General features: G+C 32.8%; 2 protein-coding genes across 2 annotated transcripts; one reads left to right on the top strand and one right to left on the bottom strand.

The window, feature by feature from the left end:
* Positions 1-3,315: 3,315 nt before the first annotated feature.
* Positions 3,316-3,768, top strand: LOC140446385 (uncharacterized). The gene has a single exon (XM_072538931.1). It carries the CDS (start codon positions 3,316-3,318, stop codon positions 3,766-3,768), a length of 453 nt encoding a protein of 150 aa, XP_072395032.1.
* Positions 3,769-36,392: 32,624 nt separating this feature from the next.
* On the bottom strand, positions 36,393-40,046 carry LOC140446386 (uncharacterized). Its single transcript, XM_072538932.1, has one exon. It carries the CDS (start codon positions 40,044-40,046, stop codon positions 36,393-36,395), a length of 3,654 nt encoding a protein of 1,217 aa, XP_072395033.1.
* Positions 40,047-72,089: the final 32,043 nt, after the last annotated feature.

Raw genomic sequence — 72,089 nt, forward strand, 5'->3', positions numbered from 1 at the left:
TAGAAAAGGTCTAAAATGTCGTCGTTACCTTCAGATATTCAGTTGCATTTTAACGTCTTACAAACCTAAAGAAGAGGCACAAAAACATGCTGTACCAAAAAAAAAGCGGGGACGTTGCGCCATATGTGGAAGACAGAAAAATAACTTTACATCACAATTGTGTGACAAATGTGATAATTTTGTCTGTCAAAAGCACAGTGAAGCTACGATTACCTGTCACCGATGTAAAACCAATTTAGTGGAAGCTGATGAAAGTGACTAACTTTTTATGTTTACAGTGTTTGTTTATTTGTTTGCTATGTAAAATATACGTTTAATAAATATTTAAAACAATTTCCTAAAACTCTATTTACTTATAAGCCATTTAAACAGTTCTAGAACTTTAATTTGCTGCTGATAGCATATTTGCACCACTCGTCCACTCACGCGATAATTATAGGCGCGTCCGCTCGAGGGTTAATGATGGTTGGCTACTATAATTGCCTACTCTTCTCGGTCTTTAGCTGTTCTTATTAGCTGTTCAAAATTTAATCATGTCCATTGTCAGATGTTTCTTATTCATGATAATCTTTTCCTTCCTTGTCCCCTCTTTCTGCCGATCTTTCCTTTCACTATTAGTAAAGCATATTGATATTTATTATTTCTCAGTATGAGGCCTAGGTATGATGTTTTTCATACTTTCACTGTGTTGAAAAGTTCTCCCGTTTTTTACCTATTCTATGCAGCACTTCTTTGTCTCAGTTATGCGATGTTCATAAAATGTTAAGGACTCTCCAGTAGATTTACAATTAAGAAGCCTACAATTTATTTAAGGTTGACGTTTATGGGTCCACGTTTAAACTGTATAGAGAACAGTCGACCAGCATTTTGATAAACGTAGTAGAATTTCCAGTTTTATTCGAGAATCCAATAGCGGTCTTCAAATTTTTTCAAAATTCCAGGTATTTGAACTTTTTCTCCTGTTCTACAATGTGTCCGTTCATTGTGCTAACTTGGGGTACATTTTGGTTTTTTTGAATTGACATCACGTTGGTTTTCTTAACCTTTATATCTTAATTGAATGGCAGGGGCAACAAAACACATCGTTGTCTAACTACTCTTATAATTTTTACTTCTGCGGACATGGAACCTCCGCTGCTAACTCTGGCGTTTTGATTACGGTACAAGTTTATTAGTAGTTTGATATCCTTTCCATCTAAACCGACTTTTTGCTAACGTTGTAATTGTAGGTCATGTCTTACCCTTTTAAATGTTTTTTCGGAGTCTATAAATCATACAAATATATCTTTCTGTTGATCGTAGCATTTTTGGACCACAAGTAGTAAACTGAATAGGGCTTCTTTAGTTCCCACGCCGGCTCTGAATTCAAACTTTCTCCGATGATTGTTTCGTATTTTTAATATATTAGGGTACGAATGTCTTACTGCATGACTCATAACTTTTATCAGACGGAACTCGTTGAAGTGTTGTGGGTTTGACTTTTTCGGTAGTGGAATATATATTGATTGCATCCACTCTTGGGGTATTTTTTCTGTATGATAAATGCGATTGAATAAAAGGACGAATAGTTCGATGATTTTTTTGCTGATGATTTTACTGTTTCTGAGTATAATCCATCTGAAGCTAGGCTCTTATTCGTTAATGTTAATTACTGGCATTTATAATTTCGGTTTTAAGAACTACTGGTTTTTCGTTGTTATTTTCCAATGTTGCCTTGTTAGTCGACGTGAACTATTTTACCTTTTTATGTAAATTAAAAAAATCGTACCTTTGTTGCAGTTCTATTTCGAAGTATTTATTTCCAGCCATTTCTCTTTTGCCCCGGTTATTTTTTTTCTATTTATGCTATCTAGACTTTGGTATTCTTCGTCATTGCTCTTTTTCTTTGGATTCTCTTTGTTTGTCATTTACTTGTAAAATCTTTTCTGCTATTCATTTCAGTCGAATACGGCAGGTTTGCGCTCGACCGTTTTGCGCCCTTACCTGAAATCGACCGGTTTGCGCTTTGAAATTTTCATAATAGAAATATCCAACTACTATAGTTTCCTTAATCGGCCGATTTGCGCTCTCTTGCAATATAATTTTAATTTCATTCTACAATAATAGTCTGGTGAACCTGCAATGAACAAACTAACATGTCAAATAAACACAAATATCTTTTTCCTTTAGATTTGAAAAAAAAAACGTCAAATCAAAACTAACAAAATTATTAAATTTTTCTAATACTGTCGAACAACAGAGTGTTCTTTAATCTTTAATACTTCTGTTTATAATCCTTCTACCTGGAAATTATTTGTTTAGATATAATTAGTAACTAGAATTCCCAAAATGAGAAATCACTGGAACTAACTTTCCTTTCTACCTGATAATGCGAACTGGTAACTACTTAAGTCATTAACAAAGGGTATGGTAACAGAAAAATTACCTGAAAATTCTACGTGATAATGACCATATTGATGGTCAATCATTTATATTGCGTTCTTTGAGATAGTAGGATCAAGAATTATTGTGACTCAGTGTGAGTTAGTGTGAGTTAGTGTTTTACAAATGGATGTGCAAATTATTGAAACTTCGAAGGGAAAACCATATGTATTGTATAAAGGGTACAGTTTTCGTATGAAAAAAACAAATAAAGATGGTTCGGTTTTTTTGAGTTGTTTGAAAGAGAAAACTGAGAAATGTCGAGGCCACATAATTATGGATAATAACATAATAATTAAGGAAGCGGAACATCTCTGTAAGCCGAGTGTTGCAGCGACAGAAGTGAAGCAGTGTGTCTTCAATGCTCGAAAAAGAGCTAGGGAAGACAATAGTTATTTGCCGATGTCAAAAATATATCAAGATGAATTTCAAAGATTATATAGTCAAGGACTGGATTTCGTGAAAGACTTGGTGTTTGGCAGCAACAAAGCTAGGGAGATTTTGGTTAACAGTAAGGACACTGTATTTATAAATGGAACATTCAAAAGCTGCTGTAAGCAATTTAGTCAAATATATACCGTTCATACCGATATTGGTAGTGCGTTAGAGGAGACAAATACAATTCCATTGATATTTGCGTTACTTCCTAACAAAACCAAAGAGACATACGATATGTTATTTTCATCAATAAAAGAGAAACTACCAAATTGGAAGCCATCTCTTATAAAACTGGATTTTGAACAGGCAGTGATTGGTGCTTTAGAAAATTATTTTCCCGAAGCCAAAATGTCTGGTTGTAATTTTCATTTTAATCAATGTATATGGAAAAATGTTCAAAATATTGGACTTGTTTCTGAATACACTGACAACGAAGAGATACGTTTGCACATAAGAATGTGTGCTGCGTTAGCGTATCTACCCATAGAAGATATCGATGATGGCTGGTTATGCATTCAAGAAACCTCTCCTATTTCTGAAAAAATGGAACAGTTTTATGACTACTTTGTAAAACAATGGTTAAAAAATACTCACATTAAAAATAAAATGTGGAATTGCCATGATCAAAGACATCGCAGTAATAACGTTTTAGAAGGTTGGACTCATCATCTGAATACATTAATAAGACCACATCCCAATGTATTCCAATTAGTGAAGTGCCTGGTTAAAGAAGCAGAATACTGTGATCACCTTTATGATCGATTTACTTTTAATCTGGAAGGAAAGCGGCGCAAGAAAACATATATTATTCTTGATGAAAAAATGTCCAAAACTTTACAGAAATATAAAGGTACAAGGGACTTAAGGTTGTGTTTAAGGACATTGGCATATATCCAGAAGCTGCAATAAATAGACAATTTTTTATTCCCAAGAATTTTTTGTAATTTACTTTATAAAAAGTTTGAAAAAAAAAACGAAAAAAAAACAAAAAAAATAAAAAAAAAACAAAAAAAATTAACAAATTAAAAAAAAACGAAAAAAAAATTAAAAAAAAACATCTTCTAAACACGCCAATGTTTATATTATGTATAAACTATGACAGTGCTAAGCCTGAATGAAAGTGTGAAGGGAAGATGGTTTATTTTTATTTTTTTATAGTTTTATGATTTTTTAAAACTAATTTTACTAGCCTAACCGTTACCTGATCGTTATGGTAGAATAAAATTAAACGTCGATTACAAGAGAGCGCAAAACGGTCGATATAAGAAAATATAAGCTATACATCTCCATTAAGAAAGTGTTAGAACGCAAACCGGCCGATTTCAGGTAAGGGTGCAAAACGGTCGAGCGCATATCGGCCGACACCATTTCAGTCTGTTGTTTCTGGGTGTTGCTTTTAGGTGTTTTTCTATTACGTTGTACATTTGCTCCTTAATAGTTTTAAACAGGATGTTTACGTTATCAGACTAGGTAATTCTATGGTGGTCAATATATCCCAAATTTCTGTTTAAATATTTGTGTACTTAATTTATATTGTATAGTGTTGTTTTTAATAATTAGATGTCCACTGTGTCTTGATGTTTTTGTTTTTTTATTTTAGTTTTTCGCATAACTGTGATCTAAGAATTATTAGCAATCTTTACTGGAATCAAAAACATCGTCTATCCGTACAAAGGCAGGAGAATCCGATGATATTAAAATCAAACATGGGGTCTGACAGGGATGTCAACTATCACCCTTGCTGTTTAACACAAACTCTCAGGAAATATTTAAAGAAACAATAGATGTTGAAGCCGGAATGACGTTAAACCAACGTTATTTTATGTTTTTATATATTTTTTTAAATAAATCAGGAATGACTGAATTAATTTGACTAATTTTAGTTTTGACATATTTATTTAAAGTTCTAGGAAGGTCTAACAGGTAAGAAAATATGATGAAATTATAAGGAAAACAGTAGACGCAGTAAAACGGTTTTATTTTCCCATACAAACAGTTACATTATACTCTTATACAAAATGTTTTATACGACTCTCCACAGTGGTAGTTTATTTAAACATAAAGTGTCGTTTTTGTTCGTTAAACATAAAGTGTCGTACTTTTTCGTTTCGTTTAAACTCGAGAAAATTTAAAGAAATTGTAAGGAAAACAGTAAAAGCAGTTTTATTTTCCTATACAAACAGTTATTTATACTGATTTATACTATATACCATCAAATATCAACTTTTTTTTTATTTTTTTTTATTGCATCAACCCCTAGGGTTATTAATAGTTACACTTAGTATATTATTAAAATTTACATATTTATTTATTACTGATGTCTTCTTTTAGAGTTTCTTTCAAATTGTGTTTTATTTTTGCTGTTGATCTTGCTGTTGAGTACACTGGACGGTCTATCATTATATGTTGCTCTGAAAATGGTATTTGACAGGTGTGGCAAATCGGCTGAAGGTCCTTGGAGATGATGTATCCATGTGTAAATTTTGTATGACCTAGCCGCAGTCTGTTAATAACTACTTGGTCATGTCTTTTATTAGTTGTATATGAGGTGTTTTAAAAATGTGCTTTTTACTCTAGAGTAAAATATTTTTATTTTTGTCATTGAAATTTAATATAAACAAAAATGTTTAAAAATGTGTTTGTCAGAATTAAAAATAATTTTAAAATGCTTAACATTGTTTATTTACAATAAAAAAATTATTGTTCAGCATTTTCTCTGTAATAAAGTTAACAATAGAAGTTTGTGCATTAGGTTAATACATTTTAATAATTATAAATTTAATGAAACAATTCTAAATAAACTTTAATTTTAAAATATACTGACACCACATAATCAACAAATTGCCAGTGACCTAAAAACTAGTATTAAGAAACTCGTACGAAATTACTGGCAGAATCATTGGAAACAATCCACTACATTTTTACACCAAATAGATCAGACGATTGAGCGGTTCGTTATCCCTGGTATAACTAGAAATGAGATGGTTGTTGCTAGAAGATTACGTATCGGTCACACCAGATTTACACATGGTCACCTAATGAATTCTACACCTAAGCTAATCTGTCACTATTGCCAATCTCCACTAAGCGTTCTACACATCCTTGTGGACTGCCCTCATTACAATAAACGACGCCAAGAACTGGGCATGAAGGGCGACATCACAGATATATTATCAAACCAGAGTCAAGTCATCACAGCTATCCAGTTCCTGAAGCTAGAAAACTTACTAAATAATATATAACTACAGTATATTATAATATGTAATTGTACCTTATATATAATTGTATCCACGGTGCCTCGTGCTAATGGCCGAAGCTGTCACAAGCACGTTAAATTAAATAAATATATATATATATATATATATATATATATATACTGAGACAGTTAAAAATGTTAAAATCTAATTGAGTTAATAATTAATATACTAAAACCAAATACCAAACTACACATCTTCCAAATATGTTTTGTTTTTTCTATTAGGTACACACAAAATTTAAAAAATTGCTTTCTTTTAGGTCAACTATCCTTAAGTTTTAGGCATACGTGGTTTAGACACATTTTGATAAACCGATTTTCTAGTTACCGATATCTGTTTGAAAATACTCATCGTTTGTTTATTTTTCTGCTGCACTATTTCGTGTAGAGTTCGAGAAAGCTGGCAAGTGGCCACTCTCTCTAGAGGAACCGGTTCCACTAGGCCAATTCAATCATCTACGAATCGACGAATGCCAACAAAGTTTACAGTAAAGTTTTTTAAAAAACTTTTTTAAAAAACTTTCTTGGTTAGACACGAAATAAATGTGTAGTATTTTTGTGAAAAAACATATGATATCATGATTTATACAAGATTTACCAAGATTTCAAAACATACTAAGTTTATAATATATAGATATATACATATATATTGTTATGCTATGTAAAATTGAAAATATTATTGGTTTGCTTTTAATATATTTCAAAGTATAAAATAAAAGATATTTCGAAAAAATAAAAGTCCATTATCCTGGATTACCTGTAGTAAACAAAATTTAAAGATATGCATAAATTATTTTCTTTGTTAAATATATTCGAGTGACGTAAGTGAGCTTAGTAAAATCGTGAACAATGCAAGCGGGTTTTCCAAATAGACTTGTACGTTGATATACAGTGAATAAGACAATAGAATAGAAATATTTAGAAAATTATAATTCTCCGTTAGTTCTTAAGAGTTTGTAGAAACCGATTGGCATGTTAATAGTTTTTAGGAAATTTATAATTGTATGTAAAACTGTTGTTTGTTATCTAAATGGTAGATGGGGATAAGTGTGATGAACTCTGATTGGAGGAGATTGACAAAAGTGGAATAGGTATGTAGGAATGAGAGTTTAGCTAGATTTTTGAGGAAGAAAAGATAATCAGTTGTTTTTCAAGGGTTCAAGGCGAACAGTCGTTGTTCTCTGGTGGTTCTCCAGAGGTAGTAAGCAGTAGAAGTAAATGTTTGTGAGTTTTCTTGGAGTAAGTATATCTGACGGAAGCTGATCCAGTAAAATATTGTAAGTTATATTTATTTACTTATAGTCCAAGAGCCACTGTTCAGGCCGGAACGAGAGATTCAGTTTATCGAGAGGAGAAGAGGCTAGCACCATTTGAACGATACGTGCATTTGAAGGAGATCATTAAAGATGATAGGCTCGCAATAATTTGTAAGATTGCTGATTACCTAGGGGACTGCTAAGAATAGATAGTGTAGGCTACAATGAACAAGGATTTGGACAAGTCATCATCAGAGAGATAGTTTTACCATTTGTCAGTTTTTCTTTATTAACAACACATGTTTTAACAATTGCTTTAGAAAAGATAGGAATATTTTGATCAGGAGATTTAGAACAACAATTTTGATTTGAAATTTTTATTTATATTGTATATACCATTAATTTTTGAAGGTTCACGTACGTAGAACAAAATTTTGATAATCATTATATGAGATATTTTTTATTGAAGATATTTGAGTGTGAATTTTATTTCAATATAAAATGTTGTATCATATATTTTTTTTATTATTCCGGTATTCTTTGGACCTTACCTATCATACGTAAAGCATAGATATTAAAGCACGAGTATAACCCTGAGATAAAAAAATTAAATAGTGTGATAGAATCATAATTGATTTGGTTTTATTGATTGATCGTAGTTAGTTGATATTTACTGCTATTTAATTATTTGATTTTTATTTTCTTTACCAATCGTACATTTGATATTTATTTTGAATTATTTGAATTTTACTGATTGCATATTTGATATTTGTCGTGAAAATTTATTAAATTTGGGGAGAAATATTTGTCGTATTCTGCAACATATAGAGTGTTGTAAATTTCACATTTGGCGGGGACAAAAACAGTAACGAAAAGAAACAACATGTCCACCACAAGGAGTCAAAGCAAAATGCAAGAAAGGAAGGAGGATAACAGAGAAGAGAAAACAATTGTTAAAGAAGGATCGGATAATGAAGGAAAAGCTACAATAATGGAGGAAAGAAAAGAAACAGGAATGTTAGAAAAATTATTAGCAATGATGCAAATACATACATAACAAATACAAGAATCATCACAAAAAATGGAACAAAAATGGAAGAAAACCAAAGAGAAATATCACAGATAATTGAACAAAAATTAGAAGAAAATGATAGGAAAATGGAAAAGCGTTTGGACAAATATAAAAATGAAGTAAAAGTCTGTTTAAAAAAAGTTATGGAAGAAACAGAGAGGAAACTAAAGATGCAGAGAGAAGAAATAGAAACTAAAATGAAAGATATTAAGACTATGCGAAAGATGGAATTAGAACAGTTAAAAGAAAATTTTGAAAGAAATGGAAAGGAAACTTAAGCAAAATGCAAAACAAATGGCAGAAATTGAACTAAGAGGAGTAGATAGAAAAGAAGTTATCGTCCATGGAACAAGCGAGGCGAAAATACAATTTGGCGGGGATATTAGAAAAGCACACCCAGTACCGTTTGTTAAAAATTTAAAAACCAAATTGCAACAGGTTAGATATTTTGACGATTGCAAAAAAAAAAACAATTAGAAACCATCTGAAAGAAGGAGCAGCGTTATGGTATGAAAGCAAAAAAGATGAGTTTGAAAATTGGAGAGATTTCGAAAATAAATTTCTCAACTATTTCTAGGGGAAAAATAAACAGAGGGAAATCAATCAAGAGCTACAGAATGGAAAATATCACGAGAAAATGGGAATATCTGAAGAAAGATATGCTTTGCAGATATATAACAATTCAAAATATCTAGATTACAAATACTCTACCGAACAACTGGTAGAAATGATAAGCAGACATTTCGAAGAAACGTTAAAGGATCACGTGATTTTGAGAAACTGTCAAAATATTGATAGTTTGTGCCAATTCCTTCAATTAAAAGAAGCGAAAAGAAGAGAAATGAGAAACAGAAGACAACATGACCAATATAATGGACCGGAAAGAAGGTATCAATCAAATTATGACCAGAAAAACCGACATCCCCGATCAACAAATGAATATAGGCCAAGAGAATACCACAATTACACTAGACAACAAAATGATGATAACAGGAATGACACACAAAATAGAACATACGAAAATCACAACAGGAACAGAGCTGCACAAAATCCTCCGAATAGGAATACGAACGAACAAAGGGACGGTAGAAATAATCAGAGCTTCCAACGACAAAATAGAAGGGAGATGAATCATGCAGCAATAGAAAACGAGGAAGAAGATGTATGCAATGAATCCAGACAGGATTTTCAATAAAGCGTCCACTAAACAAAAGTAAAAAACTCTCCGGTATATTTTGTCACCCGAGAGAGTTTATACAGTTGGCGGGAAACGAAAGACAAAATTCTAATTCCAATCTAATATTTTTAGATGCATTTATAAAACATAAAGCGATTAAAATTTTGATTGATTCTGGATCGGAGATATCGTTAATCAATAAAAAACTAGTAAAAGAATTAAATTTGGACAGATTTGTGTATAAGATTCCTATGTTTGCTTTAGTGGGTGCAAACAATAAAAAACTGACGACAGTAAACGAAGGTTTGGGAGTACGGATCAGAGTGGGAGACCAATTCTATATTATGCAATGTGTGGTGATCGAAGATTTAAATCTTCTTTATATGATATCGGGAATTTATGAATTGAGTGAAAAACATATTACCATTAATTTTTCGAAAAATAAACTGGAAATCAGAGCAGAACCAGACAACAGAGACGAAGAAAAGGAAGTAGATAAAAAAAAATTTTGAAAGGATAATTGAACAGGAAAAACATAAAGAAATTAATATGACTGTAGAGGATAAACCGAAAGTACAAGACAAAAATCAATCAGAAGAGAAAAAGAGAAGGAAGAAAAAGAAGAAGAGTTCGAAAAGAAAGCAGAAAAACAAGGTGGAGACAAGAGAAAAACAGGAAATAGAAGGTACAGAAGAGTTGTTGGCAACCGACGATAAAACAGAAAATAAGCAGGAATAAAAGGAGGTTATCATAAGAGAAATGAAAGGAGTAGAAACGTGGTGCTCGAAATACCAAATGGAAATTGAAGATAGAGAAAAAACAGAAAAAGAAATAAAGGATGAGGACAGAGAAGAAATGGCAATTATGGACGAGAATTCAGAATTTTGTGAAGAAATATTCTGGACAGTGAACACATGTGAACAAAATAAGGATGAAAGAAAAATAAAATGTGGAGAAAACTTGGAAAAAGAAATAGAGAAGATTTTAGAAAATTATGGAGATCTTATTAATGAAGAAAGCCGAGAGGCTAAAAATTATGAACATTGTTTTAAAGTTAAAAATTTTAAAAATTTTAAATCGAAAACATATCCAATCCCGTATAAATACAGGCAAAGCGTCGGACAGGAAATTGAAAATATGATCAAAGACAAGGTGATCGAAAGATGTGACTCTCCATATATCAACCCGATAGTATGCGTGAAAAAATCGAGTGGTGATTTGCGATTATGTTTAGATGCAAGAAACATTAATTCACACACAATCGCTCAATACACCTTTGAACATCGAAGCCATATTTGGACGAATCACAGGATCACACATTTTCTCCAAAATCGACTTGAAACACAGTTTTTGGTTAATACCTTTGGCAGAAAAGTGTTGAAATTATACTGCTTTTTCTATCGACGGAGTGGTGTACCGATTTAGGTGGTACCATTTGGACTACAGAGTGCATGTGCTGCTTTGGTTCGCGCATTACACACAATGTTAAATAGGCATGGAGTATTTGTTGTACATTACATAGATGATTTATTAATTTTCTCACCGGATATAACAAGCCATCTACGACATATTCATACTGTTCTCGAAGAACTTGATCAAGCAGGATTAAAATTAAATATTCAAAAGTGTCAGTTTTTCCAAAAAGAAATACAAAATTCATTCAAAATAATTCATCAAATTTTTAAATTATAATATTAAAATAAATTTACAGAGTCTAGACATACTCGCAAACAAAGTATAAATTGTTAACTTTAAAATTCCGCAGCACAAAAAATTTAATTAAATCTTATAAACAGCAAAGCTTAAAATGAACAAAGTTTGCCTATGCACCAGATCATTTAATACGGAAAGTTGCCTTTCTGTAGTTGCGTAATGATTTTCGTGGATGATCTTAATTTCAACTAAACTAATTATATACTTCCATAATAATTTCCAACTCGTTGAAAACTTTAAATTACTTCATACGATGGCCGGGCGATCACAAATTCCTTGTAATAACCCATTTTAAAGCGAGTTGAATGCTGCAATTGCACTGTGTTCTATCAGAAATTAGAATTATTAAATTTGCTATTAAATGTTATAATAAATTGTAATGGAAACTTCATTCACCAGCTTTTGTGTGTGTTTGATAGTTTATCATAAAATACCGCTATAAGATAAAGCTTCTGATGAGGTTTGTAAAACAATGTTATCATTTCCTAATAGTTTAGTATGTCTGTAATAATAATCTTTTGTTGAAATGATGAAAGTTTGGTTTGGTATTTCTAGAAAAGAAGCTTATTCAAATTATCTGCAAATGTCAAAAGTGAAAATAAAGAAATATCTAAGATAAGACACAACGAAGCAGTAAAATTGATCATAATATCCATAGACGGTAGTAAATAGCATAGAAGATAATCTAAATGGTAAAAAAGACCCTGCGCGTTTCAACGTTATCCCAATAGAACAATGGAAATATGCAAATCTACAAAAATCAATCTCAAACCATTTCGAGGAACAGAAACAAACTTTCAGTAGAGATAGTTGATTTATTAATAATACAAAAACTCCAAGAAGCCATTTTTAGACGGTTACATTTATTATTGTTCTAAAGCTATTTTCTTGTGCGTTTTAAATCAATTAAACCATGTTTGTACCTTGTTTAGGCTTTTGCCTCTTCAAGGGAGGGGTGGTTTATTTTTTTTTGTCGAGCAAGTGGGTGTCGTAAACCTTAGAGTGATATGCGTGTGGCGATTATAGTGGTTGCAGTGCTAGAAAGTTAGGGTTCAGAAGGAGGCGTATTGTGATGAGAAGTGCACAAGAGGAATTGTTGGTAAGCCAAACAAGCCAAGAGGAAGTACTTCAAGGTGTTACCAGCCATACTAGGAACGGCTCTGAATTAGCGTTTTTGGATTACAGTTGTTAGCTGCGATATTTTAGGGGGATTGCTTTAAGGACTTTGAAATACTCATCTGGAAGTTCGTTTCCAGTGTTGTGAGGAATTTTTGCTGGAAAGAATGGAGTATTCGCCCTCGACGATGGCAAGTAGTTTTAAGTGTTTGTTTGGCTCGGTTGTTTGAGCCAGCTATAGTGCGAAGGACATCTCTACTGCTGAGGATAGGAATTCTGGTCTTAATTGATGTTATGTGGGCTACTTGGTGATTAAGTACTGACGGGTAGTCTCTGCCCTTCCTAGTGCAGAATCTAAATATTTTTTTCTGTGGCCATTAGGCGGGTGGAAAGCTACACGTAGACGCAAGCCTTGTATTCGATTATCGGTTTTATCGGTGCAATAGTGTTTTATTTGACGTATTGCCCATTTTACCGGACAGCGCTGCCAGGAGTTTTGTTCTTTTTCCTGCCTTTTGTTCTTTTTCTTACCTTGTCTAGGGAGTTTTGTATGTCTGTCTTCCAGTTGATAGTCCTGCTAAAATTAACTTCCAAATAAGACACTTAGTTTCTGAAATTGGAGTCTTTTTTGCATGGTTATCCGACCCTGAGCATCACGGTAGTGGGGAAATTTAAATAATATTAGTTGGGTTTTGAAGGCGTTTTTAGTCACTCTCTATCTATTTTACCATCTTATAACTCTGTTTAGGTAATTTTGGACTCTTTCGAATACAGACATTTTTTGTCGATGCATTATATGTGGGCCTGATGTGAGAAGCGCAGTGTCGTCAGCATACAGCAGTAGGGATTCCGATTTATATTGAGGGCGGGGGATATCACTGTTGTAGACTGTGTATAATATCATAGCAAGAATTGAGCCTGGGGCACTTTAGCTTGTGAATTGAATGGCAAGGATAGTGTATTGTCAACCCACAGTCCGATTAGAGAGATAGGAATTTATTAGTTTAAAGAAAATTGTGGGAAGTCCAGCAAACTAGAGTTTTTCGATCAGGCATGTGTGCTAGACCTAGTCGAATAATTTCAAAACGTCTAGGAATATGCCTATGACGTGTCTTTTTTCGTTAATTAATTGTGAAATAAAAACTGCTACTTCAATCAATGCATTTTATGTGGAATATCCAGCCCTGAATCCGAAATGATAATTTTTAATAGCAAAGTGAGCGTCTAGGAATTATACGAGTCTCTCTTTAAGGATTCTCTCGTAAACTTTACCTAGGGTGCTTATTAATGAAATAGGTTTGAGAATCATGACTGTACTGGCAACCTTTCATAAGATTGAAAAGTAGTTCAGCGTAAGACTTGCATTGATTATATTGGTGAGCAGCAGGATTAAATTCTCTTGAAGATTTTTGAGGCATCTTTTGTGGATGCCATCAAGTCCAGGAGCAGTATTTTTACCTAAGTTGCACATCTGTCTGATGGTCGCTTTAGTCACAGGGGCCATGATCAGATGAGGATGGGGCCCTATGTGGGTTTAAGGGTAGTAGTATATATATCTTTCACTCTCCGTTCGGCTTCTTTTTGGATCTTTCGTTGAAATTGTGGTTGTTTGGGGAAACAAGTGTGGCCTAGAGTGTATTTTTGATGGCTTAGGCCTTATCTTGTCGATTTTTAAGAATGATGTCATTGAATTTGAGATGTGAGAGTGGTTGATTTTTTTGTTTAGTTAGGATGTTAAATTGGTTCCAGAATCTTGCACCCACTCGGTAGTCTAGGTTGGCCGTAACGTGCATCCACTGTGTTTGTTTCAGCTTGTTTGCTTCCAAGATATTGGAATAGTTAGGGATGATGCTTCTTGGAGAAGCTTTTCAATTTGGAATTCCTTGCCACAACTGAAGTTTAAAGTAAATTTATTGACGGTTCAATTTCCACTTTGGAAATCGTTTTCAAAATACAAATAATAATAAATTCAACAAATTTTGTTTTTTTTTTATTATTTTGTATATATTGTTTTATACTTTCTTACTAAAATATTTGCTGTAAGAAATGCAAAATACTTGCGAAAAAGATCGCAGTCTAAAAAAAAAAACAAGAAAATTGCGAAAACTACCAAGGAATAAGCCTGTTAAACTTTGCATATAACTACATACAAGAATAGTAGCCAAAAATATATAAAGGATTGCAGAGCACTAGTAAAAGAAGAACAAAATGGTTTCAGAAAAGGCAAACCGTAAAGAGATAGAGTATTAACGTTAAAACTATTACTAACAAAGTAAAAATAATTCAAATTAAAAACTTGGAGTCCGGCGCCGATATCGAATAAGCGTAGACGCTTTTTTGATTGATCATAACAAACTGTCAAGGCCGCCTAAGGGCTGTAGCACCAAGATGATGATGATGATGACAAACTTTGAAATTAACATAGTAATAGCACGTAAAAATTCGCGTCGTAAAATTCTTACACTGCACCATAATACAGTGTTGTAGTGTTCGTTTATTGTGTATCGAAGAAATAAGATATGTGAGTACCTACATATTTTATTATTAATAAAGTAATCCGTGATCACAGGATCTTAGAAACACTTCTTCTCATGGCGCCGTCTCCTTTCGAAGGTTGGTGATCCAAATGGCAATTGTCGTTTTGGAAACTGCTGCGCGAAAGATTTCTGCGGATAAGCGGTCAAACCATCTCCTCAGGTGTTTCAGCCACGAGTTCTGGCGTCTTCTTACTGATCTCTTGCCCTGTACTTTTCCTTTCAGTATAACATGAAGTAATTCGTATTTTTCGCCTTTCAACACATGACCCAAGTATTGCATTTTCTTCTCTTTGATTATTCTTAGTAATTCTTTTTGTTTACACATGCGACGAAGTACCTCAACATTAGTAACTCTTTGTACCCATGGAATTCTCAACATTCGTCTGTATATATACATCTCAAAGGCATCTATTCTTTTTTCTAGTTTAGAGTCCATTGTCCAACTTTAACAGCCATACAGTAAGACAAAAAAAACGTAACATCTGATCATTCAGATTCTAAGCTGCAGACTAAGGTCTGATCTTGTAAACAATGTTTTCATGCTCATGAATGCTTTCCTTGTTTGTTCGATTCTTGATAGGATTTCTTTTTTTGGATTACACTGACTATTGATATTTGTTCCCAAATATTTTATGTAATTTACCTGTTCTATTATTTGACCCTTGGCATACACCTGTACGTTTATTGGTCTCTTTGAAAATACTAAAGTTTTAGTTTTGGAAACGTTTAGATGTAAACCGAACATTTAGCTGTGGTGCATAACACCGCATAACATATAACCGCATTTATTATATTTTGTAGTTCTTGTGCGTTGCTCTCTATCGATGCGGAAGACGGTATTATCATCATATCTGATGTTGTCTATCTGATACAGTCAAAATATTGCATTTTTTTCTCCATTATTATTCTAATATCATTTAACCAGCGACCTCTTAAGTTTTATACAAAACACCCACTATCCCGCATAAGATAAGAGAGAAAGAACTTTTATCTTTAGGGCTAAAACTAACTTTATCACTGTCATTTTTGCGAATAGAAACCACCAACCTGGAATAAAAACATGTACATAGTTTCTGTAGACATATTTACATATCTCTACCTACAATACCGATTTCCGGTTCCATTGTTATAACGTATGACGGCATTAACAATCGAATTTTTTTAACGCTAAACAATGTACGTTTTCATTGCAATTAACATGGCCTCATTAACAGTAGTTGCTCAGTAACTGTAAATAACTCAGATACAGCTATCCCAACTACTACACTTTCAAAGAGAAATAAATCTACCACAGTATATTTAGCAGCAACGACCGCTATCACACCTTCAACAAAGAGTACCTCTACAAATATATCAAATACCTCAACGTCATTTTCAAAAACATCATCTACAACCCACTTAATAACGCACGATACATCGACTACATTTAATGCAATATCAGTGCTACCCAAAACACATATATCCACTTCACTAACCACATCATCCCACGTAAGCATCACTAAACAGTCTTCATCTTTCAGTCTACACAATAATTCTAGATCTATTAATTAAAATAAAGACTCTCCGGCACCACAAGAATTTAGCATATCCAACGAGAAAAATACATCATGATCATCCTCCAAACGAATTATATCTAAAGCAATAACACTCCTCATTAAGACATCAGCTAGTGACGAAGTATTTTCAAAGCCAACTTAAAAACAAAAAAGAATAAAATCAAAACATCGACACTCTCTTGAGAAACCCTAATACAACCAATTAAAGAATTATTCGATTTCGAAAAACAAATAATAACCTTCGACGAAACAGTTGTTGATTTATTTGAAAACATTTAAGGAGCTAAAGATGTTATCAGTGTTAGAAATAAATATACCTTAGACACGTACGCATTTATACAACTTTTATCCAAAATCCATTCATGTATATCCTAGCATCCACTAAAATTTAAATGTACAAAATTAGAAAAGAAACTGACGAAACAACTCAGAAAACTCAAATACGAGGATGAAAAACTCGACACGGATACGTCGAGTGAGTTATCCCAGGAGCTTAACATTTAATTAAAAACAAAATATACATTCAACTTATTACAATGAAATATAAACAGGTTTTATACCCATTATAATCTGCTAAAAATTTACTAACTTTTCAATTTTTTATAAAAATGATAACAATCAGGAAAAACAAGTGGTAGAGTGGTTATTTATGTTAATGACACCCTTAAGGCATAAACAATTCCTCTTAAAACAGACATCGAAGTTGTAGCCGTATCAGTTAAAGATTTCCAATGCAATAATGTATACTGTATTTATGGTCGTCCAAAGGCAGTCCTCTCCATAACCGACTTAAAAGCACTCATCTTACAAATATGCCTACGCCCAAACTAATATTAGGAGATTTGAATAACCACAACTCAATGTGAGGCTCAACAAATTTTAATACCAAAGGCAGACTAATCGAAGACTTGTTAACAACACAAAACTGAAACATTCTCAATGATGGACGACCAACAAGATTTAATGTACCACATCGGTAATCGATCTATCAATTTGTGACCCAAGTCTTTTATTCGCACTTAAATGGGATCCTGTACCCTTTTCTATAAGAACGACCATTACTTACTAAAGCATCTGTATTTTCTGATAACATTACAATGGAACCTGAAAAACGCTAATTAAAATACATACGCTGAGGCCATAGAAATAAACATAGAATCACCAGACACCAGTTTTGACAACACTGATGTAAATGAAACTCTCAACATTTTTACTAATATTATTATAAACGCAGCAGAAACACATATATGAAAAACTAAAATATTAAGGAAACACAGACCTCTACCATGGTGGAACAAAGGATTTCAAAACGCAATCAAGCAATATAAAGTATTTTTAAACAAAATGAAAAAAACATAATAACGCAACTAACATAATTGAATGAAAAAAACAGAGAGCACATGTTAGATACAAAACAAAAACTGCTTGAAAAAGCAGCTGGACGAAATTTGTCTCTAATGTAAATAGTTCAGCACGTTTATCTATAGTCTGGCGCAATATTCGTAAAATATAAGAAGAAAAAAATAAATTCTTTTTAACAATAAATTCTATTTCTGTACCTGATAATAAAACTTTAATAGTCTAAGAAAAAATGCCAAGCAACGCTAAATGTGTTCTTTTAAAAATTTTCAATAGAATATGGTTAAATAATATCTTTCCAACGTCCTAGAGCAACTTAATATCCCTTATTATCCCTATTCTCAAACCTAACAATGCACGAACTAAAATTTCTTCATATATGTAGACCCATCTCACTCACCAATGTAATGTGCAAGGTCATGGAAAAAATAGTTAACAAAAGATTAATGTGGATGTTAGAAGAAAATCACCTCCTGGTAAACGAGCAGAGTGGACATCGACAAAACCGAACTACTATTGATAACCTCATTGATTCAGAGTCTGAAATTCTGGAATCCTTTGCGAACCAACAAGAAACTATTTCACAGGCCGTGTTCATAGATACTACCAAAGCATTTGATACGGCATGGCGTTATGATATTATCAAAATACTTCACATATGGAATTTTAGAGGCATTGTTATTAATTACATTGCAAATTTTCTTAAACAACGGAATTTTTAAGTAGAGGTTAACTACTATACATCTTCAATAAGTTATCAAGCAAATGGCGCACCTGATGGATCTGTAATAACTGCAACAGTATTTATAATTGCAATGAATATTATATATTATACCATCAAAATCTAGCTTGGTTTGTGGCAGATTTTATGCAGATGACCTGGTGTTAATTTTTTTAGGAAAAATATATTCTCAGTTCAACGTCACTTGCAAACCGCACTTCACAAATTCATAAACTGATCGAAGAAAAAAGGATTTCAGTTTTCAACCAGCAAATCAAAGTGCTTGTTATTTACAAAGAAATGTGATCCAATTAAACCACAGCTAAAATTATATAACCAAATCCTAAATTACGCTGATGACATTAGGTTTTTAGCAATGATCTTTGATACGAAACTAACATGGAAAAAAAACATATATTGCAAATTAAAAACAAGTGTTAAAATAAAATCAATATTATGAAAACTCTCTCTAATAAAAACTATGGAGCGGACTATAACTGCTTAATAGTGCTTAAGCGATGTTTATAAAACCCTAATCATATCTACAAAAGATTACAGTTCCATGGTATATGCATCTACCAAAGAATCATTTTTGCATCATCTTGACGTTATTCAAACTACGGTATTAACAATAGCCACAGAAACATTCCGGACCAGCTCAACAGAAAGTTTGAGAGCAAAAACTGAAAGTACCACTTAAATATAGAAAGATGCATTTACTCTCACATATGCATTTGCCGCTAATTATAATCCAAACGATCCAACTAAAAACATCATATTCACTGATCGTTTTAAAACCTTATTTACTGAAAATAGGAATGTAAAAATATCATTCTACGAAAGAGTTAGGCAAACCCTCATAGCTTTACAAATTCCGATACCAAATACCTATTTCAATTTCATTAGAATTCCTCCTCCTTAGACAATATGCATTCCTCAATCCGACACATCCTTAAATATTTTTAAAAAGAACGATACTCCCTTCTCCCTCTCTCCAATGGCGCTACACCCGAAATCGGGCATTGGCCTCCTCCAAACTATGCCTCCAACCTTGTCGGTCCCGCGCCGATCTTCTCTAGGTTCTCATGTCTAGCAAATTTTGCGCGTACGCTGCCACTTCATCCTCCCATCTTTTCCGTGGCCTTCCTTTTGGTCTTGCGCCATGCATTTTACTATCAAGGGCTCTTTTCGGCAATCTTTCTGTCTCCATTCTTACTACATGACCAGCCCAGCGAAGTCTTTGAATTTTAACGAATTCTGAGATCGGTGTCTCTTTGATTAATTGGTAGAGTTCATGGTTTTCTGGATCTCCATATTCCGTTTTCGTTAATAGGTACAAATATCTTTCTTAGGACTTTTCTTTCGAAGACTTCCAGTTTTCTTTTTGTTTCTTCTGTCATCACCCATGTCTCGTATCCATAACATACTATTGGTCTGATAATAGTTTTTTAGACTCTGATTTTTGATCTCCAGTGTGTGTTTTTGGAGCGAAACACACGATCGAGTGAAAAATAAGCTTTGTTTCCCTTTACTATTCTTCTTTGGATTTCTGGTTCTTCTGTTCCATCCGTGTTTAATGTAACTCCTAAATATGTGAAACTTTCTACCGTTTTAATATCGTCCTCTAATTCAACTGTGCGTCTGTTTCCCCTAGCTCTTGCCTGTGTTAACTTTTTTGTCTTTTGAATATTTATTTCTAGTCCGATCCGAACCAGACATGGCAGATGTGCATACATGCTACATAAATGAGGAAAGAACCCGTCTCCTTAATTTGACTGTGGGGAGAACCAAACCATCGACCACATTATTCAAGAGTGTTTCTCAAGATCCTACAATGGTAGCCCTGAAGACTTCCTGTTTGCAACTTCAGAGTCAATTGATTATATAAATACATTTCATGTTTGTTTGAAACTATTTAAAGTTTGTCAAATACCTATATTACTAATGTTTGTGTATTTGTTCTAAATGTGTTGTAATTGCCATACGATAAATAAATAAATCTAGTCCGGTCTCTTTTGCCTTTGATTTTAATTGTGAATATATATATATATATATATATATATATATATATATATATATATATATATATATATATATATATATATATATATATATATATATAACCTCTTCTTTTCTGCGCAGAACAGAAGATACTCCCTTCTAATAAAAAATATCTTTATCAAAAAACAAAATTTTCTAACTTCTATCACGTATATACAGATGCCTCTAAAACATCTACTGTAGTTGGGGCACCTGTCGTTATTTCGAATACAACACTTGAGTATAAACTACCATCCTTAAGCTGCATACATACCGGCGAACTATATGCCATCTACCAAGTTCTCATTCATTATATCTCCGGTTATATATCCAAAGCTCTTATAGTTATCGATTCCCTCAGTTCCATCAATACCATTTACCAGCTTTACACAACACACAAATTGCTCTCCTAATTAAAAAAGAACTAGCTACCATACAAAACAGCAACCATACTGTAGAATTTCTATGGGTTCCTTCACAGACTGGACTTCAAGGGAAGGAAGAAGCGAACCGCATTGCCCAACAAGCAAGAAACAGTGAAACCGTGAGTGAAGTCAGAAAGGTAGTGCTAAATGTATTGTAAATCATTTGTTGAAGTGAAGGTCAAAACTTTGTGGCAAAACCAGTGGGACAGTTCAACTTCAAAAGTTGGCGAAGTGAAAAAAAAAATAAATAAGATACGAGAAATTTAACGTATTGTAATAATAAATAACGTACAATAACGTATTGTAATAAATAAGTAAAATTTTATGTATTGATAAAGTTACGAATAATATTGTTTTATAATTAAAAGTTTCGTTAACGCTTAAATTTTACACAACCTTCATCGTTTAGTAATAAATTCTTTTGAGATTTTATAAAGACTAGAGACAATATAAAACCAAATCTGTGTTTTAAAGAACCTCCAAAACGGTTTCAGTTTAAACTAAATGAATACCGATATACATGTATATCTATTTGTTTGAGAAAGAGCTGCTATTTGTTTTGGTTGCGGATCTGAGGAACAAAAGCCAGTATTTTCATCCCTTTTTGATGCTTTCTCTAACTTTCAATTCTCTGTCGGAATTGCCTTAAATTGCTTTTCCCACTGCTTTCATAATGAAGCAGAATCTTAAACAGTGGTGGAGAAAAAGAACATGTTCTAATAAACGGCAGCAAATGGCGTATACAACGTAAAATATCGAAATATGTTTGCTTCCCTGGAGAATTTCTTGCTATGAGACACAAAGCCAACGGCATTCGCGGAAAGTTACGTTAATAAAACCAGAAATAGTTGCAAAAAATAATAAAGAACAGATTATTAAAAACAAATCAGTTGTTTAAAATATAGTAACTTTTAAATATATGCTTTTGTTACTTTTCTTTCTTAGTTATTAAAAACAATACTTACAAGACAGATATATATACACTTGAGTGCAAAATAATCGACTCAAAAGAGATATTTGAGATTACACCTTCTGTTTCAATGTAAAAAGTATGAAAATAAAAAGATGTAATGTGCAAACAATAACTTTATTATTGAACTTACAAAAACTTCTATTGCATTATTTGAAAGACGCATTTTAAAAATAATATGCAATACAGAGTTTCCTAAATATTCATCATTGGAACTAACGCAAGAAAGACGTTATGAACAGAGAAATAATCAGTTACAACATGAATTTCTTAATTATTCAGTATTTAATATTACCACCGCTACTCCTAATTACACTTTCCAATCGATTTCGCATGGATCGGATGACTTTTCTAATAAATTCTTGAGGCATTGCTTCCCATTCATCATTAAGTGCAGCTCTCAATTCGGGCGGGCATGTTTTCGACGCTGAAGTACCTGAGGGTCTTAAAAGTACCCTTGTTTTGGACGCTGCCGGAAGGAGGTACCAGAGATTAGATATAATTAGGGTTTAATGATGGTCATTGAAATTTACTTAGTTACTAGTTATTAGTTTGTCAGAGAATAGTGAAAAGTGAACATGGAAATTTCAACGTTAGTAAGTAATCGTGGTAAAATTTTGCTCAAAGTGAACAATTTTACTTTTTCTCAAGATAAAGTACTAAAATCGGGAGAAACGTATTGGAGGTGCGTAAAACGGTCGTGTAAAGCGAAGATATTCACGAAAGGGCCAGAAAAGTTAGTGATCCGAAGTAATCTAGAACATAATCACGAGTGTGATATCAAGACGCTTAATAGACAGATTGTGCGTAGCAGTGCCAAAAGGAAGGCTAAGGATAATTTGACCGAAAGGCCGTCCAAAATCATACATAGTGCGTTGAAAGAAAATGTAGATTGCTTGAGCCACATGTCTGTTAAAGACGTTAATTTAATACGAAATCAAATATACAGTGAACGGCGAATGGCTCAACCGAAACTGCCCAAAAGTAAAGAAGAAACTATTGCTGCGGTAAATATTATGAATATCAAAACACTTAAAGACGAGAATTTTATATTTGCGGTTGAACTAAGTTCTAACATTATCATCTTCTCGTGTAACACTAACATGAGTTTTCTGTGCGGAAGTAAAACGATTTATATGAACGGTACATTTAGTTACTGTGCTCAATATTTCAAGCAATTTTTTACCATACATGTATTTATCAATGGACATTATATACCATTGTGTTATTGTTTACTTCCCGACAAATCGGAACAAACCTATATAAAACTATTTAATGTTTTGAAACGCAAATGTGAAGTAATTGGTCTAAAATTCAATCCAAAAATCATTTTCTCCGATTTTGAAATTGCTATCCACAATGCTGCGCGTTTTGAATTTCCAAATGTGCACATTAAAGGGTGCCGTTTTCATCTTATGCAAGCTTGGTATCGTAATATCGGTGGTTGTGGCTTAATTCGGGAATATAAATTGGCAGACAGTGAAATATCTAAATGGCTGAAATATATTTTTGGGCTGCCATTTTTACCTCCCTCAGAAGTCTAAGAATCTTTCATATATGATTTTATGGCTATTTAACCAAAGGATTCAAAAATTGAAAAGTTTTCCGACTACTTATTGGACAACTACATTGGCGACCACGCAACATTTCCGTCGGAGATGTGGGCTGCGATGAGTGAGAGTTTACAATTAACAACTAATGCTTGTGAATCGTTCCACTCGCATTTTAATGATAATTTTTACCATGCTCATCCAAATATTTTCCATTTTATTGATGTTTTAAAAAATTTTCAAACTGAAACTTACAATAGTGTCTGTAATAGTGAAAGTAATAGACTTAAAGATCCAAAGAGTAGAAAAAAAAATTATGTTCGTTAGAAATAGGATACATGAGTATCAAACTAACTGTATCGAACGATTCCATTTCGTAAAATGTATGTCGTATTTATTTCAAAGTGACAAATAAACCTAAACAAAAATCATGACCAATTTGGTACCCAACCAGAACATCAGTATTGGTGGAAAAGAAATAAAACTCGTAGATAGATATAAATACCTGGGACATGAAATTATGATTGGCAGGGATAACCAGACTCATGAACTGAAGAGAAGAATCGGCCTTGGGTGGCAGCATTTGGAAAACTGAGAGAAACTTTTAAAAGTGAGCTGCCCACATGCCTAAAGAGAAAGGTATTTGATCAGTGCGTCCTCCCAGTCTTGACGTATGGAGCAGAAACACTTACCTTAACAAAAGCAGCAGCTACCAAACTGAGAGTCACGCAGAGAAGAATGGAGCGGTCCATGTTAGGAATAACTCTGCGAGACAGAATAACCAACGAAGACATCAGGAGAAGAACCGGAGTGACTGACATCATCGAGAAGATAGCCAGACTAAAATGGAGATGGGCAGGACACATAGCCAGAATGACAGATGGGCGATGGACAAAGAGGTTATTGGAATGGAGGCCAAGGGAAGACAAGAGAAGCGTCGGTCGACCACCTACAAGATGGACTGACGATTTAAGAAGACTCGATAAAAACTGGATGAGAGCGGCGCAAGAGAGACGGGGTTGGAAACATGAGGAAGAGGCCTATGTTCAGCAGTGGACTCTTGAGGCTGGATGATGATGAAATAAACCTTATCAAGATTAATCTCTAGAATTTTATTACCTGACTTTCCATTTACATTTCAATTACACCCAGCGTCCAAATCATGTATGCAGAAACAGGTAATTTTATTTTTCAGTGTCGAATTTTAAATTTAGCGTCCAAATCATGCACGCCTCTCAATTCCATTATGCTCCTTGGTGCATGATTTCTGTTCCGGACCCTTCGTTAAAGCTCATCCCAAACATGCTCTATTGGATTTATGTCCGGGCTCAACGCAGACCAATTTATTGTAGGTATACCGATCTCAGTCAGATATGTGGTGGTGACTAGTGCGGTATGACATCGTGCATTATCATGCAATAAAATAAAGGCATTACCAATAAATCCCGCGTGTGGAACCACATGTTCCTTCAAAATATCTCTGATGTAACGATCCGCCGTTAAACCTCCTCCACGTCCTCCACCAGGCACGAAAACCAACTCGGTTTTCCCATCCATAGAAATGCCTGCCCAAAACATACAAGAACCGCCTCCATATGACACAATTTCTCGTATACAACATTGAGCAAATCGTTCACCTGGCGAGTTATAGAGAAGCTATAAAGAAGTACTGGAAGTAGACTCAGTCGACGTAAGTATATTCTTCAGCTGTGTGAAGAAGTACGGGCTCCATATCTTGCCTCCCGAAATCTAATACTACACTCAGCAACACAGATTTTAAAAACAACCAGCACTGTTACTATCCCAAAATGTAAAAAATGACAGTTGAAAATATGTTGTAAAGGAAATCATACTTCCAGTCAGTGCCACGGCTGTCACAAGGCAATGTGTGGTAAACGCCAAAAACTATAAACTGTATGGTATTCGAAATATTTAGACCATGAAACTAAACAATAAAATTAGAGTCTATCGTCTACATTTGATATAATTTACATATTAATATACAAGGTATAAAAAAATGCTTATTAAAAGCTTAAAACTTTTATTTTAAAGAAGATCTTTTCGGAATTAAATCATTCCAGCATCAGTTTACTAAAAGAGAGAGTAAAAATACCAATATTAAAAACACGTAAGTTGAAATTTAAATGTATAGAAAGAACACGTTGGTTTTTTACTACTTACATAAAAAGTTGTTAAAAAACATTGTTTGGCCACAGAAAAACACTGGAAGGACATCAGTAACAAAAACAATCCTCATGGAATTTACAAAGGTAAATTCAATAGACCGTTAACTTCGGTAATTAATAAAAACTAAAAATGGGGGCATCTAACATGACCCCCCGGAGCTGGTGAGATTTTGTCGACTTACATTACCTCAAATCTGTGCTGGAGTCTAGGATTAACTGATAGAAAGATGGTATGAAAAATCAGTCAGTAGCCGTCAACGTCAAGTGGAATGATGTAGTAGGAGCAAAAGTCATTGTGCTTTCGTTTTTAAATTGACCGTTTTTAGCGAAGAATTGTGTTTAATGTGTAGTAAGATCAATAGCAATTTTTGGTATGTTAAACAGGGGGAAGAATGTCAAACAATGAGTAACTGTGATGTAAATTAAATTTAATGTACCAGGGTAAGACAAAATTTAAGTTAGGTAATTGAAAATTAAATCATTATCAAAAGTGAAAAACGGAAGTTATTACCTAATTATTTCATTGTATCAAGTAAGTAGAGATAATGCATTTACCTTTGTAAATTCCATGAGGATTGTTTTTGTTACTGATGTCCTTCCAGTGTTTTTCTGTGACCAAACAATGTGTTTTAATAACTTTTTATGTAAGTAGTATAAAACCAACGTGTTCTTTCTATACATTTAAATTTCAATTTACGTATTTTTAATATTGGTATTTTTACTCTCTCTTTTAGTAAACTGATGATGGAATGATACAATTCCGAAAAGATTTTCTTTAAAATAAAAGTTTTAAGCTTTTAATACGCATTTTTTTATACCTTGATACACACGAACACCACATGCTTTGTATTCAACAGGTATACTAGCCACTCCTGGATATCTCCACTTCATGGTTTTGTTCCAGTTTCACTTTTAATTTTGAACCCTTTAGGCTTTCTAGGTAGGTATGCTAAGCCAGACTTTCTAGTGTTAACGCAGTCAAAGCATCAGCAACTTTAACCACTTTGGAAACCCAATACCAACCATTTGTTCCTCATATTTATATCATATATTCAAATATATATATATATATATATATATATATATATATATATATATATATATATATATATATATATATATATATATATATATATATATTACACTCATACTTTAATTTTTATGGTCCATTGTTAACTTTTAGGTACTTTTACAATTAAGGCTTTATTTTTACAAACGTATTGATCGAGTTTTTTTTTCAGTAAACACTATTTTATAGGAAGTGTTTAAGTGCTTGTAAATTGTACAAATGCAATTAAAATATTTATATATTACTGCCGATATTATTGCATCATACAAATCCTATTAATAAAGCAAGGCTAACTGCTCTTCTTTTATTTAGAACAAGTTAAGCGAAATTTTATATTCGCGGAACTCCTATTGATGCCCATGTTTTGCATTTTGTTTTCTAAAGTACCTTAAATAAAAAAACACGTTTCCATACTTAGCATTCCCGCAGTGCATTATACAAACATAATATAAAAGCTCATATTCGAGACTACAAATTCGTTTGCCAAGCGGCCAACTTTCGGAATGAAAATGGAAAAATTTCCAAGTTGTTCATTCCGAATTCTATTATTATGCGAATATCTGTGTAAAACTCTTTTGTGGGATTTCAGATATTGCAATGGAAAAATTATTAGTATGTAACATGCAAACATTAGTAGATTGCAGCTACAAAGTACAAATAATCGGATATATACTTAATGGAATGGGGAAATTTGGCATTCGTTGATATTAACGTCAAATGCTTGGAGCTACGTGAAAAATATTTTAGTTCGTTTTTTATTTATTTCTATTTATTTTATTGCTTTTATTAACATAGTTACATAGCAAGAATAGTATAATTAAATACCCAACGTACAAATAGGGTAACCATTTATTGGACATTGCCAGTTATTGGACGTACCAATTATTTTAACTGAAAACAAGAATTCTGTATTCAGTAGTGAGCTAAGTTTTGTTCAGATGCCGCCTTGTACTAGTAGTATCCTTATTGACGTAAATAACATTTGATTGACGTTTTTGTCTTGCCGCCAAATGAAAAATTCTTTGGTTATGCACCAAAAAGACGGTTTTCTTAACCCTATTTTAAGAAACCTTAGGTGAATTTTAGTGTTATAATTAGTGGTGAAATTGTATCACAGTGCTCCTCATAAATATAATAAGTTAGTAGTGAAAGTAAGTATTTTTAAGGTTTAATCACCATATTTAAGTCTAATTTATGTATTGTATGGGTGTCCAATAACTACAACTAACATATGAATATTTTCAGTTATTGGACATCTGTCCAATAACTGCATTTTGCAAAGTTTATACAGTTTTTGTGTTTATACAGTGAAATATTCGTGCGTCTTCTCTGTTTCTGGCACTTCAATTTTGGTTTTAATATTCGCAGTGTAGCCAGTTATTGGACACCTGTCCAATAACTGGTTTACAATCTGTCCTATAACTGAAACATTTATTTACACAGTTTTTTTATGTCTCTAGTTTGCAATCATGCCCAATAAAAATGAATATAATGCGGAATCGATGGAAGCTGCGCTAAATCAAGTCAAGAATAACAATATGTCATATAGAAATGCGGCAAAAAAATACGGTGTACCTAAATCGACGTTGGAATTTAAAATTAAAAATCCTGGTCATAGAGACACATGCGGTCCAAATCCAATTCTTTCGGCAAAAGAAGAGTCTGATCTTGAAAGGTAAAGTTAATTTGGTTAGGTAAGATATTTAACTGTTAAATGACATTTTATTTTTGCAGATGGATAGAAGATCTGGCAACAAAAGGATTCCCTAGGAAACGAGAGGAAATTTTAAATAGTTTTCAAACATTTTTAACTGAAAATCCACGGCCTAATCTCTGTCAAAACAACAGACCTGGTGATAGTTGGTTAAAGGTAATAGGTAATAAAGGATGTTTGTAAAATAGAGGTGACTAAAATAGCACTTTATATTTAAGGCTTTCCTAAAAAGACATCCAACAACTGTGCAGCGAACAAGTGAAGCAGTAAGTGGTGCAAGCGCTTGTGTTTCGGAAGCAGACATTCGAAAATGGTTCAAAGATATAAACAGTTATCTTGTTTCCAAAAATTTAATCATTAATGGCCCTTCAAGAATTTACAATGGTGACGAATCCGGTTTTCAGATTTGCCCAGAAACTGGCAAAGTTTTTGCTAGAAAAGGCTCGAAAAATGTTTATTCTGTGGAAAAGCGATCATCTAAGGAAAGCATCACTGTCATGTTTTCGTTTTCTGCATCCGGAATAATTTGTCCACCTATGATCATTTATCCGTATAAGCGAATTCCAGAAAAAATAAGCCAGACTGTCAGAGATCCTGATTGGGGCATTGGAAGATCCGATAATGGGTGAATGACGGCAGAAACGTTTTATGATTATGTGAAAAATGTATTCCATCCATTCTTGCTAAAAAATAATGTACAGTTCCCTGTATTATTATATTTAGATGGACATAAGTCTCATTTAACTTATGAGTTAAGTAGACTTTGCAATGAACTGAACATTGAAGTTATAGCCTTATATCCGAATGCAACCCAAATTCTTCAACCTTGTGATGTTGCAGTATTCAGGCCCGTAAAAGTGGGATGGAAAAAGGCCATCAGAGAATTTTACGAACAAAATCCTGGAGAAGTTGTAAATAAAATGACATTTGCTCCACTATTGGAAAAAGTAGTGGCGAATAATATTAAGAGGGACACTTTAATTAATGGATTTCGTGTGTGTGGTTTATTCTCTTTCAATCCAGATGCAGTTGATTACACCAAATGTTTGGGAAATAAAAAAGAGCGTCCTGAGGTAATATTATAAAAACTTTTTTATTTAGCTATAAGTTTAACACATTTTTAGGTAAAAAAGCTACTCCCTCGTATGGACCATACAACATTCGTCAGTTTGGCTGGAGAAGATTTAATCAAAAGATTTCAATCTTTTGATGATCTTTTGGTTAAGGAAGGCATTACTGAAGAATTTTTGACTTTATACAAAATATGGAATTATTTTGAAAAACCAGATTCGTGGCCAGATAATAAAAAAGTTGACTTGGAAATGAGAGATGTGCCAGGATCATTCAATAATCAGGTATCGAACTCGACTGAGACTGAACCTGGACTAGATCCACCCAATCTTGCACTTGTGCAACCTTCAGGTGCACCAGAAATTAAAATAAATTTGGATGCTGATTTAAATACATCTGAAAATCAAGTTTCAAAAGACCAAAAAATTAATATAACACAAAATATTGTCATAAAACCTGATAAAGACATTATCTATAGTTTGCCATCTACTAGTAAAAGTATAGGTGTCTACTTAATAGTTCCAGAAAAATCAACAAGAAAGAATAAACGTAATACCGAAAGAGTTTCATTTGCTATAACATCAAGAGAGTATCAAGAGAGTTTTGAAAAGAAACGTGCCTTAACCCTACACTGCTCAATGTATCATTATATGACACATACCGAGAATTTACATGTATAACACAGTGAAATAATATAAGTCCAAACAGCACTATGTAACATATTCGATATATACCACTCTATTATATTATACACATTTTGTAACCTTGCAACGTCGTCTAATATTTCATAAAACGCGCGAATTAGTCAATTATCACTTAACCGTCGTGTTGACGATAACGCTGAGTTTAAAATTTTCTATAGGTGGTTATTAATCAAAATTGAATGTGCAAAATTGCGTTTTATGCTTATTACACATCCACAAGTCATTCAGCATTAGTTTTATTTAGCATCTACTATTATTTTTAAAGGTATGGTAAAAAATTTGTTTGTATCATTTATGATACATAATGTAATTTGGGTATCATTTTAGATGTCTTGCTGGTATATGAAGAGGCCTTTATCAGATAAAGAATTGCAAGTTATAGTCGACAATTGGGATAATAGTGAAGATGATTGTGATGTAAGTGATATTGAAGACTTAAATAATGATGCAGATGTAGAAAATATAGACGTATCAAATATTCCAGTGGTATTTGAAGATGAGCTGAGTGGAGCAGAAGTGGAAGATTCAGCAGAAAATGAGCGAGGACGACCATCTACAAGTTAAGGATATACAATATGCTAAAGAAAAAGAACGGGCCAACAAGCTATATTCCTCCAAAAGATATTCGAACAGATGCTGTAGGACATTGGCCAATCTATACTAGCGATCGAATCCGATGCAAAAAGCCAAATTGTAAAAAATTAACCTACGTTATATGTGACAAATGTGGCTTGCACTTATGTTTTAATAAGGATTCAAACTGTTTCTTTCAATTTCATCAATAAAAATATTATACTATAAAGGTGCTTAAGTATTTTATTTCCTATATATAATTTTGACCAAATGCACTTTGTATCAAATTTGATACATTACCGAAAATGTCCTGAAATTTAAAAATAAATAACTTTAAATTTTTTTAAGCATTTTTTTCGGACTTCTTTATAAAATAGCTATACATATAATTTTTTCTAATCTAAAATTAAAAATTGAGCATTGTAGGGTTAAAATTAGAATTAGAAAATGAGAAATTGTAGAGAAAACGAAAAAGAGAAGAGAGTGCAGCAGCAAAAGCTTTAAAAAATACTGCCCGAGATACCGACAAAAATAATTCATGTTTTCTGTGCAAGGCTCGAACAGTAAAAAATAATTACCTAACATGTAATAGCTGCAAGAAAAGAATTCATCGACGGTGTGTTCCGAAAAAATATAACGTTCATGTTCCTGAAAAAGATGATGAGGATTTATTCATGTGTCATATGTGTTACACTGAGGAAAGCGATGATGGCGTTATTTCAGAAATAGAAAGTGAAGAAGACGGTGAAATGTATAATGAAAAAGAACTTGACAATAGAATGTGTAAAAGATTAAAAAAAAATAGAAAGCGAAGAGGATATCGAAACAGATTATCAAACAGAATCCAACTCAAAATACGTGAGGAGCCGAAAAAAATACAAAGCAATAATTGTAGCGTTATAACTGCTACATTGCCTGATTTCTTTCTTATGTTAATATATTTCGTTAATTCTATTCTCCAATTTCCATATCTTCTGTCATAATTCACATTCTTCTATATCTTCCATTGTATCTCTTATTTTTCTATATATTTTCTCAGATATAGATTGTATCAGAATTATGTCGTTACTTAATTGATTCATTATTCTCTTTTTATTTTTACTGGTATTTGGTATAAAAACCAGTTGGCGTCCAAATCTATCTTCTTTATATATATATATATATATATATATATATATATATATATATATATATTTCAGTATCTACCTTTCCTATTTTCTTAATAATCATCATTTTTATCTTTTACTCAAGTTTCTAAAGAATGAATTTTATTTTCATCTCTATTTCTGTTACTTTGGAACGAAAGGTGCCATCTTTATTCTCTGTTTAGTTCAATGCTAGTGACATTTTCATTGCATTGATGGTTAGCTGTCTGTCAAAGACTCCTTTTTGTTGACATTTCCCCCTTCCCGTTCGATACAAAACTCGATATAATGGCTTCTATTTCTAAAAATGTCGATTTTCTTCATGACTTCTGTAAAAGTACAATAACCAATTGTTGTGTCGTCTCCTGATTAGGAGGTAAGAGTATAATATATTTTATCGGTTTCCTGATTCTACCTGTTGTATAAAAATCTTTTTATAATTTTAACTTTGAAAATTCTAAGATCATTATTTATGATTATGGTATGTAAGTAGGTACATATTTTTTTTGGATATTTCTTATGTTTTTTATTTTATATAAAAAACTAGCGATAAGAAATATATAGTTTCTTTAATATAATATGTTAAAGTTTTACAAATATTTTTATAGTTTTAAATATTAATTTTAAATCCTTAATAATATCTTTTGATTTTAATAATAATTATAATAATAATAATTTTAATAAATACATAAATAAGAATTGTTTCTCGACTTGCTTGGGTGAATAATGATATAATTTTGTTAAATTTGATTGGTTACCTATTCATCCCCCAAGCAAGGTCTCTCATTTTGGTTTCACCATTTTCTGAAGCAAGGTGTGTTTTTCTTCATTTTAGTCAACCTCCGGGATACATTTCTCAGGTGCGGGTCAAATTATATTAACATCCAGAAGACCAACCGGCCTGAGAATGGCACTATCATTCCGATAGGAGAGTTGACTCCAGGATAAGAAAATCCACAGCTAACAACATGGCTTGCTAACAACCATAGCAGAAAAGACCAGGATAAAACCTAGGATTTGGTGACAAGCATTTTAACTACTATAATGTAACACTGTAGCAAGAAGTCGAATAATTTTTATTTAAATTCAATATCATATTTAAACATGTATTTTTCTGTCATTTTTTTTTTAATATTTTAATAAACATGTGTTCATTTAACTGTGTATTGTTTCTTCTTTTTACTTGTTTGCGTGTGTTGCTCCAGAGTAGGCCATATTCACGTCCTGAGTGAGCTAGCCAGGGAGTGTTTCGTATAACGTCTAATGTAGCAATTTTGCAATTGATACATTAGGTGTTATGACGTTAAAAATTGGTTCCAACGGGAAACGATTTGTCACTCCAACGTTGTTAGTGATGTTAGTCGGGTTGTAGCAGCAAACTAAGGTTTGCGGTTACAAGTTGACAACAGCAGCTCAACGTTGGGATGTTACAAATTGAGCCTCGAAGGGTTACAAATTGGCACCCACTGAATATTCGATGGCACGTCATAGATTGACGTCCAATGAATGTTCGTTGCAAGTTACAAATTGGCGCCCAACGTAATATACTCTGAGTAATGCATACATTCTTGTATTTAGTTGAAACAGTACTTTTATATTTTCTTGCTGTTATTATCTTTAACATTTTTCTTCCTATTTTGAGTAGTAAATTTATTAAATTTCAGTGATAATATCTATTTTCTATCTTACTTACTTACTTTTTTATACTTATTTTTTATCTAATTTTTACTGATAGTTTTTTTTGATCACCAACCTTTTTTGTCTGCTGGTTATCATTAACCTTGACAAGTTCATGTGTTGTTGGGTAGTGTTAAAACTTAATTAAATATAAAATAGTAGTTTTATATTATTTTCTTAAATTTAATTATCTTTATCTTTAAAGTTGATTTGGTTACTTGTTGGTTTACATAAATTATTGTTTTTTAAATAATCTTACAAAATGGCTACCATAAACCATAAGCATTTGAAAACTGATGAGTTAACCTATGAGTTAATTATTAGAGATCTTGAGGTTCCTTCTACTGTCGATGAAAAAAGAAAAGTCCTTAGTGGAATTTTGTCTCGGGAAGCATCAGACAGAAGCTTCTCTGAAACAGTTGTCCCTCTTGAATTTGAGATTGTCCCTCTTTAAGATTGCCCAGGCTATTCGCCTAGCCAAACACGAAGTTACACAATTTAGTCCTTCGTTTCTAACTTTTGCCAGAAATATCCCTTTGAACGGTTCCTTCTTTGGTGCAATAGAAGACAAAGCAAGCAATGTCATTAATATTAATAACAAGCTATTCGACCCAAGACCACTAAAAAGTATGTCTTCTATTTTCAAAGATGTGCAAAAGAGAATACGTCACTCTTATGCGACGAATTCTAGCAGGTATAACCTTCGTAGACGTGATGTCAAATATCACGTTGGTGATAAAGTCTGGAAGAAAAATTTTGTCCTATCAAAAGCTGTCGATGATTTCTCTGCAAAACTAGCGCCAAAATTTGTCCCTGGTATTGTCAATAAAGTTTTGTCTAAATTAGTCTACAATTTAAAGGATCTAGATGAAAATGATCTTGGAAATTTTCATGTCAGGGATATCAAATTAGATGTCACTGATTCTAGTTACGATGAAAATCAGTAATGCATATTAAAAATATATCTTTTGAGTAAAACTTGCAGTTATACTATTATATCTTACCTTTAAGTGTAATTTAAACTTACATATATCTTGTATTGCATATATTTTAAATTATCTTCTTATCTCTTTTTTTAAGCTTATACATATTTTTATTACCTGCATTAACAAATATCTTCGTTATTTATGGACTTTTCAATAAAATATTTAGTTATGAGAACCTTTACTAGAAAATTTATCTACTACCTTTCACAAGTTTGATTGTTATTTACTTATCTTTATCTTCGTTTAATAACACATTATCTCTTACCTTTGCAAGTTAGCTACTTGTATTACCTTTATGGTGTTATTAAAACTATTGCGGTAATAACTTATGTCTAATTTTCATACCTAGTGCAAGTGTCTTGTTTTTCCGTTGAGTGGGTTCAAATATGAGAATATGAGTGTTATATTTTAATGAAATTTTTTTTATTGCATTTACAAGGTAGATTTAACCTTATGCATACTACTATTTCGAAATCTGGTGTAGGGTTATGTCTCTTTGAAACGACAATGGAAAGGTTTTGTTTTTATACCCTCTTGTATAACTTTGCTCTATACAATTTTTCTGTATAGATTACTTTATTATTCTAACAGGTGCATAACGTTGGGATTTAAATCAAAGTATATTTATGACTAATTTTTCTTCTTCAGTTCAACTGAGTATAATTTTGTGCAGTTTTCTTTTCATCTTGTGTAAATTTTATACTTAATAGATGTCTAGATTGGTCTTACTAAATGTTTACTTATTTCTTTTATATTTTGATGTTTACCTTACCTTTCTTAACTGCTTATAATGTTCTACTCATACTATCTCATGCAATATATGCAACTAAAATCTAGATTAGTATTATTGTTTTGTATAAAACTTAATGAAGTCGCTGGTTAAATGATAATCAATAAATAATAATAACGAAAAAATGAAATAATTTGTTTGTAAGTAAATTAGCGAAAAATAGCAAATGTTCGTAAATAGATATGTAAAATAAAATGCAATTCAAATAACAATTGGCAGATTTAATATCTAATTGTCAATTCAATAGAAGATTCACTTACCTTTTGTCTGTGGTTGGGCCTCGCTCGGAGTCTAAGGTCTAAGGGTAAAAATGGGATGCACACCCGATGCTGGCTTGCTTGCTTCTGTCCACGATGAGAGGTTGTTGTCAAGTGGCCGATCATACGAAACAAAATATGTATGTACGCGAATCCATTGGGGTGGTTCTTCTGTTCTTAGGACCTCCGTGAATAGCCGTAAATTAAGCTTAAAGTGGCATTTTAAATTTTCTACACAAAGAATGGGTACGTTTCCTTAAGGACTCTGACGTGTTTGGGTTGATAAATGTTTCCCAAAAACATGTTGTTTTCAGACAAGTGAATTCTCAGAACTTGACAATAATTAATCAGCCAATTTGAGTTCGAGAATTTAAAGGATGAACTAAAGCCATATTATACTTAGCTAATATACTATGATTGAATAAAAGATTTAAAACTAAATAAGGTCATATTCTGAATATTAAAAATAAAATATTTAAATCAGTCTTGATACTTTTCCAAACATTCTCCGCCCCAAAGTGAATGTTTTTAAAAACAACTACAATGATAAGGACAAAAAACAAACACTTAACTATTACTATAATAACAATAGAAATGAAGAGAAATATAGTTGTTAACAAATAGGTAGTGGACAGATCTTGACCACCGGACGTTGTAGGATGCCATCTGAAGCTGTCCTCAGACTAACAACGCGTACAATACCGTCGGTGCCGTAATGCAACTCAATGATTCTGGCCAATTGCCAGCGAAGAGGAGGCTGTTGTTCATTTTTTATGAGGACTAGAGAACCTTTAATGAGAGATGGGGTTGGACTATGCCATTTAGATCGCTCTTGAAGAGAATGAGTATACTCTTTAGACCATCTTTTCCAAAAGTCCCCTCTTATCCGTTGAATTAACTGCCAACGATTCAGACGGTTAATCTTTAAAGCGCTTAGATCTGGATCGGGAATTGAATCCACTAAGGGTTCAAAAACTAAAAAATGACCAGAAGTCAGTGCCTGCAAGTCATTAGGGTCAGAGATTGCTGCACACAAAGGGCGGGAGTTAAGAACTGCCTCGATTTGAGTCATAAGAGTATAGAACTCTTCATAAGTCAAAATTTGTGTACCCAAAACACGATACATATGGTTCTTGAATGATTTGACCCCAGCCTCGGCTAACCCATTAAAATGAGGGGCACCGGGTGGATTAAAATCCCAGGTAATAGAAAGAGTCTCAGCAGCAGATTGAGCTAGTTTAATGATTTCGTTGCTGGCTCCCTTAAAATTGGTACCTTGATCACTCCTAATGGTTAGGCACTTACCGCGTCGAGATACAAATCTACGAAAGGCAGCCAAAAAGGACTCAGAACTAAGATTTGAAGTAACTTCCAGATGAATGGCCTTTGTACTCGTACACACGAATACACAAACATATCCTTTATATGTTTTTGCACCTCTATGTTTGGACATTAATAACGAGAATGGTCCTGCAAAATCCACACAAACTCGGACAGTTGGCAAGTTTGCCATAAAGGGGTTGTAAGATTTAGGTCGGCATCTAAAACAACGAATGCACTTCGACAAACAGCGATGAATGGCACTTTTCGGAGACAGAATCCAAAAACGTTGAAGCAATAAATAATGCATAGCCTTTAAACCAGGGTGCAGATGCGTTTGATGAGTCCATTCGATGATTAAATCGGTGAGACGATGAGTTTTGGGTAATAGCAATGGATGTTTTACATCAAAAGACAACCTAGACTTTTGTAATCGACCTCCTACTCTCAAAAGACCATATTCATCAATAAAGGGTGCGAGTTTACGAAAAGGTTTGGGTAACAGCGAATTTTGTTGAATTTTGAGGAAAATATCCGAAAAAACGTCAGCTTGTACGTGCTTAACAATGTATCGTAACGCAGATTCCATCTCTAAATGACTGTTCAGGGAATCGAAAGATGCAGCATTGTTTTTTCTTTGAAGTTTAGCCACGAATTTTAAGACGTAAACCATGACTTTCTGAATTTTTATCAGGGATGAAAATTTTGAAAGTAAAGTAGAGATGATATTATCCGGAATAACCGGTATCAATGATAATACAGTGGGCAATTTTTCTTCTAACATTTCCGTGGAGTGGGAGGAGTGAAAATTAACTTGAGAGGGCCAACACTCCCTTGACTTCGAAAGAAAATCAGGACCACGCCACCAGAGTGAAAATTGTAGTAGTTGTGCCGGTGTCAAACCACGACTAGCACAATCAGCAGGGTTTTGGTTAGATGGCACATAATGCCGAGAAGAACATGGTATAAGTTCTTGTATGTGTCTTACTCGATTGGCAATAAAGGTTTTCCATTTATGCGGAGAAGAATTAACCCAAGTAAGAGCAATTGTGGAATCCGACCAAACATGAATATCGGAAAAAGAAAAGATATGCTTAAACGACTCTTTAATGAAGGCGACTAGATCCGCCAGCAATACAGCTGCCAACAGTTCCAATCTTGCAATAGATTGTGTCTTCAGAGGAGAAACTCGACATTTAGCACACACAAGTACAGTTTCAAATTTATCAGAAGTACTAAATCGGAAATATACAACGCTGGCGTATCCTAACTCTGAAGCATCGCAGAATCCATGAATCTCAACTTTAGAAGATTTATTAAAGCCGAAGTGTCTAGGGATTTGAATGTTTGCAAGGTCAGGTAACTCGGTTTTAAACTGATGCCATACCTGTTGTATTTGTTCAGGTGGTTCATCATCCCAAGATACATTGGATTGCCACAACTGTTGTAGCAGACGTTTGGCTCTTAAAAGACACGGGGAGATGAAACCAAGAGGATCAAAAATACGACTAATTTCCGAAAGAATAGCCCGCTTTGTACAAGTTTTGTCAAGGGGACAGTAAGAATAAGAAAAGACGTCAGTCGACGGGTCCCATTTCAGGCCTAGCACCTTAATAACGGAAGGTTCCTCTTTATCAAACAACCAAGATGTCAGAATATCGGAGCCAAAATCTTGGAGTAGACTGGGATGGTTGCTGGCCCATTTGCCTAGCTCAAAACCCCCGAGCTTTAAAAGTTGAATGAGCTCTAACTGTAGAGAGCGGGTAGATGACAGAGAATCACTTCCTAATAGACCGTCGTCAATATAAAAATGTCGCGTTAAAGCTTGTGAAGCATTAGGGAAACGAGACTCTGCCGACTTAGCTAACTCTTGCAAGGTTTTTAATGCGAGATAAGGTGAAGAAGAAACACCGTACGTAACAGTACGTAAAAAGTATTCTTGGAGAGGTTTAGAAGAATCCGACCTCCAGAGAATTCTTTGATAATTCCAAAATTCTCTGTTTACGTTAATTTGTCGATACATTTGCTTTATATCGCACGTGAAGCAGTAACGAAAATATCGAAAATTAAGTAAAAGCAAAGAGATGTCCTTTTGAAGCTTAGGACCTATATATAAAGTATCATTGAGAGACACACCTCGAACGTCACGTAGACTGGCGTCGAAGACAACACGAATTTTGGAAACAAGAGACGAATTAACAAGTTGTTTTTTGAAAACTGCGTGATGAGCAAAATAATACGAGGTAGGCGATTTAAAATCGGATTCAGGAACCGGGACCATATGTTGGGAAGTAATATATTCATTCATAAACTCAACATATTTTTCTTTGAGATCCGGAATTTTCTTAAAACGATTCTCTAACATGCAAAAACGACGATATGCTTGAGAATAAGTATCGCAAAAGACAGGATTGGGTTGTCGAAACGGTAGAGGAACAGAAAATCTGCCTGTTGACTCTCGGAAAGTAAATGCCTTATAAATATTTTCACACACTTGATCGTCATGGAACAAAATGACAGGTTTAGATATATTTTCGACTTCCCAAAACCTTTGTAAAAGACTATCTATGTTTGTATCCATAGACGTATGTAAAGCGGTAAAATTACAATTTGAAAGATCCGTAGAGACTCGCCCTTGTAGCACATAACCGAAAATGGTTTCTAAAGCGACAGGTTGGTTTGGTTCGCCAAGAATTCGACCAGACTTTAAAAAGAGAGGAACTAATTCAGCACCTATCAGCATGTCTATCGGACCGGGTTGATAGAATGTGTGATCTGCTAATTTCAGACCACGTATATGAATAAGATCGTGAGGATTGATAAATACCTTAGGTTGATTTGAACACACCTTTTTCACAATGATTGCGCCCAACGAGAAGATCGGGCCATCACGATCACACGGTTTAATATGACAGAACGTGGTACCCTGAGTGGTACACGTCGACATTCCGTTTAGACCTTCCACTGGGATTGATAAATTATTACGGGAAAGACCTAAGCGCCGAAAACAACTATCTGAAATAAAATTAGCCATCGAGCCTGTATCCAGTAGGATACGAACTTTCTGAAAATTACCGTAGACATCTTTAATGTGTATCAAACATGTTGATAATAATACAGACGAGAATGTTAAACGTGATTGTGTGGAAAGGTTAGCGTTTATTAGAGACGTCGGCGCAAAACTAGACGTTGAGGTTTGAGGCGTCTCTAATGTAGGGTTGTGATTCTCATTAGAAGTTGGAATTTGAGGAGGCGGTTGACTGAATAAACAAGATTCGTTGGAACTTGGGTAGAAATGAAGAACAGTGTGATGTCGTGATTGGCAAACCCTACATGTTCCCGAAGAATTACAGTTCACGACGGGATGAGATGTACCCAAACAGTTGAAGCATAAATTATGGCGTTTAACTAACGAGATACGTTCTTGCGTCGTTTTAGCGAGAAAGGATGAACATCTATATAAAGGGTGAACATCAGAACACAAGACACATTTACCCCCTTGATAAGTTACCAATGAACAATGAACCGCTGGAAAAGTGGAGTGAAATTAAAGAAGAGATTAGGACTTCAAGCTCTAAGTTTTTACTACCTGATAAGAGAAAAAAGAAAGACTGGATGACTGCAGAAATCCTTGACATGATGGAAGAGAGACGGATATATAAAACTAAAGATACTGCCAAATACCGCGAAACCCATAGACGAATTAGAGCTGAGATAAGAAAATCTAAAGAGAAATGGTTCTCGGAGAGATGCGAAGAAATCGAACAGTGCGAAAAGGTATACGACTATCACAATATGCATAAGAAGATAAAGGAACTCACAACAAAGAAAAGCTACAATATTTTATCGCAAGGGCTATGCGATGATAATGGAAATCTACAACTAGACCCCGACAAAATAGTTAGAATCTGGGAAACTTATGTGGAACAACTGTTTAATGATGACCGTCCTAGTGGATATACACTGAGCAATGATGATACTGGCCCTTCTATTCTAAAATCAGAAGTGGAGAATGCTGTAAAGGGTCTTAAAAATAACAAAAGACCAGGCAACGATAACGTATACGGGGAAGTATTGAAAATGCTGTGCGAAACAAACAGTCAATTTCTAGACTCACTCGTCAGACTCTTTAATAATATTTATAACAGCGGGGAGTTTCCTGAAGACTGGCTAGAGTCAACTTTTGTTGCCATACCGAAAAAACCAAAAGCAAAGTCTTGTGATCAACATCGGATGATAAGTCTAATTAACCACATTTCGAAGGCATACACCAAGGTTATTTACAACAGAATAAGCAAAAAATGCGAGGATAACATTGGAGATTCGCAGTTTGGGTTTCGAAATTCTCTTGGGACAAGAGAAGCACTTTTTAGTCTACAGGTACTTATCCAGCGCTGCAGAGATATGAACAAAGACGTGTACATATGCTTTATAGACTACGCAAAAGCATTCGATAACGTAAAGCACAAAAAGATAATTGAAGTTCTCCATAAGATCGGAGTCGACTACAGAGACATTCGAACAATAGCGAGTCTCTATTGGGGCCAAACAGCTAAAGTGAAAGTAGGATCTACATTTACCAATAAAATTGAGATCAAGAAAGGGGTACGACAGGGCTGTATCTTGTCTCCTATTCTCTTTAATATATACTCAGAAGAAGTATTTAAGACAGCGCTGGAGGAAAGCACAGAAGGCATAAAGATAAATGGACAAATAATTAATAACATAAGGTATGCTGATGACACTGTGATTCTAGCAAGTAGCATGGAGGAACTGACTTGCCTAATGAGTAAGATACAAAAAACAAGTGCACAATACGGACTCAGACTAAATATCACAAAAACCAAATGGATGTTAGTAAGCAAAACCCAACAACCACCACAGCAACTGATATTGGGCGATGAAAGAATTGAACACGTGGATTCGTACATCTACTTGGGAACAACAGTTAACTCAAATTGGGATCAAGCGAAGGAAATACGTATAAGAGTAGAAAAGGCAAGAGCATCGTTCACTAGCATGAAGCAAATTTTCACCTCTAAAAGCCTCACCCTACCTCTCAAAATTCGACTTCTGAAATGTTATGTATTCCCGGTTTTGTTATATGGAATGGAGGCGTGGACAATGACCGCAACATTGATGAAAAAAGTAGAGGCCTTCGAAATGTGGGCTTACCGACGTATATTACGTATATCCTGGACTGAGCACGTGACCAACGAAGAGGTACTACGCCGGATAGGTAAAGAGAGAGAGGTAGGAATAAGTATAAAGAAAAGAAAGTTGGAATACTTGGGTCACGTTATGAGACATAATAAATATAGAGTACTACAACTGATCGTCCAAGGGAAAATAGAGAGCAGAAGGGGTCCAGGGAGGAGAAGACACTCGTGGCTCCAAAACTTGCGGCAATGGTTCGGATTGTCATCTGCTGAACTATTCAGATCTGCCGCAAACAAAGTCAGAATAGCCATGTTGATTGCCAACGTTCGGAACGGACAAGGCACATGAAGAAGAAGATAAGTTACCTTCGTTCGATTGGTGGCACTGACGAAACTAGATGTAAACGGTTTTTTATAAGAATGATGAGCAAATGATCGCGAGTGAGACTGGGTAGAAAGGGTTAATGAATTAAACTGAACAGATTCCAAAGCTATACATTGTCTTTCTAGAAATGAAATCAATTGCCTGTAAGTGGGAATGTCACAGCTTCGACTGTTTTCTAATTCAAAATCTGTACGAGTTTTATTGTCCAATTTGTTCGACAACATATTGAATAATAGGAAATCCCATTGCTCAACCGGGAAATCAAGAACACGTAAAGCAGCAACATTTTCCGTGAAAGTATTTAAGAGATTTCTTAAATTAGAAGAAGTGGAATTTTTAATAACCGAAGCGTTGAAAATATCGTTATAATATTGGGTAGCAAGAATTCGTTTATTCTGATACCTTTTCCCTAGAATCTCATAAGCAATCTGATAATTTGCATCGGTCAGGGGAATGCCTTTAATAAGAGCCAAAGGTTCTTGACTAATAGACGTAATAAGAAACCGGAATTTTTCCACATCGGACAAATCGTGATTGTGATGAATTAAACTGTTAAATAGGTCAAAGAAACTAGGCCAATCTCGAAAATTGCCTGAAAATGTGGGTAGATTAAGCTTTGGAAGTCTAACTGAAGGCCTTGAAGATTGTGCATTGGAATGTGAGGAGATATTCGAAGAAGAAGACCAATCCCTAATTAAAAAATCACTCTTGATGAATTTTACTCCGTAGTATGCCTGATCGGCGGCCACCCTAAACTTATCTTGCTCTGAAAATTCCTCATCGGTTATTGATCCGATGATTAGATTGTGAGCTGTATGGAATTCTTGGTAAATAGCATCGATTTCCTCTGCCCTGGCTAAGAATAACGATTTGACAGGATCATCCCTTGAGGCTTGAATGCCTGCCTCATGGACTTCCCTCAATCTAGAATACGCTGTTTGACGCGCCAAGTTGGCTTTGTTTATTTTGCTGGACATTGTAAGATAAAAGAAACGAAAAAGAGGACAATGCAAACAAAATTAAGCAAATCGAACACTAAAGAAATACCTTAGATTGAAAGAAGAGAAATGCTCTTCTTGGTTTCAGACAAAATTCTGAACAAACAAGTGAAGTATCGATAATATCGATAAAAAGCTAACTAACGAAAGGTATAGCGACAAAAGAAATCAAAAGAACTGTGTTTAAATTATTATGCAAGACGTAGAGAATAAGTTGGAAAGAGTGATAAAAGTAGAATAAAAATAATTCATAAAATCAACACAAAAAAAATGTAAAAATGTAATACAACGTTAATAAATCATAAAAGTGATATATATGAATAATTAATATATGTAATATAAGTCAAAATGTGTAATATAAAAGTATCTATTGATATTATAAATTATAAAAGTCGAAATAAATTTAAAAATTGTTACGTAAATATGACCAAATTTAATTATGTAAATTAAGTCTAAAAATAATGCCGAAGGACCGAATAGAAAAAAAAACAATTAATTAAATGAAACAAAATGAATTGAAGTTATAATTATTTATCATCCGGCCGAAGTAACCAAGTGTTTTGTATAAAACTTAATGAAGTCGCTGGGTAAATAATAATCAATAAATAATAATAACGAAAAAATGAAATAATTTGTTTGTAAGTAAATTAGCGAAAAATAGCAAATGTTCGTAAATAGATATGTAAAATAAAATGCAATTCAAATAACAATTGGCAGATTTAATATCTTATTGTCAATTCTATAGGAGATTCACTTACCTTTTGTCTGTGGTTGGGCCTCGCTCGGAGTCTAAGGTCTAAGGGTAAAAATGGGATGCACACCCGATGCTGGCTTGCTTGCTTCTGTCCACGATGAGAGGTTGTTGTCAAGTGGCCGATCATACGAAACAAAATATGTATGTACGCGAATCCATTGGGGTGGTTCTTCTGTTCTTAGGACCTCCGTGAATAGCCGTAAATTAAGCTTAAAGTGGCATTTTAAATTTTCTACACAAAGAATGGGTACGTTTCCTTAAGGACTCTGACGTGTTTGGGTTGATAAATGTTTCCCAAAAACATGTTGTTTTCAGACAAGTGAATTCTCAGAACTTGACAATAATTAATCAGCCAATTTGAGTTCGAGAATTTAAAGGATGAACTAAAGCCATATTATACTTAGCTAATATACTATGATTGAATAAAAGATTTAAAACTAAATAAGGTCATATTCTGAATATTAAAAATAAAATATTTAAATCAGTCTTGATATTTTTCCAAACAATTATGATAACTAATATTTGGATTTATATACCTACTGCATTACTGATGATTATGATATCTTATCTTTTATAACTTAATGATTATATGCATATCTAGTGATATTGCTAATATCATAATTACCTTGGTTTAAAATTAGCTTCCCTTAAGAACTAATATTCTTGAAAGAATGTCTTTCTAACGATGTTTATCTACATGAGTGATAGATACATCGTCCCCATATTAGTTGTTTTTGTATGATATTTATGTAATTACATATATATAGGACCGAACTGTGGTGGAGATGTACATTTATACCACTGGATCTTCCTTTAATGGTAAGGTTGTCTTTAGGGTATGGCGTCGGGGGGTTCATAGTACACAGGACTGTCGTCTCTGAGGAGCGCTTTCGAGGTTTAACCATGGATTATGGGCTACTGCGTTCATAACAACATGATTTCAATCGGCCCAGTGTATAATCGATGTTACAGTACCTTTTCTCCCTCTTGGTCTACGACCAATTTTAGTGCGACGAATACTACAATTCGTTGGAATGAAATATTTCCCTGAGTGTTACCTCTAAAGCCCTGTTACATGCTGCTACAATGTATAGCACATAAATATTTGCCTCATAATTTTAGTGTGACGAATACTACAATTCGTTGGAATGAAATATTTCCCTGGGTATTAACTCTAAAGCCTTGTAAGGAATTGCTATAAGGTATAGCATAGGATTATTTACCTTACAATTTTAGTGTGACGAATACTATAGTTCGTTGGGGATGAAATAATACCCAGAGTGCTCACTCTAAAGTCATTTAGTGTATATAGTATTACAATACTGTAATACGTAGTTTATAATTATGTAGTTAAAATTTTAGTTTAACGGATACTATAATTCGTTGGGTGATAGTCATTTATTTTTTGACTTAGGTTAATATAAGTATATTAATTTTTATATCTTATCACAAGTTAACCATTTTCACTTTATTTTGTTTAAATAATAGTATCTAAACTTACAAGTTATTATACCTATATCTAGGTATCTAGATAACTTTATTATTTGGTAAAGATTATCTTTATTATTATTTTGATGATCATAACATATAATGAGTTTGGTGATGAGAAAAATTTCTCAAGGTACTTTCGAAATTTTTCTACTGGGTGGTGGAAGTGTGTAGCGTTATATCTTATACATTGCCTGCTTTCTTTCTTATGTTAATATATTTCGTTAATTCTATTCTCCAATTTCCATATCTTCTGTCATAATTCATATTCTTCTATATCTTCCATTGTATCTCTTATTTTTCTATATATTTTCTCAGATATAGATTGTATCAGAATTATGTCGTTACTTAATTGATTCATTATTCTCTTTTCATTTTTACTGGTATTTGGTATAAAAACCAGTTGGCGTCCAAATCTATCTTCTTTATATATATATTTCAGTATCTACCTTTCCTATTTTCTTAATAATCATCATTTTTATCTTTTACTCAAGTTTCTAAAGAATGAATTTTATTTTCATCTCTATTTCTGTTACTTTGGAATGAGAGGTGCCATCTTTATTCTCTGTTTAGTTCAATGCTAGTGACATTGTCATTGCATTGTTGGTTAGCTGTCTGTCAAAGACTCCTTTTTGTTGACATTTCTCCCTTCTCGTTCGATACAAAACTCGATATAATGGCTTCTATTTCTAAAAATGTCGCTTTTCTTCATGACTTCTGTAAAAGTACAATAACCAATTGTTGTGTCGTCTCCTGATTAGGAGGTAAGAGTATAATATATTTTATCGGTTTCCTGATTCTACCTGTTGTATAAAAATTTTTTTATAATTTTAACTTTGAAAATTCTAAGATCATTATTTGTGATTATGGTATGTAAGTAGGTACATATTTTTTTTGGATATTTCTTATGTTTTTTATTTTATATAAAAAACTAGCGATAAGAAATATATAGTTTCTTTAATATAATATGTAAAAGTTTTACGAATATTTTTATAGTTTTAAGTATTAATTTTAAATCCTTAATAATATCTTTTGATTTTAATAATAATTAACTTTTGACAAACTACCATTTCTATATAGAAATGTTTCTAAATTCTAAATTATCTAGCTTTTCAATAAATATATCTTGTCATTTTTACCGAATCCGCTTTTTAATTAATATTAGAGTATTTCAGTTGTAAAAAGTAATTACCATTTGCTTTAAAATATTATATATCCTTACTTTTACTTATTTGCTTTTGATAAATACATAAATAAAAATTGTTTCTCGACTTGCTTGGGTGAATAATGATATAATTTTGTTAAATTTGATTGGTCACCTATTCATCCCCCAAGCAAGGTCTCTCATTTTGGTTTCACCATTTTCTGAAGCAAGGTGTGTTTTTCTTTTATTTTAGTCAACCTCCGGGATACATTTCTCAGGTGCGGGTCAAATTATATTAACATCCAGAAGACCAACCGGCCTGAGAATGGCACTATCATTCCGATAGGAGAGTTGACTCCAGGATAAGAAAATCCACAGCTAACAACATGGCTTGCTAACAACCATAGCAGAAAAGACCAGGATAAAACCTAGGATTTGGTGACAAGCATTTTTCCTTACTATAATGTAACACTGTAGCAAGAAGTCGAATAGTTTTTATTTAAATTCAATATCATATTTAAACATGTATTTTTCTGTCATTTTTTTTTTAATATTTTAATAAACATGTGTTAATTTAACTGTGTATTGTTTCTTCTTTTTACTTGTTTGCGTGTGTTGCTCCAGAGTAGGCCATATTCACGTCCTGAGTGAGCTAGCCAGGGAGTGTTTCGTATAACGTCTAATGTAGCAATTTTGCAATTGATACATTAGGGGTTATGACGTTAAAACTTGGTTCCAACGGGAAACGATTTGTCACTTCAACGTTGTTAGTGATGTTAGTCGGGTTGTAGCAGCAAACTAAGGTTTGCGGTTACAAGTTGACAACAGCAGCTCAACGTTGGGATGTTACAAATTGAGCCTCGAAGGGTTACAAATTGGCACCCAATGTATATTCGTTGGTACGTCATAGATTGACGTCCAATGAATGTTCTTTGCAACGTTACATAATTATTACTCCAATCAAGAACCAAAAGAATTTGGCAATAAAAAAGATAATGAAATAAATGCTCAGAAAAATGACAGCAATTTGTGCGACGAACCAAAACAAATAGAAAGTAGCTAAGGTAATGAAACCAACAACAAAGTTTATAAAAACCCGATAGAAATAGAAAATGGAGAAGGAATCGGAACAGACCATCAAATAAGAACTGAGAGCAAAATGTGTGAGAATCCAAAAATGGCAAGTGATTTATAGTACCTAGGTAAATTTAATAAAAGTTTTTGAACATTGATTTCAACTTTTTATTTGTTTTTAATCATTACTTTGATAGTGTCCAATAACTGAAAATTTTGTGTCCAATAATTGAATTTTTTGTCCAATAACTAACTTTTTCGTAACCGTTCAGGTCTTTTCAAGTTTTCTAAAAAATCTGTTATATAAGGAATATTCAAAACCCGTTATCTTAAAATATGATATATGTATACTATGATGTGGCATAGCAGATTAATATCCGTTGAAAATTACACCAGCGGCAGCGACTTGAAATTGAAAAAAAGCTTAACTGTCCAATAACTGGTATGTTTACCCTATCGTAAATCCAAACAAAATAAGAACAAAACCATACAATAACAAGTTTTACAATACAGAATAAAGTATAATATACTGTATATATCTATACCTATATCACTAATTGGTTATAAATGCCCTGAGTTTAAGCACACTCGAGATAAAATTAAAAATTGTATTCTCGGAATCAGGTGTTGGATTGTCAAGAGGAAGAACAAAATTATATAAACCGGATAACCAGTCCTCACTTTCAGGTTTCACTGACGCATAAATTGGACAATTAAATAAAAGATGTTCAATTGTCTTAAATTCTTTACTATTACAAATAGTAAGTGCAAATTTCGTTTGGACCGATGCCGTGAGTGGCTCCACTAAGAATAAGTTTCAGTTTCTGGTTATTGCAAACTCTTAACTGAGCTATTATTCGGATTATATGGATTGAAACATTTAACAGAAAATAGCTTTTGGCGTAAGGGAGAACGATAAAATTATTATAAAAAGATGAAAAGAAAGATCTCTGTATTAAAGTGCAGTCGACTTTTTGACTAAATCGAATTAAAGTTTTTGTTTCATGTTTACTAGGAGTGACGCTTTTGTTTTGCCCAGAGAAGAATTGCTTAGCGTATCCCAGGTTTATTCAGCATTGATTAAGATAAATAAGCTTTTAATTTGCAGAGCCCAATTATATATATCTGGGAAATTAATGAGCGCACATTGAGGTATTCTTCGTTCACAAATTGTTGAGAGCACGAAATATGCCTCAAACTCATAAAACGGTCGTAAATCATAGGCGTTCCTAAGGTGTTTATTCATTAAATAATAATATAATGTTTTAATACTGTTATATATAATATTGATAATATTTTAATACAAATATATTTAGCAAAAAACAATTAAAGCTTTCACGACTAATGTTGGTTATTATATTATATTAATAAAAATAAGAATTTAACCATTAACAATTTTGTAAATAAGAATACCTTATCTCTTTGGATATTTCAATGCTAATCTTCGCGTATAATCACTTTACTAGAAAACCTGGAATTCATATCCGAAGGTACTATTCGTTGCAAGATAATTAAGATGGAATTCCCCAGATTTTTAATAATATAATTATATTCGAAACTTAACTTGAAAGGGTGAAGTTATTACGAACGAAAACAATTTTTTTGTTTAGTACGTTTTTGATCGCATGTAATTTACGGCTCGTCGGTGTTTCCGCGTCTACGGCAGTAATTAGCGTCTCGAATATTTGTTTTGCGAATTAAATGCAGTGCGTGAGTGATTTTTTATTCCATATACCTACGAACATATTTATACGTACTTTTCGCTCGTGCTCGTTTTGTTGGATTGTTTGTGATGACTTCATCATCAAGTTTTACACCGGTACTGTTGCGTACAGTCAGTAAGTCTGTCTATTCACCAAGAGAGAAGACTATTGTCCTGAATGTTCACGATGCTCTGGTTTCTCAGAATCCCACAAACACTGTTCGCAACATAGTCGAAAGTTGTGCCAACATGACTGGCGTAGGAGAGTCAACTTTATATAGGTTCCTATCAGAAAGAAAAAAAAACACGGTATAGCTAACCCAAACACAAATGAACACTTAAAGAGAGGGAAAAAGCCTATTGAAATAGATGAATTTGCCAAAAATGGTATTCGAAGGAAAATTCATGGATTTTTTTTTTCAAAAAAGAAATACCAAACCTAAACAAAATTTTACAAGAAGTTAGAGACGACCCGGATTTGCCTCATATCGGACGAACTAAATTGTGGAAGTTTTAAAATAATTAAATTTCCGGTGGGAGAAATCAGACCGAAAATCACTTTTGATTGACCGGGAGGAGAAGATGATGTTGGAGAAAAAATTCCGGGCTGAAGAAAGGCCCACCTTCTACCAGGATGAAACGTGGGTAAACTCAGGTCATACTCTAAAAAAAATTTGGTCAGATAAAAATATATTAAGCTCCAGGCAAGCCTTTATGGAAGGTTGGTCTACTGGTATCTCCCCACCTTCTGGTAAAGGCAGTAGATTAATAATTTCTCACATTGGCAGTGAAAAAGGATTTGTTAAGCATGGTTTGTTGGAATTTTATTCCAAAAGCACAAAAGACTATCACGAGGAGATGACAGCTGATGTTTTGGAAGAGTATTTTGAGCAAATGATTGAACACATAACACCAAATTCAATTATAGTATTAGATAATGCACCTTATCATTCACGACTAGTAGAAAGACTTCTAACGAATGCGTGGAAGAAACAGGATATTCTTGACTGGCTGCGGAATAAGTATCTGCCTTACGAAGATTGAATGGTAAAAGCAGAACTTTTAAAAATTGCCCGGCAACACAAATCTAAGTTCAAGAAATACGTAGTTGACAAAATGGCGGAAAGGCGAAACATCACAGTCTTTAGACTTCCACCCGACCACTGCGAAATAAATCCAATTGAACTCATTTGGGCACAAATGAAAAGTTATGTGGCTAGAAAAAATACGTCATATAAAACACAAGCTGTACGTGAATTGTTGTACGAGTCTTTATAACATATTACAAAACAAAACTGGAAAGATGCAGTAAGACATGTAATAGAAGAAGAACAAAAAATGTGGGATCTTGATAGCATAATTGATGCGACCGAAGAGATTATTAACCTAATTATTAACCCTCAAGACGACTCGGATTCCGAAGTTGATCCTATTTATTTTGAATTTGAGTAGTTTTCTAATCGTAATTATATAAGGTAAGTAATAGTAGTTGTAATCGTAAGGTATTAAAGGGGAAAGGCGCAAAATGTCGCCGGCCAAAATGTTCAATGTGTTTTAAATGTATCCATTTTTTTTTCAAATCCTGAGAAAACTAAAAAGCATTTTTGAAAAATTTAAAGGCAGAATGAAATATTTTTTAGAATAAATAAAAAGTTTCTTTTGCATGCAATATTTTCAATTAAAAATTATACTATATTTTCTCTTTTATTTTCACCCCTGTTACATAACATATTAAAATAAACATTGTAGAAGTTTTCAGGGACTTTCTGCCCTGAGTAAAAATGTAATCTTTCATTCTGCGTTTAAATTTTTCAAAAATATTTATTAGTTTTCTCCGGGTTCGAAAATAATGGATACATTTAAAACACATTGGAAATTTTGCTAGGCGACATTTAACGCCTTTTCCTTAATTAAATAAATGTATCTTTTACAAATGGCAAGAAAATTTTTATTTTTAAATAAGAATAAAATAAATAAGTTTTATAAAAAAATACAATTTACATAAGTACAATTTAAAAAATATATTTATTTAGTTCAAATAAATGTTTCAATCATATACTCTACGACACTAGTCGTTCATCTCTAACCATTCAAAATACCCCCGTAATAGGATTATAAGGTATTGTATTCCTTCAGATATAAGGTGGGTTAGTCAAAAACGTCTTAAACCGTCAGTTTTAATTTGGTTTTTGTGTAAATTTTAACAAATTGTGAACTGACTATAGAAAGCAGATCTTTGGAAGTGGATTATTATTCATGTTTAGAATTTTTAGTAACCAGTTCAAGCACCATTTAAATACATTGTATACAATTATAACACAGCCAGTTTCTTATCAAAAAGCGTAGTCTGATGTATTCAAAGGTAAAAGTAAAATTATTTTTGTAATAGACTGGATTTGAATTTCCCCATAGTGTCATATTACCGGCGTCCCCAAACTGGTATATAATTAGCAACAATACTTAAAACTAGGGATTCAAAAAGATGAACTATGGAGATCCAAAAACTGATTTCACTTCTTATAAGAAGTGATTGCAAATGTTGCTTTTGGCATTATTGAGACTGCCATTTCTCGAAATAAACTAGAAGAGGTAAAATCGATACCGAGGTAGGTAAACTTATTAGTAACACCGATTGTTATTATTTCTGGCATCTATTTCCAAGTCTGCGAGGATAACAATGTCATCTGCATATAATAACATTAATAACAAAACACAGAATGGAAAAAGAATTATAGTTACGCTACATACAGTATAAGGTCTCCCGTCCACTGGATCCGGAGAGATACGAACTGCGAAGGTGGGAATTCGGGAAGGTTGTTATAATGCAATTTGCGAATGCCGATCGTCTATTGCCTCAGTATTCGTCTGAAAACTGTGGTGTAATTATGGCTCTACGAAACGGTCTTTATGATTATGAAGAATTTTTCTTTTTGGAACATTCTCCCTTGATTTATCGACGTGCCAGGCAATATAGACGAAGAAGAGAAGTGTGGGTAAATCCTTTTTACTCAAAAAGAAACGAGTTTGAGGAATTTGCTCATTTGTAGTACGATGTATCAAATCGACGATGACCATTACTTCTCATATTTCTGAGTAAAAAAGGATACATTCCATTACATTCTTAACAAATTCATGCTAAACCCGAAAAATTAACCGTTTACAGTCTATTGTGTCAATCTTGCGTGATCCAAGTTTCGCACTATTTCGCAATTAGATCCCAACATTCTAGGATCGGATGCGGCATCATCCGAATTCGGACAAGAACGTACGAACGGTACGGGCCCAGTTGACGAGCTCCTCTTCAAATCAAATGTTTGGATCTTTCGTCCGTTTTCGATCGAATTAAATCGAATTAATTTTGCATATTTTCTGGATTCAGTGGACGGGAGGTCTTATGGCCCATTCACAGATGTCTTCGTTTTATTGTTCCATTTTATCGTGTACGTGTTTTTTTCGTCGATGGCATATGTAGTTGTATAAGCGACTTCACACAGGGCAGAGTATTCCGTATACAGTAAAAAATATCGTTCCGTTAAAAAATGACATTCCGTTTTGTCATCGAATACCGGACGACGGAACAGTTAAAAATATACGGACACGTAGAATTTGAACGGATAGATAGTTTGTCCGTGGCGGGCGGTATGAGCGAGGTATAGGAAAGGGAGTGATGAGACCGGTTTTGACTCGTATTTTCTATTGTAAATTCATAGAGAACGCGGGCGTTCATTGTGTGTAATAAATATAATCACAGATCAACCAAGGAGTGGGAAAAGTTAATAGACAAGGAAATGTTAATTAGTTTGATGAAAGATAGACCATTCCTTTGGGACAAGACGCTGGATAAATACAAAGACAATACTGTAAGTATTGCAGGTTGGCGCGAAATATGCGTTATTTTAATAAAGGATTTTGAGGCTATGGAACAAAGACAAAGACAAGAGTTCAGTAAGTGTCTGTTTTATTATTTAATTACATTCTAAATAGCTTCATGATGCCGTGGAACTGATCCATGTCCTGCGGACATGAAATAGTTCACAAATTCTGTTCGAATTAAATTGGCAGTATTACCACTTCGCGTTCTTACTTCATGGGTTAGGTTTTCGTAACTAAATTCTTCAGATACGTTATTATCACTGTTTGAGCCCTCGTTGTCTCTTATAAAGTTGTGTAGAATAGTACATGGCTTAACACTCGATACAGCTGTTGTTTTATCGATGTCTAAAGGCCGATGGAATTTTCTCCACTTATTATCTAAGATACCGAAGGCACATTCAACGTATCTCCTAGCACTAGTCAAACGATAGTTAAATATTCGCTTATTTTTGTCCAGATGCGTCCCGCCAAACGGCCTTAGTAAATTTTCGTGTAATCCGAAACCTTCATCTCCAATGAGCTCATAAAGAACTCTCGTTTCTGAGTCTCTTGTTAATGGTCATGGTGCTGGTATTTGTAGACTACCGTCTAGCATCATTTTCCAAAATGTTGTCTCCTTGAATATTGATGAATCGTATTCTTTTCCATGAGATCCGACACTGGCGTATACAAAGCGATAGTCGGAGTCTACAATCGCTAATAATATGATGGAAAAAAATCCTTGTAATTGATATACAGTGAACCGCTATCTAGTGGTTTTTTAAATCGGATATGTTTTCCGTCGACAGCTCCAAGACAGTGGGGAAAATTAGCTTTTTTTTTTAAATCCACTTGCTATCTGTTCCCATTCGTCGACTGACGTAGGAAGTCGCATAAATTTTTCATTTAAATTGTTCCATATGCATCTTAAAACTTCTTTAATAATATTGCTAACAGTCAATACACCAACAAGATAAGTGTAATAAAGATTTTTAAATGAATACCCGGATGCTACACACCTAATAATAAAATTGTTTTATCCTTGTTTTAGTAAGACTTGTTATGAAAAAGTGGAGATAGATGAGAGATGCCAAGACTCATATTTTATGAAAAAGTGGAGATAGATGAGAGATGCCAAGACTCATATTATTTTTGATATAATCATGGAAACGTAGAAAAACTTAAAATTTATAAATCAACTAGCTATATATTAACTCGTATAAATATTTATATTGTTATTGAACATGTTTTTTGACTTTGTTATTAAAAGAATTTACTTAAAAAAAAAAAACAAATCTATTTAGGTAAAAAATAAAGCGAGTTATGGCCAAAAAACAATTTTTGAGGTTTTATAAAATTTTGTTAGGCTTCAATATTTTGGGCTAAAATTTGGTAAATCTTCATCTTTTTTGATGCCGAATAATACCCCAAAATTTGGATTCAAGTTTCTACTAGGGCAATTTTGACATTCTTATCCGGCTATGCCCTTTTATGGATTAATTCTGTTCTGTTTGTATTATAAATTCAATATGCCTCTGGAGTTTCCATGAAGATCATATTACGTTTCGCAATGTTATTTATATATATATATATATATATATATATATATATATATATATATATATATATATATATATATATATATATATATATCGATACCTTTTTGCCATAACATCGTAAGTGACAAAATTAGGGAAAACAGTTTTATTGAAGAATCGTATCTATCAAGCCGCCAGGCACCTCCCAGCAAAATTATCGTAAGGTATAATAGCATAGTCTTGGAGAAAAAACCGAATTTGCTGTAACGTAAGTCACATAAAAATGTGAACAAATCTATTTTGTAGTTGTGAAAACATCGCATGGACACCAAAACATCGTAAGGTGCAAGTCACGTGGTACAAAAATTGCTACTTACGATGCAGCGAAGTGCGTTACGATCTATTAGTGCACTGTGTATAGCCGCAGAGTCAGAACGTAAGTACCACAAAATAATTTTTTCGGTAATTATTTATGGTTTTTACTTTTGCTTTAGGCATAAAAGATGTTAAAATAAAACGTCGAAAACAAGAGGCTGGAAGAAGCAGAAGACAATGTTCGTACAAGTATATCATTAGGTGGAATGATGTGGAACACGAGGTGTGCCAACAATTTTTATTGAAAACCTCGGATATTTCACAAATGACTTTGAGATATACGAAAGAAAACTCTACGTCAGCCTCATTTTCCAAAATAGATCCGAGAGGTAAGCATGTTCCACATAACAAGACTGGGAAAGAGCAGAAGCAGAATGTTTTAGATTTTATCACGTTGCTACCCGCTGTCCCACCTCATTATTGCAGAAATAAAACATCGAGAAGACACTTACCCACTGAATTTCGTAATGTATCATTCTTATACGAACTTTTTAAGAAACAGTTAGAAAATGGCATAACTAAGAACGATATCGTTTCCCTGCAAGTGTTCCGAAAGATTTTTAAGGCAGAATTTAATATCGGATTTCACTTGCCGAAAAAAGATAAGTGCAAAGTATGTGAAGTGAGAAAAGACAAAGATTTTGAGGAAACAGAAGAAACAAAGCAATTGTATGAAAAACATTTGGAAAACAAAGAAAAATGCAAAGATTCATTTCTAGCTGAGCAAAAGAAAACTATCTAAGATTCAAAATTTTTATGTGCTAGTTTCGATCTACAGAAGGTGTTAAACACACCACATGGAGACAATTTGCTCTTGTACTACACCAGAAAGTATGCTTATTACAATCTTATGGTTGACGAACGTGGAACCCAAAATGGGTTTTGTTATTTGTGGGGAGAATGTGTCGGAGGACGTGGCAGTAACGAAATATCTACCATAATCTACAAATATTTGCAAGAAGTTGATAAAAGACAAACCGTAAAACATGTCACTAAATTGTGATAGTTGTTATGGACAGAATAAAAACAAGGCAATGTTTGTAATGATCTCGACTTTTCTTAAGGATTCTGTTAATATAACATCAATCAGTGTGCGATACTTACTACCAGGCCATACTTATATGCCTGTCGACTCAGTTCACGCAACAATTGAGCGGTTTATCAAAAAACGCGTAGTATGGGCTCCATCAGAATGGTGTACATTGATATCCAACTCTCGTACCAAACCTAAACCATTTGAAACAATAAAAATTGATTTCAGCGACTTCTTAGAATGGAAAAAAATATCTGATGATGTACTAAAACCGAGTAAATTCAAATGTAAGAACGAAAAAGCTATAAAAATCAGTGAAATTAAAAATGTAAAATTTGAGAAAGGTAACCCAGATATTATTATAGAGGTTGACTATTTAAATAATGGCCAGAACTGCATCAATTTCACGATGGAATTAAAAGGAAAAAAAAAACAAAACGGCTTTATTCTCAAAAATTGTCTATTTCCGTTGCAAAAAAAAGACTTAATTGATCTCTGCGACAACAATATAATTCCTCTCAGGTTTCAAAAGAATATAGGCTAATGAAAACGTCAGCTACGCCAGATAAGCTAGCAGAATCCGATGAGGAAGACGAAAGCGATGAAGGGCCCCAAGATTAGATTTTTGCTGACTAGCTATGATTCACATTTATTATACCACATGCAATAACATTAGATATTATGACTATTTGTAAGTTTATAACTAAAGCGATTTGTTGTTCAGTTAAATGCCTATTGTACTTTTTACTTTTCACAAATAAATTACCTTAAATAAACTATTTTTGGTGTTTTTTTATATATATTTATGTTACTTTAAGGGGCTGTCTCTAAACATACTTTTTATCGTAAGTGCTGAGCTTACGATAACAATCATAATGTAAAATTATTTCTGAATTTACCAAAATTATCGTAAGTGTTGGACTTGTATAAAACTACAGTAGCAAAATTATTTTTGATGCTTCCAAAGTAACGTAAGTCCAACTACAAAAAAACTGAAACTATTTTAAAGAAAAATCATTACTTTACTTCAAACACTCATCATAATACGTCCGGATGCCAATTTTCACTTCAATTGGACATTTCTAAACACGTTTATTGAAAAAACTGCCGTACTGTAAAATTTACTAAATGAGACTTACGATGTTATGGCAAAAAGGTGTCGATATATATATATATATATATATATATATATATATATATATATATATATATATATATATATATATATATATATATATATATATATAAATAACATTGAGTACGACCGTTAATCCAATATAAAGGAAGGATCACTCGAAGAGTGGTGGGTTTTTCGGACAAAAGGTGGAGTAAAAAAGACGAAGAAGGTGGCTACTTCATCTATTTATTCCAAGGCGTTTCGCTCTCTAATCAGAAAGCATCATCAGAACTATTGAATAGTTAAGTTGTATAAACAATCAATTGAAACTAAGTAAAGTTTACAATTTAACACAAAGTTAAAACAGAAAAAGAAACATGTGGTTATTATAGATGTAATGTAAAAAAATATGTAAAAAACTTATGTAAAAAACTAGTATTCGCCGAGAAACTAATAAGATCACAAGATCACCCTTCCAACAGTAGACTATTAATTTAGTTTAATTTTACCTTTAGGTAACAATATTAAAAAGATTGCAAAAGTTTCTTGTAAAAAATGTAATGAAAGTTACCACAAAGAGCTTCTACATTTCTCGGAAAACACTCGGCAAATGGGACCTATTTTATAGTAAACGAACCATCCCGTGAGAGACAGTGTCCTTGAAGTCCAAACATGACAACACAAGACGAAATACCAACCGCTAAGCATTGGAGCTTAGCGGTTGGTTAAGATATTTAAAGATAAAGATATCATATAGTAAGGAGAAATCCCTGTCTGTAAGAACTATTAAAAAGAAAGCAACAGATGCTTGGAAACACCATTTAACTTTCAAGGAATGGCTCAAAGAAAAACAAACAAATGAGGTCGATCCTTCCATATCATAATACTAAGTGACTAAATTGTAGCTGGTTAACCAGCAACAGGTACAGATTTAATTCAACTTCCACAGTCAAAGGTTCATAATATTTTAGAACTGAATGCTTACAAGAATCAAATTAATTTAAAATTTTTATTAAACTATTTAATAGTTGAATATAGTTGAATAGCAATCATGATTTAAGTAAGCAAATGAAAATTTGGTTTGAATTTATTTAAAAGTGAAAATGTATACAAGAACACACCATAGGAGACAATATTAAAGTAAAGAACTGATAAATCCTAATTCTTCAATATTAATGCATGATATATTTGGCTCAAGTAACTAATGTATTGGGGTGTTTTAGTATCGAACACATTTCCAAAATCTGCCTTTTCACGAGATTGCGTTCGTTGCCAAAGATCTTAACTTCTTTAAAGTCCACTTTGGGATTTGTTTTAGTAGCATGCTGAGCAAGAGCACAAGTATGCTTGGATAGGTTAGTATCACTGCGGTGTGATGTAAGACGCCCACTCAGTGATCTCCCTGTCTGACCGATGTAGCACGAGTCACACTCAGCACAAGGTATGTGATATATGACATTAACTTGTTCCAAAAGGGACAAGGGTGTTTTGGTTTTAGTTTTAAGTTTTTCAGTAAGATGAGGATACGTTTTTCAGTAACATGAGGAAAATAGGGTAAAGAGGAGTACTGGGTAGTTGGAGTCCCAAGTACAGTAGTAGGCAGAATAGTGTTATTGATAGTATTGTTTGATATTTCTCTGAGTTGGTCACCATGAGGTATGTCATTTAAAGAGAAACCATAACTCTGCGAATATAGCCACATTTATTAATAATGGAAGATGGGGAGGAATTCTCAATAAATATATTTCTGAGCAGTTTAAGGGATTCCCTTTGATTAACCGGATGTGTCAGCCTATCCAGCCTACAGCTTAAAACTTTGATAAGGTTTAATTTATATTTAAAAGGATGACAGGAGTGGTAGTTGAGAAACCTATTGGAGGCCATTGGTTTCCTATACCAACTTGTGCTTAAAGTATTGTCTCCCATTCTGATGACACGCATGTCTAAGAAGGGAATACTATGATTGGTGGGGTTCTCAAGTTCAATAGTGAACTGTAAGTGACCATCAAACTCATTGAACAAAGACAAGGTGGTCTGTATCTTATCTGGAGGTAATAGGTTGTCAACATACTGCTTAAAAAAGGGATTTGGAAATCCAAAAGACTCAAACGGTCAGAGACTAAATCATCCAGTACAAAGATAACTAGGATGGGAGAGTTTAATGATCCCATAGATCCCAAATATTTGTAAATAATATTTGTCATCAAAGACTAAAAAATTGGTGTCAAATAATAATTGTAACAGTTCTGCAAATACATCCCAGAATACACGACAGTTAGGTTGGATGGAGTTCGTCATTTCTTAGGGAGGTAACGACACTAGATAGAGGTACATTGGTGAAAAGAGATACCACATCAAAACTCACTAAATCTTCCATTTTAGTGAATTTATTAATAACTTCAAACTACCACAAGGTTACATTTTTTTTTAATAATGTTATCTAAAGTTAAAATTAAACTACATTATTATTCTATTGATGGAAGGGTGATCTTGTGATCTTATTAGTTTCTCGGCGAATACTAGTTTTTTACATATTTTTTTACATTACATGTATAATAACCACATGTTTCTTTTGCTGTTCTAAGTTTGTGTTAAATTGTAAACTTTACTTAGTTTCATATATATATATATATATATATATATATATATATATATATATATATATATATATATATATATATAAATTTGATTATTAAGTTGAACGTAGCCTTGATTTATGCAAATTTCAAGAAGATGTATAATTTCCGATGTAATGATTGGATTTTTTATATTATGACTAGAAGGTTTTATACTAGGAAAAAGATTTTTACGTCAAATTACCCAATAATTTCAGATTAATTTCATTTAATATCCAGTTACGGCAATATACAAGCAGAATTGAAAAAACAAATGCATTTACCATTATCCCTAAATGGAGATTTGTAAATAAACAGTTAACATGAAACATGTGTTTTTCTTTAAATCTATATAAATCTGTGTATTAAGTAATAATGCACATTTTTCTACATAAATCGCAAAAAAACAATTTGGCATTCAATGGGTTAATGGCGTTTATAATTAGAAATAAATAATTTATATATTAGATGTTTGGCCATATTGGAGAGTGTTTAATACAGGTTAAAGGAATAATAAATTAATATTTTAGTATTTCATAAAATTATAGAATTTTTCTTTATTTTTTTTTTTAAATTTGTGAATAATTTCATACTCCTGCCAATTTCCTTCATTTGTTATGTATATTCTACTTATAACGTAATATTAGTAATGTCGATTTCTGGAATATTTGTAGTTTTAGCAACATATATTTAGACACAACACTAATTTCTATTCCGAAGTATCTATTACTTATACTCTTCGATCACCGAGTTAAATAGTAAGTAGGGTTAAACATACCATATAGCATTTCTCATAATATTCTGCAGCAATTTAATGTTTTTAACGACATTTTGTGGTTAGGTATGGATATAACCAATACCTACAATCAATCCCTTTTAATAACTACTAATCAAATAAAGTTCCGTTTATGTTCTATACCAGAAGGTCCATATGGTTCACCAGAGACGGACCACCGTTAACTATTTTTATGGTTTCTGTTACAGGATTTTATACTTAACGGATATTAATAGCATTTTATTTATTAGAATTAGAGACTGAAAACCATGTACTAAAAAATGTCCAAAATATGCATGCAATATGCAAGTAAATATATATTCTAGTAATTTCGTATTAATTTAGAACAAATTGTATTATTATTTCTTGAAATGTTTTCTTAATTTCAGGTTTTGTGACATATAAAACGACAAAATATACTATATCTTTATATACTAAAATATTTAATTTTGATCACTAAATAAATAAGAATACGATCATTAGAATATAATAAAACACATTTACATATTTTTATTGTTACAATAAATAATCATATTCATTCATATATTTTAAATTAATATTATACCTATATTCTGTTAATATTTGTTTATTTAACCCTGCGTTAGTGTGCCTAGATAAATTAGCACGAGAGGTGTTCCGGGGTATGTCATACCCCAAACTAAACTAACGCAGGAAGTTTTAATTTTTCAAATTAAATCGTTTAAAATGGTTAATCTTGGTTTTTTACTTATTTATCATTCAAATAAAATAGATATGGTACTGTAATAATATAATATATGGTATGTCTTATATTTAAATGGTAAACATCATTTATCCAATATATTGCAATTATCCTAGTCAAAAAACACGAGTGAACAAAAATACACTTAAATATTATGAAAAATTTTATACTCTATACACAACTCTAAATAAACTTATAGCCTAAGATTCTACAAACGATAGAAAAAAATGTTCGCCAAAATACACTCACTCCTCAAAATTGTCGCAATTTGAACACGTCATTATTGCGTGTTCCAAACAAATTGAAGTATCACATCGCATGCATATGTAAAAAGTCTTCCTATCTTCATTTCTTGGACAAACAGAACATCTACCACTTGTCCTACGTCTGGTTGCTGATTGTCACGTAGTGGTCGACGCAAGGAAGGGTTTTGTCTTTGTACCCAGTTCTTTAAAAAAAAGTAGTCTTTTTAATTTATCGTTTTTTATATTTGTTTTATATATAACTTGAGCATTCACTCCACGTGTATTCAATATTTCTTGGTACGCTGTAATTAGCAGATAGCTCATCCAATGTATCTTCACCGCCTTTGGTTGAATTGTAAAAGTCGATAATTTCAGGTAATTTCTTTTCACCAGTTTCATCAATTATAGTATCATCATGATGCAATGTAGAAAACAGGATTACATTTTTTGACTTTTTTGGCACATATGAGACAGCCGTTATATCTTCTTTGAAGGCAAATTTTGAACTGTTAATTTCTCTTCCTCGTGTGTCCCTTTGCCCTTTGTTCTTCCTAACTGTCCCTACCGATGTAAGATGATGAGTTTAAAGTAGATTGATCATGAGCGGTAACTTGTAAACCAGTTATCGAAAGTAATATTACGTTTAGTACCAGAAACTGGCCCAATCACTTTCTTCTTCGGCCTCCACTTCTTCAGAATCCTCCCTATTGTGTGCTGCCTCTCCTTGAGTCCTTTCTTCCAATATAAGTGTCTCTTTACTTTCTAATGCGGTTTGTTCTTCCTCAGATTTTCTATCAATGAACGATTTGTTATCGTCAGAAATACTGTCAAACTCCGCCCATAAACGTTTTAACCTTTTCTGCTCTTGTTCGTAAGACATAATTATTCTATAATTCAGTATCGCTGAAAGAAAAATAAAAATCATAGAACATCTCGAAAAAATATCAAAAATATGTAAATTTACCTCTAGAACACAAAACAACTAAAAGTTACAACAGTAGTGTACCGGAGTATCACACACCCCAACCGTCTTTAAGCAACTCCTAATTCAAACTTAAATTGTATGTACATCTGGTAACAAGGTCATCGTGAGAAAACATGTATAAACTACAGCTACTAGGCGCTAGAAGACGCTATTTCATCTACTTTCGATTTTATAGAAATAAAAGGAGTACCTGGAGTATGGTATACCCCACAACACTAACCGAGGATTAAAGAAGATCTCTCAAAAGATGTAATTGGGGAATATTTAAACTTTGCTATTAGGGATAAAATATTAATATTTTCATCAAAGTTTTCAATATTGATTAGGTATATTATTTATTGAACGCAATAAAATAAAACCCTCATTTTTATTGAAAACGTCATAAAGTTTATATGTACTTTACTCTCAATCATATTCAAAAAGCGTTCACACACATTGAGAAATGGTCAGCTACAAGTGGACTTTAGTTTAACACCTCGAAAATGAAAGCAATTTGTTTCTCAAAGAGAAATCAAATTAAAACAAAAGAATTATATCTACATAAACAAAAACTACATTATGTAAAAGAAATCCGATTCTTGGATATCACGTTTGATAAAAAATGAACTTGTAAGACACATATTCAACAGCTGAAAAAATCGTGTCTACTTGGTATAAATTTACTACGATCACTTGCCTTTCAAAACTGGGGTGCCGATTATTCAAGTTTAATGCTTATTTACAAATCCATAATTCGATCAAAACTTGACTACGGAGCCATCGTCTACAACTCCTCCAAGAAAACATATTTAAAGTCACTGGATATTATCCAAAATAGATGTCTATGTATTTCTTTAGGTGCTCACTACACATACCCCATTTAAAGTCTCTATTGGGAAAGTGGAGAACTTCCTCTTTCTTTCAGAAGAATATCTAAGCTTAACATATGCAGCAGCAGTGTCATTAAATCGAAATAACCTAGTACTGCATAACGTTTTTGCTGATCGATTTACAAATAAATTTAAACAAACACATCAAACTGATCATCCTTTTTACTTTCGTATACAATCATACTCATTCAAATTAAATTTTCAATTTCCAAAAACCTATGATACTTTTTCAATCCACAACCCTGCACCATGGACAATATCCATTCCTGCTACCGACATCAGTCTAACAAACCTAAGAAAATCAGAGATATCATCAATCGTCATTAAACAAAAGTTTCATACACTATTAAACAGATATGGCAATACCTACAACGTATACACCGATACGTCAAAAAATGAAGACAGAGTTGGAGCAGCAATTTATTCGGAAAAGTTAGTTTCAAATTGTCGTCCATTACAACCATCTTTTCTGCTAAATTATTCGTAATTCTAAAAGTACTATCGTTAATACAAAACAAAAACAAAGAAAGATGTATAATAATGACCGATTGTCCAAGTTCAATATACTCACTGACTCGATTGTACTGTGACAATCCCCTTCTACTTCTTATTAAGGAAGAACTTAAAAACATTTCAAGTAAGAACATCCAAGTTCTCTTTTTATGGGTGCCTTCTCATGTCAGAATCGAAGGTAAGGAAGTTGTAGATACACTGGCTAAAAGCGCACCAACTAACCCGATGTCTGAAGAAAGTAACATATTGGTACAAAACGATTTAAAACCATACTTCAAAAAACAATAATTCAAAAATGGCAACAAATTTGGAACACCACTCCATCTAGGCTATACGAAGTCAACAGACATCCACATCTTTGGAAACCAAAAATAAAAGATAGAAGAGAGTAAGTGATACTGTCTCCGTATCGGCCATACACGACTTACTCATGACTATTTATTATAGCGCAATAATAAACCGGTGTGTGAAGTGTGCAACAGTGTTCTAACGGTAAAACATTTTTTAATACAGTGTCCCAAAGATAACAGTGAACGACTCAAATATAGCATACCCAACTCGTAAGAGATGCTCTAGAAAAAAATACAGATACCCAAAAAATATTTTCTTATCTCAAAGACTATCAACTACTTCAAAAGATCTAAAACATACACCAATTGTATCAACTGTCACATTAATCTAAACACTCTAATGGCCCCGCGTCGTTGATGCGTTATTAGAATTTAAAAAAAATCTTTACTCTAATTTCCCGATTCAGATTTAATATATTTTCTATTTAATTAAATCAACAATAAAAATATTATCGTCAGACATAAATTTTGAGCCTTTAATTTTGTAATTAAACTTTCAGTGATAGCAAAATTGGGTTTCATATAAAACAATTAATTTTTAAGCCATTACTATTTTAATGAAAATAAGCCACAATTTAAGTTTTAAACAAGTTTATTGTTGACGTTTTGATTTCCACTTTGGAAATCGTTCTCAAAAGACAAAACATTAGTAAATTATACAAATTTTGTTTTTTGTTACTTCTAACATAATATTATACATTTTAAAGTAGACAATCTAGAAACACTTCTGTAGAATCTGCTGGCGAGCTTTATTATCATTTTTTGATTGCTTATTTTGGTAATGTGAAGTCTTTATTGAACAACTTATTTCAGAAAAAGACCTGAGTCAGTTTTTTGTGATTTTGTGTTAAGAGTGGATTTATTCACTATGATGGTAGACACATCTTTGTAGAAGAAACGGACCCAATTTATTTTATTACAATAGAGAAATCGTATGACGAACTTTTCGTTTACCTCGTTTACTTTCGAAGGACCCAAGTCAGTGACTGAAGTACTTTTCTGCATTAAAGTAGCAAGTTGGCAAACCTGTATCTTGTCTACTCCACCTGATGTTATTGTTGTTCGAGGTTATGCTGCAGTATGGAATACTATTGAAAACGATTAGGAAATTAATTATTGTTAATTAGAGGCGATATTGGTTAATTTGAAAACATTTTAGTTTTTTTTTAAAGAATGAGTGATAGTGACAATGACAGGAATTTACGATGCCTGAAACAGAAACGAAGAAAAGGTGTTGTTAATGTAGAACGATATAAAAGAAACGTTGTAAAACGTGCTCGTATTTCTGGACAAGAATACATTGATATTGGTGGGAAACCAAAACAAGCGAAAAGGACCAGATCACCTTGCAGGTAAAATTCTTTACAATATAATATTCAATATTATCAAACTTGTCAGAGCTTGTTTTTTTTCACAGAAAGTGTTTGTACAATTTTAGAATGATCACTAACCTCTAAACCACAGCTAATCTACTATCTAGTCCCTTATAACCAACTAAGTATTTTCTTCTTCTATTGCGGGTGTCCAAAAACACAATTTGACTATGTTGAAAAAGGCAATATTTTTAGTTCGTTGTATAGTATAAATTTGAAGGAACACTCATTCAAATATTATGTCCTTCTGGCAGGTAGGAAGGTACCGGTTTGTAGGGAAGCATTCTTTAGATTTAGACTCTACGACGTAAGTGACAAGCGTATCCGTCGCATTAGAAAACTTCTCTTGGCTAGAAAAACGGAACAAAATTTACGAGGAAAAAATAGAAGTGGTAATTAAAAATGTGAAAGTTAAACTGGTAAGGTACACAATCATATTAGTTTCTTTCCAACAAAAGAAGGACATTATAAAGATGTTTTGTACCTAAGTAAATGTTTGTCAATTCAAAAAATGCATGAACTATTTCGTGAAACGTATTCTGAAAGTAATATTAAGTATAGTTTTTATCATAAGTACTTTAAGGAAACCTTTAATTTAAGATTTGACCCGCCGCCTAGTGATATATTATATAACGTTCGCGAGGAAAAAAATAAACGTAACAAAGACGTAAATTTAAATCATCTAACTTTAAATGGAAAAAATTTACTTTTAGTATTTATTTTGATACACTATATTAAATGTTGAAAATATCATTAAGAAAACAGAACAGTTCCGATGTTACTGCTGATTATTCCAGTTGATTGTTGCTTTCAATCCAATTTTTTAAAGATTTAATTTTTCCCTTACTATTTTAGGCATTTTTGCATTAAAATAAAAATTTTTTTACAAACTATAGACAATAACGTATCTACTAAGTGCGATATCGCATTTAGCATCATGACCGGATGTAGTAGCCTGCTGTGGTTTGTAAACGCGTCACGACATCAAAAAATTTAAAAAAAGAAATTGTTAGCAATTTCTGTGTGGGAAGCAGAGAAAATTTTAAAAGAAACAGTGAATCGCCAGCATTAGGTTTAGCAAAACTTTCGAGATTTTTAGAATAGATTGGTCTTTACAATAATACATTTTTCAGTATTACTGAATGTCAATCAAATCTTTCGACGAGTTAGTGGACCTTACATAAAAAAAGAAAAGAAACTCCATAAGTGCAGAGGAGCGATTGACAGTAACACTCAGGTACGTAGAAATCAGTCGATATACATCATGTTTACTTACGTTGGACAAGTATGGGAAGATCTTTTATTATTAATTTTATGAAAAAAGTTAGTATTCATAATGAGATCTGCAAGGTAATTCATAAGAAACATTAGAAATACGCAGCATATATAAACATATGCATTTTAAATCAAAAGTACAATGCAGTCTCTAATTATAATAAATCTAAATATAAGCCCTAATTGGTTGTTTACTAATAAACATCTTCTTTAAGCTGTCTTCCAACTGAAGGTTGAATATTATCATCACTATCTTTACTCTATCTACTGCTGCACTGAAGAGTTCTATTAAACTGCATGTTAACCAGTCCCTTAATTTTTTCAGTCTCGTCAAATCACAGTCTCCTTCTTCCTTTGCTCATTCCTCCTTTTATCTTTTCCTGTATTAATAATCTTAGCATAATAGCAACTAGTAAATATACAAAGATTATAATTACAAATCAAAGTATCTCTGGAAATGTTTAACATTTTGAGAATATATTGGACTATCACAGTCATATTTTTGAGATCCGTAGTAACTTGAAACCGTCAATAGGTAAGAACAGTATAAATTTGAAAAAGCATAATAAATAAAAAAAAAATAATACAAAAGTTAACAATGGAACCTAAGAATTCTAACAAACAATATAACATTTGAAACCTTTGAAGAATACCTCAATAATATGCACAATGAAATCAATATATAAACCAAAAAATAAGACCATAGTAACGTAGTCAACATACCAGAGGAATGGAGAAGAAGAATATAAATACAACTATACAAAAAATGACTAAAAACCAGCCCACTTAATAAATAAAAAATAATGCTGCTCCGATCCATATCAAAATTGGTAAAAAAATTCTTGTGACAGAGGTTAACTAACACTGTAGACATATCAGAAGAACAACAATGATTCAGAAATAATAGATCTACAACCGACACTATCTTCATATTATGGGATTACTACTAGTAGTCCATCGAGTTCAACAAACTCCTTTTCTTATGCTTTGTGAATCTTACAAAAGAGTTTGATAGAGTCCAACTGAAAGCCTATACCATGAAAGAAAACCAACATTAGCACATAAAACCAAATAGCTATGGAAGCTACCTACTCCTAATTTGGACACACTACTTAAAGAAGAAGAATCAATACTTAAGGCAGAAAATAAAGATGACCTCTAGCGCATACTTTACACAATCAATGTAACAGCACACAAGTTAAACATGTTTATAATCTCGAAAAGATCCAATTAATGATTATAGCAAACAAACACATAATAGATCAAGTCATGAATTTTAACTACCTTGAAATAGATATACCGTATGATAGACCTACCTTCAGCTCAGGAAGTGAAAAAAAACAAGTGAACAATGTAACAAGAATATCGGTATAATTAATGGATATCACATGGAGGAACCGACATATTCAGTAGAAACAACAGTCGCTTACAAAAAGATTGATGAGAACTACATAAATAAAAGTATTAAGAACCTTCTTTTTTTTTTCTTTTTATGTGCCTCCAGGAAGTTGTCATTCCATCATTTTCGTGGTCTTCCAACTAATCGTCTTCCTATTAAGAAACCGTCTCTAGCCGTCTTTACTACTCTACTTGCTTTTATTCGACTTATATGATCGTTCTATTCTACTCTTCTATTTCTGACCCAGTTCTTAATGTTCTCCACCTTGCATCTATGTCGTATATCTGTACTTCTAGCTTTATCTCATAGTGTTTTACCATCAATGTTTCCAAGTATTTTTATCTCTGCTCTTTTTAACATCGTTTTTGTCCTCTCTGTTTAAAGACAACCTTGCGTGATTTGGAATGAGTAGCTTTTCGGTTATCACAGCTGGTTCTAAGCCCGAATAAAATTTGGAGGTTGATTGGCAAAGTTAGCAACCTACCAATCGTAAAAACGAGTACTGCTTAAAGAAAAAATGTTCAGTATTAAGAACCACAAGAGGAATTTCTGTTAGATATGGAATAAGAAATAATGATACATTAGGGGGAACTGAAGTTTAGGATGTGGTGCGATAAACACGAGCACAAAGCCACAAATAAAGAGGTCATTTGGAAAGAATGGACCCAGGAAGAATTGCGAAATGGACAAAAATAAATAAACTCAATACAAAAAGACCACTAAGAAGACATTGGTATGACAGCAACATTAACGTAATAAAATAAAAAGGGGAAATCTTCTACAAGAAAAAAAAAGAAGAAATTGCTTAATAATTTTAAAGTTCTTTGGTTACATCCATCGAGGCGATCACAAATATGGGCGATTATTCATCCAAGTGTCAGCGCTAATGCGACAGATTTCCACAGCGATGGACAAACATTACAAAAAAGCTTCTTAGCAAATATTATACTAAGGCGGCACATATAACAGTTGTCTAAGACAAATGGAGAAAGATCAGTAATAAAACTGTCCGAACTGTTCAAGCTCAATGATGAACCCTAAGATATGTGTCAAGATGTTACTGACTGTGATGCTGATGAGTACGTGTGCTCCATTGCAAAACGTTGGACATGTGGTCGATCTAAAATTCATCCGAATGCCGAATATAAATTGTCTATGCTTGAAGTTATTTATATCTAAAATACTGATAACGTAGTCAAACTAATTATAAGACGGATTCAAACAACAAAAAAGAAATAAAATAAAGCAAATAATACACATTTTATGAAATAATATTCTCACTGCTTAATACAGTCCTGCTTCCTAATGAAATATCCAATAGCTACTTCCCGGAAAGTACTCGATATAATTGATAGGTATCATATTATGATTATTGCGGGTACATTCGATACAGGAAACGACATTTGTTGGTATCAGTAGATGAACTTAAACTGAAAGCGGGATTAGGTCCGAATGTTTTCAATTATGTGTGTATCCAGTAAGGAACACCTGCGACTGATATACAATATTGGACAAAATAAATGTTCACTGATATAAATAAATCAAATATGAAACTTTTATTATACTTGTTTTATGTTTTAATATTTTATATAAATAATAAAAAATATAAATGTAGAAATAGATTATATGCGAATGGAGTAACTTGCAAAAATCATTATTAAAAGTAAATTACTAAGAACTTTTTTATATCATATGATTTAAAAATATACGATGCAGCAATAGACAGTTTCATAAAATACGTTTTCCTAATATAAAAGCCTATAATAATTAGTTGTTACTGAAATCCTATTTTATTTTATATTAGACAAAAATTTTACTTCTAAAGCTATTTTCTTGTGGCCTCTTAATATAATTACTATTTTTGTTGGAAATAAGCCATAATATAAGTTTAAAATAAGTTTATTTTTGACTAGGGATGGGCAAAACTTACCGGTTTTAACCGAAAACCAGTTTTATCGGCTGTTTTTTTTGTCCCGGTTATAACCGGTTTTTTATTTTTAAAGTAAAAACCGGTTATTAGGTTTTTACCGTGATTAGGATTAGGTTAGGTATTATTTTGGATACCAATCATAATTATTATTCACAAGTAATTATTCCATAAAAACCATAATTCAAATTTTATTTTATTTTATAAATACAGAAACAAACTAAAAGTGCAAACTCACATCAGCCAGAAACAATTAAGTTTTATTATAATATTTCGTTAAAAAGGTATTTGTAGTCGTAATATTTACATGAGAAGCGATCTGGTACCGTTCGCGTCATAAAAAACTGGTACAACTCTTATAACCGAAAATCGTGTTTTTCAAGTTGTGTAAGTTGATCTTGTCACATATGTCATTCTAATTTCTAGGGCAACATTGCCAGTTCAACGAAAATATTCTATCAAATCAGCTAAAAGGAGGGTTGTGCGACAGACACACTATAAAATTACAGTAGATGCATTCCAATGTTCCCTGTGCCAATACCCTACGTTTAAAGTTCCTTTGAATATTTTCCCTCTCTCTGGTTATTAAATTTATTAGGTACGGTTTTTTGTGGTTAATGATAATCTTATATAGAAACATTTTTGAACGTTCTTTTTTTATTTAGATTTAGTGCAATTCCGTTTTCTGTGATGGCAACAACGAATTGATTCATGAACCATTGTGTCAGGTCTGAACACAGGTTTACAATGAGAAAATAAAGTGTACCAGTTTTATATGACGGGAACTGTACATCATCTATTTTTCACACTTGACTCTTGACATTGAAAGTGGGAGAATGGCTTTTTCTGATTACCAAAAATAATGTTCTTACTATGAATATCGAATTACCGATTACGAATACGAATCTCCAAGGATTTCCCTACGTTTTAAAAACGATACACCCATACAAGAAGTATTAAATGAGTTAAAATGTATCTGTTATAAAAATATACAAACGTGTTAAAAGTAATAGGTACATGATAAATTTTTTTTGATGGTAGTAAAAATAAAAGATGAATTGCATTATCCAATTTATTTTTAAGTAAAATATTATTTATGTTGATATTATTTTTTTTAAATCCCATTTGAAAGAGTCTGGGAAATTTTTTACAAGTTGAAATGGTTGGGGTGGGGAATTTTTTGGATTTGGGAGGAGAGGAAAATTGGTGAGTATTTTAGAAGATTATATTTTTAAATGGTAAATTAAATTTGCATCATTAATTAAATACAATAATTGCATAATATATTCTACTCTCATAATATATTCAATGACAATAGAACCTG

The sequence above is a fragment of the Diabrotica undecimpunctata genome, chromosome 7 (assembly GCF_040954645.1).
Source record: "Diabrotica undecimpunctata isolate CICGRU chromosome 7, icDiaUnde3, whole genome shotgun sequence".
In the NCBI taxonomy this organism is placed as follows: domain Eukaryota; kingdom Metazoa; phylum Arthropoda; class Insecta; order Coleoptera; family Chrysomelidae; genus Diabrotica; species Diabrotica undecimpunctata.

Excerpts from the sequence above, each read along its gene's own strand:
- LOC140446385 (XM_072538931.1), top strand. The coding sequence starts at position 3,316 with ATGTGTGCTGCGTTAGCGTATCTACCCATAGAAGATATCGATGATGGC.
- LOC140446386 (XM_072538932.1), bottom strand. The coding sequence starts at position 40,046 with ATGTCGACGTGTACCACTCAGGGTACCACGTTCTGTCATATTAAACCG.